General features: G+C 38.1%; 3 protein-coding genes across 5 annotated transcripts; 1 reads left to right on the top strand and 2 right to left on the bottom strand.

The window, feature by feature from the left end:
* Positions 1-7,641: 7,641 nt before the first annotated feature.
* On the top strand, positions 7,642-12,869 carry LOC136223330 (uncharacterized). The gene is made up of 10 exons (XM_066011261.1): positions 7,642-7,793; positions 7,908-7,958; positions 8,058-8,174; positions 8,669-9,076; positions 10,077-10,516; positions 10,595-10,694; positions 10,817-10,876; positions 10,969-11,052; positions 11,262-11,381; positions 12,455-12,869. The coding sequence occupies exons 1-10, from the start codon at positions 7,740-7,742 to the stop codon at positions 12,764-12,766; spliced, it is 1,746 nt and encodes a 581-aa protein (XP_065867333.1). The 5' UTR covers positions 7,642-7,739; the 3' UTR covers positions 12,767-12,869.
* A 6,114-nt stretch (positions 12,870-18,983) lies between these two features.
* LOC136223812 (PTI1-like tyrosine-protein kinase 1) lies at positions 18,984-20,980 on the bottom strand. Its single transcript, XM_066011984.1, has one exon. It carries the CDS (start codon positions 20,611-20,613, stop codon positions 19,210-19,212), a length of 1,404 nt encoding a protein of 467 aa, XP_065868056.1. The 5' UTR covers positions 20,614-20,980; the 3' UTR covers positions 18,984-19,209.
* Positions 20,981-28,835: 7,855 nt separating this feature from the next.
* On the bottom strand, positions 28,836-31,575 carry LOC136224335 (uncharacterized). Of its 3 annotated transcripts, none has more exons than XM_066012648.1 (4): positions 31,025-31,575; positions 30,500-30,559; positions 30,148-30,417; positions 28,836-29,038 (listed from the first exon to the last, which is right to left on the bottom strand). In XM_066012648.1, the coding sequence occupies exons 1-4, from the start codon at positions 31,514-31,516 to the stop codon at positions 29,024-29,026; spliced, it is 837 nt and encodes a 278-aa protein (XP_065868720.1). In that variant the 5' UTR covers positions 31,517-31,575; the 3' UTR covers positions 28,836-29,023. The 3 variants fall into 3 exon arrangements, with proteins under 3 accessions (XP_065868720.1, XP_065868721.1, XP_065868719.1); XM_066012649.1 differs by lacking the exon at positions 28,836-29,038 and adding an exon at positions 29,767-30,067; XM_066012647.1 differs by lacking the exon at positions 28,836-29,038 and having other exon boundaries at positions 29,767-30,417.
* Positions 31,576-64,807: the final 33,232 nt, after the last annotated feature.

The following is a 64,807-nucleotide window of genomic DNA, read 5'->3' as shown; positions in this document are numbered from 1 at the left end:
TTTTTTTTAGAACAAATTGATATGCAATTGGTGCAAAATAAAGAAAAAAAATGACTGTATGTTATAATAGTGTCTGAAATTGATCCAATTTATCAACGTTAGGGGTAAAATTGCATCATTTTAGACGTTAGGGGTAAAATTGCTCCTGACCCAAAACGTTAGGGGTATTTTTGCTTCTGGCTACAAACATTAGTCTAAAAAAATTTTACATAAAGTTTTGCCTCCCCCCCCCCTCAAATCCTGGATCCGCCACTGCATGCCGGGAGGAGGAATATATTAGACATATATACCATTTAGTCCCAACAGTTAGTTTCATATTTCTAGCCTAGAGTCTAGATTTAGTCATTCAGTTAGATACAAACTGTAACCTATATATATACTATCTTATACATCAATAACAATCATTGAACAATTCAAATTGTTACATGGTATCAGAGACCTAATCTAATTCTATTTTTTCTCTCTTCCCTCTCTTCCCCACACCCGTCGACCTTCTCCTTCCCCAAACCCTAATACCACCGCCGACCTCCCTTCCGCCATGACTAACACCTCGGCAACTCAAACACCAACACCAACACCGTCAACACGGCTAATTCCAACAATGAACCCACCAAAACCGACACACATACCCCTATCCATCCCTCCCTCACTGTATCCAATATCTCCACATTCATCAAATTTACCCTGGATGTTGAAAAAGGCCACTATCCGACCTGGGCCGCCTTGTTCAAACTCCATGCCAAAGCCTACCAAGTCCTCGACCACATAATTCCCTCACCTGAAAACGATTCGGCCACCTCTCTCCAAACCACAAACCCCGAATTATGGTCCCGTATTGATGCCGTGGTCCTCCAATGGATCTACAGCACCATCTCTCTTGATCTGCTTCACACAATTATCGTAGCTGATTCTTCCGCAGCAACAGCCTGGAGCCGTCTCCAAGATAACTTCTCTGACAACAAGCATTCCCGTGCCCTATTTCTTCAGCAAGAGTTCTCCAAAACCAAGCTCGATGATTTTACTGATATTTCATCCTACTGTCAACATCTGAAATCCCTGTCCGATCAACTATCTAGTGTCGACTGTCCTGTTACCAACGACCAGATGGTCCTTCAACTCATCTCTGGTCTTACTGATGCATATGACACTGTTGGCACTCAAATCCGCCATGGTGATCCTCTCCCACCTTTTAACAAAGCTAGGTAAATGTTGCTACTTGAAGAAACGGCACGATCCAGAAAGAACATCAGCCCGCATAGTCCTGTTGCCCTAACGGCATCCTCAGCCACCGATCCTCCATCTCACTATTCTCCCGCGCGTTCAGCGCACAACCGATCCGGAAGCAACAGCCGCGGCGGTCGATACGGCAGTCGCCCATATCGCGGCCGGGGAGGCCGTCACCACTACAGATCGGCGGGGCCGTCCCACTATCGCCCAACATCCCTCCCTCCGTGGGGTTACGCGCAGTCGTGGGGGCAGCCACAACAATGGGCCGCTCCACCGTGTCCATTTCCCATAAACTCGTGGCAGCCCCAGTACCCATCTGGCACCCCACAATCTCAACCGGGAATCCTCGGACCTCGACCCGAAAGCCCACAAGCTCACCTTAATATGGCACCATAGCCATATATGCACACTGATATCGCTGAAGCCATGCACACTATGACCATATCACCACCTTCTGATCAATGGCACATGGATACAGGAGCCACCTCTCACATGACAGCTCATCAAGGTACGCTCACTTCTTATTTTAATTCGAGCTTCAATGAAAATATTATTGTCGGTAATGGTCACTGTGTTCCTATTTGTGGATCTGGCTATGCTAGTTTGCCCTCTAAAAGTAAACCTTTACATCTAAATAATGTCTTGCATGCACCTAAACTTATCAAAAATCTTATTTCTGTCCGTCAGTTTACCAAAGATAACCAAGTCTCTGTCGAATTTGACCCTTTTGGTTTTTCTGTGAAGGATTTACAGACGGGTACACCTATCATGAGATGTAACAGTCCCGGGGAACTCTATCCAGTCATGTCTAGTCCATCCACACCACACTCGTCCCCATCCGTATTCACCGCACTGTCTTCTGATGTCTGGCACAACCGTTTAGGCCATCCCGGGCTTCCAATTATGAACGCCCTATTGAATAAGAATTTGATTTCATGTAATAGGAATAAAAGTACTTCTGTTTGCTCTTCTTGTGTAAATGGAAAACAGGTTAAATTACCGTTTCAGTCCTCACATAATTTTGCATGTATGCCCTTTGATCTAATTCACAGTGACATTTGGACATCTCCTGTTTTAAGCTCTAGTGGTCATCGTTACTATGTTCTGTTCCTTGATAATTTCACCAATTTTCTATGGACATTTCCATTAGCTAACAAATCTCAAGTCTATTATGTCTTTCTTCAATTTCGAACTTTCATTCGCACTCAATTTGAGCGTGACATCAAAGTTTTTCAATGTGATAATGGGGGCGAATTTAACAATAACTCCTTTCGCCAATTTTGTAATAATCATGGGATGCAATTTCGGTTCTCGTGTCCATACACATCACCTCAAAATGGGAAATCTGAACGCACAATAAGAACCATTAATAATGTTGTCCGGACTGTCATGAATCATGCTTCCGTTCCATTTCACTTTTGGCATCATGCACTAGAACTTGCTACCTACTTGCTTAACATCTATCCTCACAAAATTCTCGATTACCAATCTCCCACAAAAATACTTTACCAACGAGACCCAACTTACACTCATCTACGGGTTTTCGGATGCTTATGCTTTCCCTTAATCCCATCAACATCTCGTCACAAACTTGAAGCCCGCTCCTCACCATGTGTCTTTCTCGGGTATCCACCAAATCACAGAGGTTATAAATGCCTTGATCTGTCCAAACACAAAATTATAATATCCCGACATGTCATTTTTAACGAATCTGTGTATCCATTTGTGCCTACCCCTGTTCCTTTACCCTGGTCTGCGCCTTGCGCATCACACCCGTCTCGCCTGCCTCCATCCACCACATCGCAAACTTCAAACGAAACCGAACCCTCCCTTATTTCCCCTTCATTTTCCCCTGCGTCTCCCATCGTGTTATCCCGTGTTTCCCCTATCGCGTCGTCCCCCTCCCTGTCGCCTGCGTCGTCCTCCTCAACATCTCCTGCGTCTCCCGTCGAGTCTTCCCCAACGTCTTTTGTCCGCTCAGTCGAGTCTCCCAATTCCCGTGTCATGTCCTCATCGTCTTCCCCTGCCTCGTCTGTCCCTGCGTCATCTAGCGACTCCCCTTATAGTCCAGCACTCATATCACGCTCAAGTTCCCCTATTAGCACAAACTCGGCCACCAATTCTCCTAATTCACCATCCTTCTCTACTGATTCTGACCATACGCCCACCCCAATCGCACCCAATCCCCAACATAATCCCAACACTCATAATATGGTCACCCGAGCCCAACACGGCATTCACAAACCTCGTAGAATGCTTAACCTGTCTGTGTCTGCACCACCCACCATTTCCCCGATCCCCAAAACACCAATTCTAGCCCTCCGTGATCCAAATTGGGCACAGGCCATGACTGACGAATTTGAAGCTCTAATTGAAAATAAGACGTGGGTACTAGTACCCCGTCCTAAGTTTGCTAATGTTATTCGTAGTTGGTGGATTTTCAGGCACAAAACAAAATCGGACGGATCATTTGAGAGATACAAAGCAAGGTTGGTTGGAAATGGATCAGGCCAATTATCAGGTATTGATTGTGGTGAAACGTTCAGTCCTGTCGTCAAACCGGCGACTATCCGAGCCGTCCTCAGCATTGCACTATCCAGAAATTGGAACCTTCGCTAGTTGGATGTCAAAAATGCATTCTTACATGGGGACTTGAGTGAAACAGTTTACATGCACCAGCCATTGGGGTTCCGTGATCCTCAGTTTCCTGATCATGTCTGTCTGCTGCAAAAATCGTTGTATGGGCTGAAATAGGCACCTCGGGCCTGGTATCATCGGTTTGCTACGTTTGTAACCACAGTGGGCTTCACAAACAGTGTCTCAGATCATTCTCTGTTTATCTATCAGCACGGTTCCGACACCGCCTATCTACTGCTCTATATCGATGACATTGTTCTTGTCACATCCTCAGACCGGCTTCAGTCCTTCATCCTCTCCAAATTAAATTCGGAATTTGCAATGAAAGATTTGGGACCTCTACACTACTTCTTGGGAATATCAGTCACTCACTCACCGGGTTCCCTGTTTCTATCTCAGAAAAAATATGCAACAGAAATTCTCACTAAAGCAGGTTTGGCAAATTGCAACCCGACTTCCACGCCTGTCGACACAAAGCAAAAGCTTAGTATCTCCTCTGGCTCGCCTCATTCAAACCCCACGGAATACAGACAGTTAGCGGGTGCTCTACAGTATCTTACTCTCACTAGACCTGACATTTCATATGTTGTCCAACAGATCTGCTTGTTCATGCACGACCCCAAAACCTCACATATGGCAGCTCTCAAACGTATCCTTCGATACATACAAGGTACTCTTGATTTTGGTCTCACTCTACTTGCATCTTCCCCATGTCAATTGACCTCCTATACTGATGCGGACTGGGCCGGCTGTCCCGACACTCGGCGCTCAACATCCGGGTACTGCGTTTTTCTTAGGGACAACCTCATTTCTTGGTCAACAAAGCGACAGCCTACCCTATCCCGCTCAAGTGCAGAAGCTGGATATCGTGGAGTTGCCAACGTCGTCTCCGAAACTTGCTGGATTCGGAACCTCCTTCTTGAACTTGGCTGTCCAATTCAAAAATCTGCAATTGTATACTGTGACAACGTCAGCGCCATCTACCTCACAGGTAATCCCGTTCACCATCATCGCACGAAGCATGTCGAGATGGACATTCACTTTGTCCGGGAACGGGTTGCCAAAGGCCATATTCGTGTTCTCCACGTCCCCTTCAGGTACCAAATTGCAGACATCTTCACTAAGGGACTGCCTACACCTCTATTCGAAGATTTCCGCAATAGTCTCAATGTTCGACCACCGAACCCTTCGACTACGGGGTGTATTAAACATATATACCATTTAGTCCCTTATCTATTGTATAAAACAGTTAGTTCCATATTTCTAGCCTAGAGTCTAGATTTAGTCATTCAGTTAGATACAAACTGTAACCTATATATATACTATCTTATACATCAATAACAATCACTAAACAATTCAAATTGTTACAGAATACGTATAGGTTCGTGAAGGATGGGGTGAGGTACGTGCTTACAACTATGGTGGGAGAGCCCAAATCGAAGAAAAAAGCTACACTAATCGTTTGCCCTACTCATTAGGCATTCATCAATGAATGTAAGGAGAAACAAATGGTTTATATAGTATTGGTAAATGCAAGTGGGAAGCCGAAAGTAGAGGAAGATAGAGAGGTATCAGAAGAAGTGAGTCGTATGCTTGAGGAGTACAATTTGTTCCCGGAAGAGTTACGTTGTGTTCACCCATGTGGGAATGATAAAGTGGAGGAATTAGCTTGCAAGTTTTTGGATAAATGTGAGAAAAAGATTTCATATTAACTTTGCAGACTTTCAGATTTTGCGTTTTCGAACCCTATTTTGATCGAAAACAGGCCAACAATTGAAACTCACTGCTTCGTGACTTCCGTCTTTTCGGTCAAATTCCATCATATAAGGTCTCAAAAACACAAATTACTATATTTTGGGCCTTTCATGTAATTTTTTTAGGGTAAATTCCAAAAAAACCCCCTGTGGTTTGATGTTGTTCCAAATAAACCATTGTGGTTTGGTTTTACAAAAAAAAAGGACCGTGGTTTCGCCGTTACCCAAAAAACGGAAATTGACTTAACACCATTAAAAATGCTGACGTGGCAATGGGCAGAGTTGGAAATTCGATTTTTTTTTCTTTTTCTTTTTCTTTCCCCTCTCCCTTCTTCTTCCTTCTCTCCTCCTTCTTCCTTCTCTCTTCTTCTTCTTCTTCTTCTTGGACTCAGCTTCTAGATTCTTCCAGTTATTAGGCCGAAATTGCGTCTTGGGCTTTTAGTCAATTTCAAGACCTTTACTTAATTTCTTTTTTTTTTTAATTCATCAAACACACTTAACAAACAATTAGTCCAATTAAATCAACATTTAATTTCTATATTTAAACTAATTATGAAATATTAATTTTCTTATAATATTTTTGTCATAATCAAAATTCAGTGTGCATATTGTGTTTCAACAAATACCTCCCCTAATTTGAATATAGAAGATTATAAAGCCCTTGTTACGGTTACATCTCTTACTTAAAGGAATATGGGTAATGTGTGCTAAAAAAAGCTAAGTGTTTGGCAAAACAGTAATAAGGCTGAAAGCAGGAATTTGGTAGTTTGGTCTCCTTAGTGAGGAAGTAACCTCACACGGTGTGTGCATGGGCGTAGACAGGGGGGCCTGGGCCCCTCCGGCGGAACCACCTTGACCCCGAGTACTTTCGGCCACCCAGTCTCCCAAAAAAAAATAAATATCGGGATGTTGAATTAGCCCCCCCCCCCCCCCCAAGATGGCCCAATTTTTTTTTAATATTTTGGGCTTATTATGTACTCCCTAAATCCAAATTTTTTAATTTTTTTTTGGATCTGTTAGGCTTCTCTAAATCCAAATTTCTAATTTTTTTTCTCTCACCTGTTAGGCCTCCTTAAATCCAAATTATTAAATATTTTTTGGGCCTGGTAGGTCTTCTCAAATCCAATTTGTTTTTACATGTTAGGAATCTTAAACAAAATCTAGCTTAATTTTGAGAAATTGTACGTTAATACTTAAAAATTGGTTTTTGACTACTCAAATTATAACACGCATACAAAAAAAAGAGCAAGTTCAATTTAGCAAATTTTTTTTTCGAACGCACATGTAAAATCGGACCCCCCAATCGAGTAATCATGTATTCGCCACTGGGCGTGTGACATGTTTGACACGCTCTGTAGCTAATACCTCTGGCTGCTCCTTTGATCGTCGATAAGAGTCTTCAATGTCCCTTCTTAACAGGTCACACGACGTGTGAATTTCTTTGAAAATTCCAGAAGCTCAGCAACCCATCCACACGTCGTGTGGCTCCTTTGACACGTTGTGTGGATCCATCTTGCAACCTTCTTTACCCAGCATCCGACTCACACAACGTGTGACTGATGTTACATACCGTGTGAGTCACTCCTCCATCTTGGCTTGGGTTCTTCTTGATAGAGATGTCCGCATCAAAAATGCCGAAAACTCTATAGAAAACGTGAACAATGCTTTAATTTTTTATATCAAAAATAAAATATCAATTTAACACTCATAAATCACGATAAATACCCCTCGTAAATCTTGGATGGATCGGTCCGTGAAAGAGAGATGAAATTATTTGGATTGTTAACAATATAATTTGATGATAGAAGAAGAAATGAGAAAGTTGGTTGATATGCGAAACCTTGAAAATACTTGTTACAGAAGTGCAAGGTACGTAAGGCCATAAAACTAGTGTATCTTTTAATTAAGATGTTATGCAGTTAACATTAAAATTAACTCATAACCAACTTGGAAAGCTCCTTCTCGTCTCCTTTCAAACTCTATCTTCTTCATCAAATCATATTTCAACAACCTTTAGTTGCCATTCCCATATTTATTCCTTTACTCCTAAGCCACTTCCATCCTCTTATATCCTTCTTCTAATTCACTATTTTCTTCATGTTTCAATCTACATAATTTTCCATGGCTACTAAAATTACTGATTCATCCGCCAACTTTAATGTGCCATTGGATATTGTAAGTTCGGTCAATTTTGAAAAAAATAAAAATAAATTTGGTCCTTTAATTATTTTCTTTCTTTTTATTATAGTGTTCTATCAATTGTGATTTGAATTGATTGTAACCATACAGAGGAAAAAGAAGATATTGGGGCAGCAAAAGAGAGAGGAACTTGAAAGAGAGGTATTTATTTATTTATAGATTAATGTATTATTAATATAAGCAGGGATTAAATTGACAAAAATTATTAGTTACATTACGAAATTGATTTTTAATTTACAGGTTTCTGCGCTTCAGAAAATGTTGAAACAGGAAGAGAAAGTTCATGAAGTTCTGGATCTTTTGCAGAAGAAGAGGGATGGAAATGGTATATCCATCCCAAACTTTCTTCCTCCTAAGGTGCGAATTTGTTTTTATTTTTTAACCAACTATTCAAAATTAATATTTTAAATTTTTTTATGAATAATGGCCAACATTTGAAATAATTTTGAGTCCACAAGCCTAATTTATGACCTTAAAATTCTCTTAAACAAATTAAAAAAAATTATTTGTTAATTATTATATAAATTGAACAATGAAGACATGTATGAAATTCAATACAATTCGTAATTGCTTGCTACTGAAAAAAGAAAAAAAAAAAAAGACTTTTTTAGGCCTACGAAATAGTTACCAATAATTATTTTCTTAGCTTCTAAGCAAAGAACTACAATAAAAGGAACTGAATTAGATAGACATATGCAATCAAACTAATAATTTAATTAAATACAAATAATTAATATGTATTCATATATTTTTTTGGTAGAAATATGTATTCATATTTTAATTAGTGTTAATTAAGAGATTTATAAATATAAAAATCAATATTAATATTTAAAAAATATGTATATATACAGGCAAAGGAGGTGTTAGCGGAATTAGCGATGGTTGAAAGTGAGATAATTCGATTGGAAACGCAAATTAGTCAACTCCAACTGGGATTAAAGCGTGAACAACAAATGAATAAAGAAAAACAATCAAGAAATTGGAGACAAGAGAGTGAAATATGGAGTATGCCAAGTCCTTTAAACAAATTTCAAGTGCAGCAGGAGAGAACATCTTTTGAAACAAAGGCTTTGCATTTCATTAGTAAAGCTATTAAGGGTGATTATAATAATAATAATAATAGTGTTAATGACAAAAATGGAAGCTATCAAAAAGAGAATCAAATATTCAACAATGAGGAATCTAAAACATTTCCAAGAAAATCTGGATTCTTCAAGTCCCCTTCTCCTTTCCGAGACCCTAGACATCCTTCTCCTAAGGTATTTCTTTTTATTGCTTGAATTATATATGAATTGCTTGTTTGTAGGGCTAAAACCAATTTTGATATTAAAGTCATTCGGCAAGATCAATTTTATTTTTATTATATAAAAGGGTTAATTTTAAATAAATTCCCGGTGGTTTCACCTTTTTTTTTATAGATAATGTGTGGTTTTTTTTGTTACAAAACCATGTAATTTGTAAAATTTTCATTTTTTGTTGACTTTGCTGAATTTGGTTGATAACGACTTCAAAATTTAAAATTTTAAGAATTAAATGATATTTTAAGCAACTTTGATTCTTCATCTTTTTAGATACGTTTAGAGAGGAAAAACTCCAAAAATTATGATTTTGAAAATTTAAAAATATGGTTCCATGTTAAATAAGATACTAAACAATTTTAATTTTTGAAAATTTTCATTTTGAGGTCATTATTGGACAAATTTGGCAAAATTAATAAAAAATGAAAATTTTACAAACCACAGAGTTTATGTTTGTAACAAAAAAAAAAAACCACAGGTATCGATCTGCATAAACATGAAAACCAAAGGAAATTTATTTGAAATTAACCCTATATAAAATGCCCATGAAAATTTATTAGTAACTACCGAAATATTTTGATTCGTTTGTAATTTTCGTTGATATTCACTTGGAAAATGATAAGAACGAGTTATAATTTGACAAAATGCATTTTGAAGTTTTTGACCATTTTGATTTTGGATGCAATGAGTTTATAATCTTTTATTTCAAGACTTAAATTCTTGATTTTTTTTTATATTGAATATTTATTCACCAAATTAGTTAGTTGTGAAATTTTATGTTTTTCTATAAACATACAACATACGTAAAAATTGCTTTCGAACTGTAATAATTATTCCGAACCAAGATGAAATCAATAATGCTATGTAATTAGATTTTATGTTGAACCCTAATTTGTGTGATCATCTGATATCACCAAGAGTAAAATATCAATAGCGAAATAATTTTTGAATCTTTATATAGATGAGAGAGCGAAATAATGTGGACATTCCGGGGGATAATCCATTACCGAAATCACTATCGAATGCAATAATAACAGAAGAGAGCAATATCCAACAATTGCAACCCAACAAACTATCAGAAAATATAATGAAGTGTTTGAACTTCATTTACATAAGACTCCTAAGAACATCAAGAGCTATGGAACTAGAGAAGTCTGGCCCAATTTCCAGGTCATTACAAGCTTCTTTAACAAGAAGTTATTACAGGAGTGATACAATAACCTCAAATACCACATTACAAAAGGAATCAAGACAACAAGATCCATATGGAATATTCTACTTGGAAGAATCTATTCCAAGAGATATTGGTCCTTACAAAAACTTGGTCATTTTCACATCAACATCTTTGGATCCTAAATGTATCTCAACTTCTAGTTCTATTCCTTTACTAAGAAGGTTAAGGTACGTATTTGGAAACATTTATGTTGTTATAATATAAAGTTTGTAGGAGAATATTAATTAATTAAATATAAAGTGCAGGGTTCTAATGAAGAATTTGGAGACAGTGGAGTTGAGATCCTTGAGTTATCAACAGAAACTAGCCTTCTGGATCAACATGTACAATGCTTGTATCATGCATGTATATATATTAATTACATCAATTTTTCTTTTACTTAGTTTTTCTATCATTGACTTTGATGTGCTTATAATTCCATTTATCTGAGTGGAGTAAATTTTCTCATCTATCTATACATATTGCAGGGATTTATCCAATATGGAGTACCTTCTTCTCCAGAAAAATTGTTCACATTAATCAACAAGGTGAACAATTTTATTTAATTTTATTGTTATAAAAAATTTAAAAATTGATAACTAGCTTCTTAATTTAATTGAATTGTACTAAATGAATTCAGGCAACCCTTAACATTGGTGGAAACATGATTAATGCCGAGGCAATAGAGCAGTATATTTTAAGGAAGTCACCATCTTCTACCAAGGTACTATATGTATACAGTGACGGAGCCAGGAATTTAAATTTGGGGGGCTAATTTTTAGTCGTGGATTAAAAGTAAATTTTTAAAGTCCAGCCTGTCAGCCTCCCCCCTCCCGATCCCTGGACTGGCTCCACCCCTGTTATGTATACAACAAATTAGGTATTTTTCCAAAAATTAAAAGTCTAATGTATATATTATGATTCGTTTTGAAGGTTCATCAAAATGCAGAAAAAGAAGAGAAAGAGTCGATAGTTCGTAAGCTTTATGGACTTGAAACAATGGATCCTAATGTCACATTTGCTCTTTGTTGTGGAACACGTTCTTCTCCAGCTGTAAGTTCCACAATCAAACCTTTATATATGCAACTATAATAAATTAAAATGCCTACTTAAAAGTTGTTTATGTATTTAAGTAATGACAATGATGAGAATAGGAGTTGTGATTTGCTGTTGGTTGGGCCACAAAAATAATAAAGAAAAACTGAGGAATCAAAGCAAGAATTGTCCAATATATAATTATAAAGTTTCTTTTTTTTTTTAGGTTTATCCAGATTACATTTTTGGTCAACTAATTTCTTCCTATAGTCTCTTAGACTAAATGAGTTTCAGATAATGACACTCCACAATTAATGAATTTCAAGTTTTCAACCCATTGTGACATGAGTCTGTCCACATTTCAAGATCAAAAAGACATTCATTCATACTTATAAATGTAATATATATAGTCAACTGTTAGGTTTGGGAGCTAATTTTACATGCTATCGCAACCTAATTTTCTGAAAATATAGGGGTAGAAACCACCCCTGTTAGAAGTGGTTTCGACAGCCAAGGGGCTGGGGTCTCGAGAGTTCCTCATATCTCCCCTCATATGAGTATGTCCTACCTAAATCAAAATTATGTCGTTTTTACATTCAATATGGAAAAATGGGAGGGGGAGAGCGGCCAGATATATCTTTCTTCATTTGATTGAAGCACAAATAGCACCCCCAACTCATGAATTCCAGAGCTAAGCTAGAGCGAAATCATCTCTCTCGAGATAGTTCTAATGCCAGATCCAAAATTCACTAACAAACGATCCTTGGGCTGCTTTCTGAAAATTTATGAGTGATCAATTATTATATTTGGGGGCTTAATTAAGAATAGAAAAATAAAAATTGCCTATAGAATTTTCATAGAGTTTTTCGAGGACCTGTGGGTACTTAAACCCTTGTCTCTCCCCATATCGATGCTTCATGGGTTTCGTCGGTCGAGGGGGCCATGACACCTCATTGCCCCCTCTAGATGATGATAATAAAAAATATCTTTCCATATCATCTATCAACTTATTAAGTTTTTGGGTCAAATAATTTACTTGATAAGTACCAATTAAACAATAATATTAATGAATTTGTAAAAATAAAATGCAGGTGAAAATATATACAGGTGAGGGTGTTGCAGGAGAACTGGAGAAATCAAAGCTAGAATACTTGCAAGCTTCAATAATAGTGACCAGCACAAAAAGAATAGCATTTCCAGAGCTTGTGCTAAGGAATATGCATGATTTTGCTTTGGACACAAACTCATTAGTTGAATGGGTTTGTCATCAATTACCCACTTCTGGTTCTTTGAGGAAATCTATTGTGGATTGCTTCAGAACCCATAATAGTGGCAAGATTACCACCATCTCTGTTGAGAACATACCTTATGACTTTGAGTTTCAATACCTTTTGGCTATCTAATTTTCTTTTATTTTATTCCTTATTTCCCATTTCTACAAGCTACCATTTTTCATTGTGAATTTGTATGTAAATCAAAACATAATAATATGAGTTCATATGGAAATGCTTTTATTAAGACAAATTTTGCATATATTTTATTGATAAAGAAGGATATATACAAAAGCAACGTGGGCATTCTGCTCCTCCAATTGACATTGCAGGAAGTTCTCCAATTCACGAAGGGCCACAAGCTCATTTTCCTTTTTCTTCAACTCCTCCCGAAGAGCGGATATTTCCAAGCAGCTCCAGTAGCGCCCGTCCTTAATTCCACCAACTCCTTCTCCTCTTGCCTGTACATTGCATAGGCTTGGCTATAGTCAACCAAACCCTGCAAACACATACACAACTTCCATTAATGCAATTAAAAAACACTTAACAGAATTATCAAAGGCATCACACAACACTTACCACCCCATGAGCCGTAGTAGCCTCGTTTAAATAACTTCCAACCGATAAACTCTAATGTCTGATCTTCTCTCTTGGTACATCCGCCAATTTAGATAGTTCGGGGATAAGAAGGGAGTTAAAAAAAATTCCTCCGCCCCAATCTTCCCCATGAATTGCAGGAACAAACGCACATTGCTGTCGTAAAAGCTTTATTTTCGAAAGTTAATCTAGCGGAAGAACCCACGGCTGCCACATTGCTCTCACCTTCAATTTCCCTAGCTCTGTCCATCCGCAACCACTTCACACAACCACGCTGCACTTCTTCCTCCTCAATTTGCCATCGGAGCACATTGTTCTGACTACCTTTGTCCTCACTCTCCAAAAATTCAACAACTAGCGCGGTCAGCGGACGATGACTAAGAACCTTGGTTACGATGCGTTTTGTACGATCAACTTTTGTTGTTGAACCTACCGATGCCTTTTCCTCGTCCCTAAGCTTAAATTCCAGCTCAGTAGCATTTGGCATACTTATAATCCGAATCCCATCAGGAATCCTCTCGTCAATATCAAGCTTGGTGGCCACATTTAACACCCTGTCGATGCTTTGAGCCACTTGATTGGCATAATCTAAAGTGTCTAAGGACGGCAGAAAACTACACAGCCTGGTAAGCCACGCCCGGTGAAAGAAACTTTGTACCAAACTCTAGATCATCAAAGTCCATGTTGACATGCTCACTCAATAGCGCTGCACATATAAAAGTGGGCATCAGTACAAAGATCAAATACATATCCGAATAGGAAAAACATGAACTCTCGAACAAACAAGTCACAACTATCAGGACTCATCATGCACAACCACTTCAACAGTTACAGACTCAAGCTTTGCCATATCGCTAGGCATCAATTGGTGCGAACCCATCCAACTAGTTAGTGTGTTCCGCGACCACCTAGTTAAGTGTGCTAGACGCCACTGATTCCAAATATGCCACATGGACACAATGAAGTGCTTGATCAAACTTTTTATATCCTACTTCGGTTCAAAGGGCAAACACTTCAAGTAGGCAACCAACTTATCTCTTCTCCCTCCAGGTCCCTTTCCATCAGCCACCTTGCAGAGTCCATCGGCTCTGCATTCCAGTTCACTCGAAATGGAAACATCCGATCTTTCAGCGACACCTTTAAAAAGTGATGTCTTCACTCCGTAAGCTTGGTAGATAGTCTGTCGATCGTGTTAAACTTTCCATGCGAAAATCTCATATGTTGCAACCTCGACCCCTTCATTGGCTTAAAGAACTTCCAAAACACAAGCCTCAGTAAAATCCCACCATCATCTGCCACCCATTAAGTTGTATCTGCCCCAGGCACAAGTCAAATTCCCGCATAACCTCCATAAAAAGGGAGCATATGCAACCATATCACAGCCTCTAAATGTTCCTCATAAATGATCATCTGATGAGGTGTCATGGGATCATTCACCCTCACTTCCTCTTTTATGGCAGTCAACTCGTATGGCTCCCCAAGCTAATATGACATCAATAGTCCCTCAAATCTTTCTGCATGATAATCGAATACACCTCCTCCAATCGCATGCTCTCCGACACCTTTGACCTAGTAGCTAGATCAAAGCAAGCCTCATTTGACCCTACCTTAGCACCTTGCATCCACACCTTCTTTCTCATCCTCCCGTACAAACTCCCAAACATCTGACCATCACTCACCAAATAGGCGGGCACTTTCACCACTACCTCGAGTGTGCCTGGGCTCACGCCACCTACTGGCCTAGCAATAGAAGGAGGCAGCCTCACAACCGAAGGAGCTCGCACTCGACTTTTCTAAACAACAGTTGTACCCTCCCTGATAAAACTGCTTCTAGGAGCCTTTCACTTCCTCTGATATACTCGACCAGAGTCGACTAACGTAAAATCCCAAGGCAAAACCAGTCAGCTTTAGCATAGGTCCCCGACTAGACTCAATAGTCATATCAAATAAAGTAGGCACTCAACCCTCCCACGCAACTACTACAGACTCTAAAATTTGAAAAAACACCAAAAAAATTCCAAGAAGATTAGACTAACCTCTTCACTAGCAAGCAAGCCCAACTGAATGTCTCGAGCAACATCTCTCTACTATATAGTGCCTCAAAACGAACTAGTGGACTCACTCGTAACCCTTAGACGATAATGCAAGTACCTCAGAACCATAGAAAATCAGGAATGGTTCTTTACAAAGGAGGAGCGTGAGAAGTCTTTTTGTAACAAGAAAAACTCTCAGAAGTTTAAAACAAGATCCTTTTATAATAGAAAGCTAACCCATGAGAAGTCAAACCCTCTCTCCTAAGAATGAAATCGACATTTGGCAAACAGAGCAGTTATTTACATCACACCTCAATTAATGCATGTCAGAAACATCATTACGACCCCTTAAAAAACTCTTTGAATACCAGATAGGTGTCCTCCACCTACATCAAGTAAACCTTTGCCTCGTTCCATGAAATACTCTGACCTCGTTCCAACGAACGAACCATTGATCAAACATTTGCCTCGTTTTGCGAATGATCCCCAAGGTCTGTTATAACCTTTTTCCACGAACAACCCATCAAGCAAAATTTTGCCTCGTTCTATGAAATGCTCTTACCTTATTCCAACGAGCGACCCATCGAGAAAACCTTCACCTCATTTCATGAACGATCCACAAAGTCTATTATCACCTCATTCCATGAACAACCCATCAAGCAAGCCTTCACCTCATTTTGAGAATGATCCTCAAGGTCTATTATCACCTCGTTCCGTGAACGATCCATCTACCAAATCTTTGACTCATTCCTTAAACAATCTTTGAGATATACTGTCACCTTGTTCTGCGAACTTCATATAATGCAAACTTCCATATCGTACCACGAACAATATTCTAGCTTATGCTCTCACCTCACTTTGCGAAACAACTAATCGAACATATCTCAGTAAGCAACTGTTTGAAAAATCACTAACACTCCGTTCGATGAACAACGCTCAGATATATTTTGATGTCATCCCTTGATCTAACTCCGTAGCACACACCTTCAAATTCCATTCCACGAATGGCATATGCAGTAAATTTACAACTTCACTCCCCACAGGGATTTTCGAAAGACAACTCACATCCAATGGTTCTTCCAAGGCTCCGCTACAAAAGGGGGAAGGACTATATTGTAATGAATGTGGGCCAAACCCATTAAACCTAGCTCAAACACCCCCAAGTAACAGGCATGTCAGTATAACCCAAGTCTATACCCATAGAACAGACCCAACCCAATCAGACACCTCTATCTAAAGACCCCTAATCCCCAACAGGAAGGCTTATTTACTTTCTCGCTTCTTATATATCTCTCTCTACTTAAGACTCTCTCTTTCTAGAATCAATACTAACTTGGGCGTCAGAGTATTCCTAGGGACCGTCCCCGCACAGGTGACGTTTGATCTCCGAAGGTCAACATAGGTTATCACATCTCCATTACTTGGTATGGAAATCAGAAAAGAGAGACCCAAATGAAAATTATTCTTGAGTCAGAAAGGCTACATTGAGCGGGTTATTGAAAGATTTGGGATGAAAAATGCTAAGTCAGTGGTGACTCCATTGGCTCCACATTTTAGGCTCTCTAGTAAACAGTCTCCCACTAAAGTATAAGAGAAGACATCCATGGAACGTGTACCTTACACTAGTGCAGTTGGCAGTTTGATGTACGCTATAATGCGTACACGTCCAGATATTTCACAAGTTGTCAGTGTTGTTAGTAGATTCATGGTGAATTTAGGAAAGGCACATTTGGAAGCGGTAAAGTGGATTCTAAGGTAATTGAAAGGTACCATTAACACAGGTTTGTATTTTGATGGAGATACATGTCAAATAAATGGTTTTGTTGATTCAGATTATGCTGGCGGTCTAGATATGCGACGATTTACTACTGGTTATGTGTTTAAAGTACATGGTGCTCCAATTAGTTGGCGATCGATGTTAAAGTCTACAGTGGCACTATCTACCACAGAGTCTGGGTATAGGGATGTAGCAAAAGGAGTGAAGGAAGCATTGTGTCTGAGATGTCTTTTAGATGATGTAGGTCTAAAGCAAGATTGTGTAAATCTGAGATGTGATAGTCAAAGTTTGATTCACTTAGTTAAGAATTATGTTCATCGTGCTCGTACGAAGCATAGCGATGTAAGGTATCATTTTGTACGTGAGGTTGTCGAGGAAGGTCATACTTCTCCTACGAAGGTACACATTGATAAGAAGCCATATGACATGTTAACCAAGATTGTGACAGGTGGTAAATTCCAACATTGTTTGGACTTGTTTAATGTTCAAACATGTTGAGTCATGTGGAGGAATAACATAACTACGCTTAATCTCGGTTATATGATATGTAGGCAATCATAGTCATTATGGTGCATTGTTCGTCCAAAATTTGAATTCTTTCAAATTATGAACGATGTGGAGAATTGCGAGAATTGTTAACATTTTCTATTTGTATGGATAGTTAAAATAGGAAATAATAATAATAATAATAATAATAATAATAATAATAATAATAAAGAGAGAAAAATGAGTGAAAGAAAATAGAAACCAGAGGTAATAAGAATTATCCATATTTAATAAGTCTTTATTTAGCTTTTATGTAGAATGTTTTCTGCTTTTTGTTCAAGCCAAATACTTAGATAATATCATATTTACTTATTTTTCTATATTAGAAGATAAATTTTCGTTGCAAGCTCGAACACTATGGCTGCATCTTTGCGATGCAACAATTCAATTCATTAAGCATAGTAAACCCGTAAGTGAGAAATAACTAAAGAAGAGGATGAAGATGAAGATTAAAGATGTGTTGAGGACACTTGTATGTATAATGTGGATTTTGGCGACATAGTGATGTATAGAACATTCATCTTTTGCTCAACGTTTAATCAACAACCATGCAAGATGTTTGATTTTTCTTTATTGATTATAGGGTTTCAATATTTTTTAGGGTTGAATGTATTTAGAAAGAGGATATATTTCAACTAGGAGAATGGGTTTAGAGATGTATTCCATTTTGATTTTGATTGAGGATAAAGGAGAAAATAAATAGGATAAGATTGTCATTTTAAGTCGACATGGAGGAATTGAAAAAAAATGATAAAGAAAAGATAGGTGTACTAATAGCTTTTGCCTACCAAAAAAAGTTAAGGTAAATTATTAAAAAAAAAAAACCTTATTCAACGTACATTTTTGGATAGCATAGGTGTACTTTATCAATATTTTTTTTTTTTCACAAAACATGAAATCAGATCCAACCATATTACTCCCAAATTTTTTTTGTTCTATAATATATGACATTTTGTTTCAATATATGTACATTAATTTATTTTTACCAAATATATCTTTATTTAAATTCACTTTTATTTAATTAATATAAAGATAACGAAGTTTTTTATTTAAAATTAATTATATTTTTAATTAGTATACATTAATCCTAAAAAAACATATATTGCTATATCAGAGTTTAGTTTAAAAGTTTAACTGAAGGGACAAGTTTAACTTAAAGGAACCAATTGTCCCGTATGACTATGAAAGGCAGGTTTCGACTAAGCAAGCAATATTAAACTCCTCTGTAGCTTTTTCGATGAAAGAATGGAATAAACTTTCATTTTTTTTAATAGATTAGGTTTACAGAAGAAGAGAGATAAGAAAAAATTAGGATAAAAAATACAATTCTAACCGTGTTACAGTTATAAAGAATTGACTGTTTCAATTATGTCTGCTCGTGCCTTTGAATTGGATATTTTCTTTTTTTTTTTTTTTTTTTTTGATAGAATTTTCATTTTCTTTTAAATTAATGAACATAACAGATTGGACTGGAATTGTTAAACTTTAAAACCACCTCCCATAATTAATAAAATATGCAGATTCCACCCACCTCTCCACTTGTGTCACCATCAAAATGCCCTAAATAAAATTTAATCATTAATAACTAAAATAGAGCCGCCGAATTTACTTTTTCCAACTCATCATCTCGGTGCTAAGGAGACTGAAATCTGGTCAGAGATCCTACACTTTTCCGACCATGCTTTTGAAGCCAAATACAACTTTGAAATCTTCCCTGCCACGCGGCTCATATCTGGCCGTTTATCTTCTTCCACGTGTACGCACTCTAATGCTAGACGTACTAGCTTCTCCGCCACCTCCACCGGAAACGAGTCTTTCATCCTCCTATCTATCCACCTCCTCAGCCTTCCCTCTCGTCCTTCTCTTCCTTCCCCATCCTCAACAACGCCACCGTCTATCACCGCTCTTGCTGTCTCTATTAATGAAGTTCGTGTGAAATCTCCTCTGCTTTTACTGTATTTGTATTTGAATGGCTCCTCACCGGACAATAATTCTAATATAACCACACCGAAAGCATACACGTCTGATTTCTGCGTAGGGATTCCACTGGCTTGAAATTCCGGCGACATATAGCCTCTCACGCCTTCGAATTGCATAATTCCGCTATTAGATCTCTTCAATTCTTTCGATCTATCTTCTTTACCTTGTAATTCGTCTTCGTCTTCCTCGCTTATTTCTCTGATTTCATTCAACACGCTCTTCTTCTTCTTCTTCTCTCCGACCTCATTCTCAGGAGCTTCCCCACACAATTGTGCTGTGCCAAAATGACATAATTTGGCGCTGAGATCTGGCTCCGTAATGATAATACTACCGCTCTTGATATGGTTGTGAACTAGAGTTAAATACAAACCTGTTTTGTTGTGAACATAATCAAGTCCGTCAGCTAGATCGGCGGCAACTTGCATTCGCGAGTCCCACAAGGATAGAACCGTGAAATTCGGATTCCTCTTGTTCCTTAAACAATCGGCAAGATTTCCACCGGTGATAAATTCGTAAACGAGATAGATATGATCACCTGAAATCGATACTCCTAATAATCTGATTACGCTCGTGTGGTTACTCCGGCAGATAACCGCCAGACGTTCTTTAAGTTGCGACATTTCCATTTTCCGGCGGAACTTGCGCTGGAATACGATTGTCTCAATGTTCCGTAAAGTGCAGCGCCAACAAGCGGTGGAGGAGGAAGAGGAGTAGCGTTTGGCAAGGAAGTTATTAGTGGCGGCGCGAATCTCGGAAATATCATAGATGTTAGGGTTTTGAGAGATGGATTGTCTGAGACTAGTGAGAGAGGTGCGGCTGGAAGTGGAGGAAGAAGCAGTTGTATAATATCCACTGGAAGTATTAGAAGTTGAGGGAGCAAAAGCGGCGGAGGAAGAAGAGGAGGAAGCGGTGGCGGTGGCGGTGGCGGTGGCGGTGAAATTGGGTGGCGTTTGGGGGAGACGGCGGCGTGAGTCAGAATGACGAGTTGGAGCATGGCGAGGTGAGCTGGGGTTGGACACGTCTAGTGCCATTTTGGTTTTGCACATGTGCGACTTGGAAAAAATTAGGAAGGAAGGGGATAAGTGTTTAAGATGAGAGAGAGAACAATGAAATGAAACGAAATGAAGGGGCGTTGAAGTGCGCACTCGTGAATATGATTGGTGGTTATGGGTTAAAGTGCGCACGTGGGGTCGGTGCAAGATAGCATGGTTTCAACTTGATGACAAGAGCTATGACATCACCGCAAAATGAGATGATGAAGTGGCATTTGGATTTTATCGGCAAAAGGAGTTATGCCTTTTGGTTGCTTGAGATGTGTGTGGTCGGTGAGGAAATTTGTGTTCTGAATTTAATTCTCTCAAACATCAATTGATTAATACCGAATTATTTGGTTTTTTTAATTTCTAGATTAACATTGTTGAAATAATATTGTGTTAAATAGTTTGAATGAATTATGATGGAGATAGGAGTAATACTATATAATAAAACAAATTTAATCATTTTGGAAAATTTCAATAAGATGAGAGAGTTTACAGGTCAGCTAATTGGTAAATTAGAATGATATTCCTAAACTCTTCATCTTCAAGGAATATAATAATGTTGTGCCTAATCCAACAAATTATTTGGACAAATCTCTCATTGCACAGCTAATTTGACATTTCTGGATTTTATTGTTGTTAACCTCAAGTATGGCCCACTGTCATATCTTGTTATATATACATCCAGATTTTGATTTAGCTTACTGTTTGCTGATTTTGTTTGTTATTACTGTTGCTATTTATTATTTAATTTTTAATGTTTAATAAAATTATAATTAATTAACTGTTAATAATATAAAACCAATATAGAAATATTTTAAATCAATAAATAAAATATAAATGTAATTCTAAAATTAATAATCTTTTAACATCATTATTAAAGTCTCTGAGTAATAATTTAGAATTAGGGTATGGTTCGCTTTTTCATTTTACAATGAAAAATATCAAATCATCCTAATCATTCCAAACCATATAAATAATGCAATTCAGTGACAATACTGTATAAGAAGTATTTAATGGTGAAAACATACAAAGTAAGGTTTACTTTATCAGAAACAAAGTAAGCAAAGCCTTTGACAAGAAGTATATAGCAGCGACACAAATTTACAACGGAATTAACAGTAATTTATATACACATATGCCACAAATCTGCAAATGGATTTTACAGAGATGGCCCATAAGGGCCCATAACCGGCCCTATTCCATTATGTGTGTCTAAAAGTAGTCAAGCCCAAGAATCTTTTTATCCTTTCGCCAAAGCCCAACAATACCATTGCTTGACATCTATATAAAGTGTTCAGATTTTTTCTCTTGTAGTGTATATATGGGACCATTCCTAGGACATGGAGGACTCATCTGGAAGGGTTCCACTAGATATTACTATTCATCAACAAATTTTCTTAAATTTTTAATAGTTCCGTTCAAGTTTCTGTTAGGTACGTTAAGGTTATAATAGAATTGTTAACTTACCATTTACATTAGTTAAAATTTCATCAATTTTTATAGGTCAAAGGAAAATATTACCAAATAATAATTCATAGGATAATACTAATATTTTGAATAGGTCATACGGCTAATAGTGGTTAAATCTCTAATTTTTGTTATAATTAGATTTTTTAAGTATAAAAATCCATATAATTTATGAATAATTTCGAGAATTCAAATATAGTCGAGATTGAAACTCTACAGGACGATACGATAATTTTAGAGATTAAAATAATAAGTCATTCTTGTCCCATAGAGAACTTTTTCGAGGATTCTCCATCCTATTGGGACAGATCCTCTACAGGGACGTGAAGTTACTGTCTCGTTTTTTTCTTATATAAATGAGGATCAATATTAGTTCCCAATTAATGTTTGTGTTTCGAACCCACATCTCATTGGTAATTCTAATTATATTATAGTTGTGAGCAATATATAAAATATGATTAAATGAAGAAAACTTGTGCTAAGAAAAAAAAATTAAAGAATAATAATACAAAAAGAAATTTCATTAAAAGAAAAAGAAATACAGTTTTAACCATTATTAATCAATGCAGTTTTATCAGATGGATGTTAATGACCATGTAGAATTTGGTTATTCACTGTTAGATCTAGGCTATTAGAATTCCAGGATAGAGATTCAAAGCTTTCTAAGGTTTAGATTTAATAAAGCTAGATCCAACGGTGAATGACCAAATTCACATGGTCATTAAGGTCCATGTGAACATTACTGTCAATCAATGTGGCAATAAAAAAGAAGCTCACGTTTCAGTCGTACTTAGCAGATATGCGTCCCACCGTTTCAGCCGTTGTAACTCCAATGTGTCGTCCGCCAGATCTCCCTGATTGGATCGACGCATGTGGTGGGTTGGCCCGACGCTTATATCGTGGCACTGCTGTTGTTGATCGCCCTCTGTTAGATGAAATGCGTATTCCTCAGGATTTGGCAACTTTTGGTCTTATGAAGGTAAATTTCATTGATGGTAATAGATCGCAACCTCATTTTTCTTTCGCATCAAAACTTATTGAGCAACTACAGAAACCTTGGAAAGACAGCTTAATTGTGAAATTGCTTAGACAAAATGTGTGTTACATTACTTTGAGCACGATAGCTTTGGATCTTTGGAAGCTTACAAGAAAATGGGAAATAAGAGGCCTTGGACATAGGTTTCACCTTGTTCAATTTGATAACTCGGGGGATGTGGAAAGAGTTATAAGGAATGGTTCGTGGATGATTCAGGGGCAATATCTAATAGTCAAAACTTGGTCGCTAGAGTTATCGCCTCAGATGCTGCTGTGAATTCTACGTTTGTTTGGGTCTGTTTTCCTTTTCTTCCTATGTATTACAATAATGAGAATATCCTTTTAAATATTAGGGATTATGTTGGAAAAGCTATGTGGGTGGATTAAAAAGTCTTACAACAATTAGAGTCAAATTTGCACGAGTTTGTGTTAAAGTCGACCTTACTCCACCTTTAGTGGCTCACTTTTGGATTGATGATGAAATGTTTAAAGTCGAATATGAGGGCCTTCATGCCACCTACACTTGATGCAGATACTATGGGCATGCCAAAGATGATTGTCTCAGCCTAATGATGGTTGTTCCTATCGCCCCCCTTATTATTCCTAATGAGTGTAACATGGCTGAAGGTAATGACGGAAATCCCCCTATTATTACTAAACAGGATCATCGTACTAAGAATGGGGAGGAACACGCCTCTAATTATGGCTCATGGATGATGGCGCCCCGCTGCAAATACAACCCGATGAGAAAAAAATTTCAAACTTCAGAACCACACCATGATGCTGAGAACCTTCCAACAAGGAGCATGACAACCTTGATGCTAATAGACCGAATGTTTTTTCAGGGGCTGAGACTTGGGCGATACATAATCGAGGCAAGGAAAATATAAATAGTGATTTTCATTTTACATCCCTGCGTAGACAGGGTGGGAGAGAGTCATGGGTGTGGATGTCGTGGTGATATCCCTTTTAAGCCGTTTTTGGATATTACCAACCATAATATTTTCTCAGAATTAAACATGGATAGCGAGGATTCAAATATGGAAAAAATGACACCGAATAATTTGAAAGGTAAGTCACCTGACATTGGTGATGGGGGATCGCGGGGCAAGCGATCCCATACTGATATTGCTTCTAATAAAGCTCATACGGAAAGTAATTCTCCGAGCTTGGCTACTGTTAATAAGACCTGACCATGGGCCCGGGTACCTGCCCAGGCCCATGTCCATTGGGATGGGTTTGGACAATGAAAATTGATTTTAGGTCCGACCCGGTCCAATTCCGCTAAAGCCCATCTATATTTTGGGCGGGCTTGAGATTGATAAAAATAACACAAGACGACCTAGTACAGCCTGCATATTAATATTAATCAATAAATTAATAAATTTGGGTTAGGTTATGCTTACTTTGTTTTTGACAAAGTAAAATTTATATATGAAATATTTACTTTTAGGTATAAATTTTATTTTATTTAATTGTATATATTTTTAGGTGGGTTTATATGGATTGAGCTGGGGATTTGATGTTTAAGCCCGAGCCCAGCCCGGTCTGAACCCGTCTAAATTAATAATGGGCTGGGATGGGCTTGGACTGGGTGTTTTTACCTAAAAGCCCATTAGACCCGGCCCATGGACATGTCTACTGTTAATACTTATATGTGTTCGGATAATGTTATGATTGTTGACATAGAGAGTAATAGGAGTGAGCGGGTTTCCGCTCATGTTGATTGATCGTGTGTCTTCTTGGTCTTTCTCTCTTCTATCCCTTATGATGAAGCTTATCACGTGGAATGTTTTTGAGGTCGGTGGTCGTGCCTATTTTAGATCCCTGAATCATCTTGTTAGCTCATTTGACCCATCTATTCTTGTTTTGTTGGAGCCTTGCCTCCCTGGTACTCGTGCCATGGATTTGTACAGAAAATTAAAGTTCTCTAATTTTGATTGTATTGAAGCAGAAGGCTTTAGCGGTTGTATTTGGATGTTTTAGCATCATTAGAGGATTAATATCAATGTCCTAATTCGCAACCGTCGGTTTCTCTCCACGGTCGGGCTTGTGTGTAGGAAGGTCCCTATCATATGTTGTTTTTTAAGATTTCGTTTGTGCATGTGTGGCCCCAGAGTACTTTTAAGGAACAAATTTTTGAAGATATGTCTAATCTGCAGCCCTCTATCATTGACCCATGGCTGATCTTTTGACCTTAATTGCATTTCTTCTATTAGTGAGAAGATGGGAAGGGTTCCAAGAACCTTTAATACACGCCCTGCTTTTAATACCCAAATCAATGATTTGGATCTCGTTGATATGGGTTTCATCGGTCCTACGTGTACGTGGTATCGTGGTAGAACCCCAAGAACTTGGGTCTTTTGTTGTCTTAACAGGGCCCTTTGTATTAGTTTACACGCTCTATTCCCTAAGGTGTATGTTTGTCACCTTCCTTGGAATGGATCGGATCATATCCCTCTGCTTGTGGACCTATATAAAATATGTTGCTGCCCTCCAAATAAGTCTTTTTGCTTCCAAGCGGCTTGGTTTACTCACTCGGATTTCTTTTACTTTTTTTTATCAGAATTGGGATAGAATGAGCCTTTTTTCTGATGCTTTCCAATGTTTTACCCCCCCCCCCCCCCCCCCCCCCCTATTGCGCATTGGAATGAACACATCTTTGGCAACTTGTTTTACAAGAAGTGTCTTACCTAGAAGCTTAATGGGGTCCAATGACGTTTGGGTCTGCATGTTTCTAGGGAGCTTCTTATCTTAGGCACATTTACTGAGTGAGCTTCAATGAACCGCTTCATCAAGAGGAGATTTATTGGTATCAGAAGTCGAGGATTAAATGGATTTGTTACAGTGATCGAAATACAAAAAAAAAAAAAAAATCACAGTACAACCATTGTTCATCGGTGGATGAATAAGGTGGATGGTCTCAAATGGTGCTTGGATTTGAGATCAAACTGGTCTTGAGTCCATGGTTTTTTTTATTTCTTTCGAATTCTCTATATGGATAAAGTTGTTCTCCATCCTATGCTTGTTTCTCAACATGTTTTCCCCGCTCTCTCCCAATCTGATCTAGCTGTGATTCATTGTCCCTTTGTGCTCAATGATGTCCGTATGGCCCTTTTTGACATGTCGCTGTTTAAGGCCCCTAGGCCTGATGGCTTTCACATGACCTTTTATTAGAAGATTTGGCCTAGAATTGGGGCTCAAGTTAGTGACCTGGTTTTGGCTGCTCTCAACAACCGTGTCCTTAACCATTCAACTAACAAAACCTTAATTACAGTCAACCTCAAAATCTCCACTCTTAAGACTATTTCCCAATTTAGGCCTATAGGTCTTGTAATATCAAATACAAGATGATCACCAAATGCATTGTCAATCGCTTGAAACCTTTCCTCTAGAAAGTTGATGGGCCTATGCAAAGCAACTTTATCTCGGATAGATAGATTTCTGACAACATTATTCTCCTTTAGGAAGTGGTGCAAGTGATGCATCGAAAAACATGTAGTAAGGGTTTAATGGCTCTTAAATTAGATTTGGAGAAAGCACATGACCAGATCAGTTAGGAGTTTCTAAGGGATACTCTTAAGTTACTATCCTCAGTTGGTTTAGTTAATCCTGAAGTGTGTTTCAGCCTCCACTATGGGTATTTTGTGGAATAGGGAATGCTTGCCTAAATTTACCCCCATGAGAGGCCTCACACAATATGATCATGTATCACCCTATCTTTTTGTTCTTTGTGTAGAGCAGTTAAATCATTTTATCTTTGATGTTGTAAATGATGGGCGTTGGAAGCCTATCCATCTATCTTGGAACGGGCTCTCTCTTTCTCATATATTTTGTGGATGATATCATTTTGTTTGGGAGGCGACTCATCAGCAAGTTATTGCTATAGGGGAAGTCCTTAATTATTTTTGCTCTTATTCTGGCCAAAAATCAATGTTGCTAAGTTCAAGATTTTTTTTCTCTCCTAATGTGCACTCTTATGTGATTTCAAATGTTTGCAGCGACATGGATTTCTCAGACACGCATGACATTGTTATATGCTTAGGGATGCCTGTAATTCATAAATGGGTTTTCAGGTCCACTTATGACTTCATTTTGGATAAAGTTAACAATAGGTTATCGGGTTAGAAAGCGAAGAAGCTTTATCTTACGAGTATGAGTACTCTTGTCAAATGTGTCATATCTGCTATTTCATCTATGCTATGCAAACAACTCTTCTTCCTAATTCTCTTTGTGACAAATTAGATGCTTGTAACTGTTGCTTCCTTTAGGGCTCAACTGAGGCTAGTAAGAAGATGCACCTTGTGAGGTGGGAAAATGTTTGTAAACCGAAGATGGAAGGCGGGTTGGGCATCAGGGAGACTCGGCCTTTTAATCTCTCGATGTAAGCTAAGGTGGGTTGGAGGCTGATTACAAGGAGCGCATGTCCCTAGATATCGGTGATTAATGCGAAATATCATTTGAAAAATGTGTCTGCTGTTACTTTCACCTGCAAAGCTATTGGATTTTTTTGGAAGAGTGTGGTCAAGTCTTCTTGTGTTCTCAATAAAGGCGTTGGTCGGGTTTTACATAATGATACTATTTTTTTTGTTAGATAAATGGTGTGGGGACATCCCCCTTATTTGCTTTGCCACTGGTGCTATCTATATTGAGGACCTTCACAGGTCAGTCTCTTTGTATTGTTTAGATACAAGTGGTTGACGTTGGGATGAGCGCTCGGACAAGCTCCCTCAAGATTGGATTCTGAGAATAGTCGCGTATATGGTGTTCCTGGACGACTTTGAAAGGGATTCCTTCTTCTGGATGGGGTCAAGGACTTGCTCCTACACCATCGCATCGGGTTATTTATTACAGCGTCCCCCTCCACAACATGATGAGACTGCGTTTTGGCAGTGCATTTGGAGCCTTAATGTTCCGGAACGGATTCAAGTTTTTTTTTTTTTTGGTGTTGGGTAACAATGGGTAACATTAATAGAAAAAGACGATACATTGCTCTTTCGCACGCTTGTGGTACCTACGGCGAGGCCGAAAATGAGATTCTCATTCTTCGTGATTGTATTTCTACTCGAAATGTCTAGAGCGTCCTTGTCTCTGCTGCGTACCAAGCTCGGTTTTTCTCTCTTGAGCTCTCTGATTGGATTGCACAAAACGTCTCTTTCTCTGCTTGTGTTCATGAGGTTCCTTGGCAAATTGTTTTTACTGCCAGTACTTGGAACCTATGGAAGAGAAGAAATCTTTTAATTTTTGAAGGGGTTGATGCAGTCTATGTTGACAAAATTGGAGTCCTTGCCCAAGCAAAAGACTTTCTCCTTGCTTTCAAAATCGCAGGCAATAGGTCGACGTGTTAAACTTCTCTGGTTTGGATTTCTTGGTACCCCCCTTACCCGGGTTGGGTTAAACTTAATACAGATGGATCCTGTAAAATGGCGAATGGGTTTACTTCAGTTAGGGGTCTCTTGACAGATAATGGTGGCGCTTCGAAGGGTGGTTTTCGTGTCAATCTCGGTATTTGCTCCGCTTTTCATGCGGAAATTCCAGGGTTATATTATGGTTTGACGCTCGCTTGGCAGAATGGTTATCGGAAGGTTATTGTAGAGCTTGGCTCAAAGGTTGTGGTGGGGTTTATGAAGGCTAATGTCGCTCCTACTCACTCTTTTGCATGGTTGATTAACAAATGTTGAGCGTTGAGAGGTAATGATTAGAGAATCTATTGCATTCGCTCTTACAAAGAAGGCAACATAACAACAGTCTGGTTAACAAATTATGCATGGTCACTTCTCTTGGGTCATCATGAGTTTGATGAGCCTCCTGCAGGCATCCAGGATATTCTAAGACTTGGTAGTAGTTTTAGTAGAACTGTCCCTACTTAGTGTCGTTTTTCCTTTTTTTGTTGTTGTTGTTGTTGTTCTAGGGCTCAGCCTCCCGTAATCTACCAAAAAAATATAACGATAAAAAAAAGTAATTAATATATACCATTGGTAGACATCAAACACTAGTTTCTAAATTAGAATTTCAAATATCAAGTAACACGGACTATAAACAAAAAGATTAATATATATATATATATGGAGGATATTTCACTAATAACAAATAAAAGATTTTCATTGTATGCGGATAGTTTTTTCGTTAAATCAATGCGAATTCAAAATCAAACATCATATTCATTGTTGTAGCAATAATTGTGCTAACAATAATCTCGGCATAAAGTACAATTGCCTTAACCTTTGTTGTGCTAATTGCGTTTTTCAAAGTAGGTTGTTTAGTTTAGCATTAACTTGGAAACTATGTAGGTAGCTGATTTTCCTACGTATCAGATTAGTTGTACAATTTTGAATCTAAAACTAATTCAACTAATCTTTGTTGAGTATTCATGTATTTGATTAGTTTTTCATGAATCTGTTTCATGATTGGGTTGGGTAGTTTCAGAGATTAATATAAGATATATGATTAACCTTTAACTATCAGATTGAGCTGTTGGTTAAAACAATTCCAAATACTACTAGCCCAACCATGACCAACTCCTTTACTGAAAATCAGCCTTTGGTGTCGCCTAGACTTTAATCAGGGTAAAAGATGCACAATGAATAGGCAAAAGATAAAAACAGAGAGCTCTTATTTAATTGCCAAAAAAACTTGTACATGATGGCTCTTTTCAGATACCAGCAAGTTGATCCTAACTCTGTATATTGTTTGTCAGTACAATTAACCAAGTTTATGGTACAATTGCCTGTAGTATCACTAAATTTTACCTATACTTTGAACTGAGTTCATACTGAACCTAATGTCAATCAATCATGCACATATGAACCGATAGAGTAGAAAGAAGAAAAAAGATTAGAGCTATACCAACGTCTATGAGCAAGAATAAGAAACTTGGGTTATCCCTTGGAAGACACTATTCCAAGCAAAGTATTACTGAGGACAAAATTCATCGAATGCAGGCAACCTTCTCCTATTACTTGGACCATAAAGAACACTATGAATATAGGAATCAACATCTTCATTGGAAGACGGATTGGTTTGTCGTGGTAAACGAACCTCAATGCCATCATCTGAAGGCTGCCAGTCTTCAGATATAATGTTGGTGGTGGGGCTTTTCTTGGACGTTTCGCCAGCGTTCTTGTCGGAGTTGATGGCAGGGCTCGGTTTCTCGTTCTGGCTTGGGCTCTCGTTCTGGTTCTGGCTGGGGCTCGGGCTCTGAGGCCTGGAAGAAACAGCGCTGGGGCTTGCTGCCGTTGCTGATGGAAGGAAACGGGACTTCGGGAGATTGGAGGATAATGCATTGGCATATGATTTGCGAGAAGGAGCCTACAAACACCAAACAGATAAGCATAACTTCCACTTTCGTTTCTAATTTCTGCCAATTTCAAAATCAAGATAAAGCATTTACTTCAGATTTGTTCTTTATGGGAGAATAAGACGGACGAAGCTCTTCTTTTCCGTGTGCAAACTGCAAAATACGGCACCAAATCCATCATTCTCCATCAAGAAAGTAAGGTCAAGAATCATTGATTCTTGAATTATATTCCAGCAATACACAAATAATCAATCGTGAGAAAAGTAATACACAACGAAAGCAACGAGCCTTCACCTGTTTCTCCATGAAATTAAGCGCAGAGACTAAAGAATTTATGTCATCTTTCTTCTCCACTGCCTAAGAAATAATTCTTAAAGCGAAGATTATAATATAATTCCTAATTCAATTTCATAAGAAAAAAATTGCATTAGGGCTTTTATAGGGCCATTGGCCATGCTTTATCTCAAAATTGAAATTAATTAATTGCCAAACAGACATTAATTTCTCCTTCCATACAGTTGAATGTCTGTGCAAATAATAGACCACAAGATTAACATGCTTCATCACTCAATAAACAAATCTAACGGTCTTAAATCGATCAGAAAAAGAGAGAGAGACCTGGCATTTGTATCCAGAGCGGCATTGTCCAATTTCCTCCCAAGACCGACAAAGCTCAATCTTATACCCGCGAATTCCAAGAGAAGAAGCAGAATTGAAGGATGAACCACTAGAATCCCACGATAATGACTTGGAAACCCTACCTCCTGATGAAGACTCGACAATAATCTCATCCATAACCAGCACATCTTCATCTACTAGCTTTACAGGCGTTCCGTAGACCGGCGGTGAAATCAGATTTTCGATAGCTGATAGCGGCGACAAGGATCTTCCAAAGGTGCTGCTACCTCCTCTAGAAGAATTGGATTTGATTGACGGAGAAGAGAATGCATCGCTGCAGGTGCGGTAGCCACCGGATAATGTGATCGGAGATCCGCCGCGAAGGTATCTGATGAGTGTGGAATCGGCGTTGAGGCGTGTATCGATCGGAGAAATGCTTCCGTTTATGGATTTGATTTTGGGGATTTTTCTGGAGCCATCAAAGGCATCCATCTGCCTTTGTAACTTTGCGACTATTATTACATCGTCAAACTTATATATAAAAACGAAGAAAGAAGAGACTGAGCTCTGCGTCTGGGTCTGGGATTTTATTTATTTAATTATTTTTTAAATTTCCCGCTTATGTTTCTGCTTCTTTCCTACTTCGTGGGCTACTTACGTCATACAACAAAGAGCCCATTACGGAACTTACAAAAGCCCATTAATATCTTTTTACGCTTTTTACAAAAATTATGATATTAATATAAAAAGCCCAAAAAAACTATATTTAGGTACAAAATCATAACTGATAGAAATTAATTTTCAACGTCATTATTTTCTATATCATAAATAAAATATAATTTTATATTATAATTTAAGAATTTTAAATTTTAAGCTCCAATTCATAAATCTTAAATATTAAAAAATATATTTCAGACCATTAATTTATAAACCCTAATTCTTAAAATATATTAAAAATAATATTTTTTTTGATTTTATATATTTAAGTTATTACTTGAGGGTTTGACTATGCTTACTTTATTTTTGATAAAGTAAGTCTTATTTTATTTTTTCCATCATTGGATGATGATGACCTTTGACAAAGTAAGCTCATCCAATGGTAGAAAAAACAAAATAAAACTTACTTTGTAAAAAACAAAGTAAGCATAGAAGATATCATTGTCTAAATAGTTATACATAATTTTTAAAAACTATATTTCCATATAAATTATTATTTTTAATTATAATTTCCAAAGCATCGATTTTTATGCAATGGGAAAATATATGATAGAAGTGTGAATTTGTTCATAAAAAAAGGGCCTAATGCTTTCCCAGCCCCCTTAACTTGTCCAAATTAGTCATTTTACCCCATCAACTCATCGAATGTCCTATTTACCCCCCTTAACTCCATAAAAATGGTATTTCTCACCCTTTCAACTTGTCCATTTATCCCCCCAACTTATAAAATGTTTTATTTACCCTCTTAACTCCATAAAAGTGGTATTTTTCACCCCTTACAATCCGTTATCGAAGCCTAAATTAATAACTTTTTTTAAACGTTAAACCTCTATTTTGTAAGTGGAACCTAAATTGATACTTTCCTAAAATCATAGGCCTATTTTGGTACATTATCCCTACATATAATGTATTTAACTTGTTTATATTAATGTTCTTGTTATTTGTATTTTTTATTCGTTCTTTCTCTTTTCAATTTTTTTGACTACTATAAAGGATAAGAAATACCATTTTTATGGAGTTAAGAGGGTAAATAAGATCATAAGTGGTGAGAAATACCATTTTTATGGAGTTAAGAGGGTAAATAGGATATTCGATGAGTTGAGAATGGGTAAAATGACAAATTTGGACAAGTTGATGGGGTGAGAAATACCATTTTTATGGAGTTAAGGGGGGTAAATAGGACATTCGATGAGTTGGAGGGGTAAAATGACCAATTTAGACAAATTAAGGGGGTTGGAGAAGCATTAAGCCTAAAAAAAGTGATTAATTTTTACAAATATAAATTTAAAATCATTTATGTAAATAAAATCTATATTTTATCATTAAATAATCTAACCTAATTGACAAAATTTTAATATTTTACTTCTAAAAACTAAGAATATTTTGAGTTAATATGTGATAATAGATAAATATACGAAACTAAACACGTGGTTTCAATAAAGACTATGAGGATGTATGTCATAATGAGATTTGATGGATCAAGCTGAATGATGGCATATAACTGCTAAACTATGTGAACAATAGCAAATGACTTATAAATTACACTAACATCATACCTGGAATCGTGGGACGACAGTTTCGCCAATGCAAACTGTTACAAGCTGTCAACAAACATTTTAAATTCAGAAGCTGACACATATCGCCAAGCTCAATTAAGGCATATAATCGGTCAAGCTACCCGATCAACCTCTAGCGCCTATAAATAAAACATATTGATATGAAGCAAGAAGTACACGTTTCCTTTACAGTAAAACGTTAATTCCATATTTCTTAGTATTTGTTTTTCGCAACTTCAAAACTTTAGCATCAAAGTGGGTGTTGGTCCCCTGTGAGGTTAGATTAGTTCCAAAGGAGGGGTAAATAGAACTATTGGTTAATTTTTCCCTTTTATAAAATTCCTCATTTGGCGTTTAAATGACTTAACACAGAGGCAAGTTTAGTTTACTGAGTTAGTCAGTCTACTAAGCTTGTTTCCACTTCTAATGAATGCACTCAGAGGATAGCTTGCTTAGTGGAGCTTCTGACTTCTTAAGGTTAGAATTTTTAATAAGCGTTTATTAGTGAGAGCTTAAGTGTGAGATAACAATGTTAGAGCAAGCAGTGTAATTACAGGAGATAAAGGCAGAGTTAAGAAATACTTTACTCAGTCGATTTATACCGGTTCGGCCCCATTGACTTCACTAAGAGCCACCTACACAACATATTCTCCCATTGTCTTCTCTAATGTTGCCTTGGCATCACTAGGCTCCCTTGGGACTCATTCTCTTGTCTGTTTTGACAAAGAAAGCATAATTAGATCCTCACCAACCGCACTAGACGACCTTCTCAACCTCTTGGTGGATCTCTCGTTCGACCTTTTCTCATGTCTCTTCTTATTCTTTTGCTTCTTCTTTCGCTCATATTCGCTATAGGGAGGGATGCATGGTCATCCTCAATAGAGTTTGTTGACCCACCGGAGATGATCGACTCGTCTCCCTCCCCTTAGCTCTTAAAACAACCACACATTCACCCTCTCCCATAACCTCTTCACTGACCTCTATGCCAGCATATAGAATGTGCACATCTCCTTTGTTATCATCACCATCCACCACTACTCTCTTTCTCACTTTAGCCATCATAGAGGTCCATACGGTTAGAAAGAAAAAACTTACAAATGACTCAAAATGATAAGTATGAAAGTTGAAATGAGGAAGGATACATACCTTCTCCAGCATCATCATCATCACTCTCCTCTAGGCCCTTACTTAGGAATTCCAGCATCTCCCTAGCTAAATCCCCCAAGTTGGGTTTCTAGATAGGAGGCAGCGACCCTTCAGATAGATTTTCCATTTTGGCCAAATTACTCAACGTAAAGGCCTATATCTAGGTATACACATCGTCTTCCCTACCGAGCAAAGTAAGGTCGTTTCAGTCAAATTAAGGTTAGGACACCAAACAGCCTCGGTCTCCTCATAAATGGTACTTGTGAGCAACCAAAGAAGAAAGCGAGTTAAGCCTAAGTAAGCACAAGTCAACGGGAACTTCAAAAAGAAGATTTTTTGGGGGGGAAATATCAAGCCAAGTAGAAAAAAAACTCCCATACTCCATATTTTTGGGGTATATCTCTTGATATCTACCCTAAGCAGCTAGAACAACCTTACACTCTCAAGGGGGAAATTTGTCTCCTCAAGCAAATCATTCGCCAAGCTTTTATTCAAATTCCTAACATAAGGGAACTTCCACCCCTCCAAATCAGGTTGCACTCATCCAAAAACTCTGCAACCAGTTTGGTTACTGGCTCGCTCAGAGGAGGGGGCACCCTGTCAAAGCCCTATAAAAAGTCGCGTAACTCATGCTCAATTTCCAGGCTCACCCGCCTGTCATACGGTTCATTACACTTTTAGTAGTGGGGTTCTAATTGGTCAAAAATGGGAAGGTCGTCTTCTTCCTAACTATAAAGAACATAGTTGTCCACTCTTAGAGCTTGTTGATGCTATTCTAGAGAAATTTTGACCTATGCGCCTTGATGCGTGCCGTCTAGTGTAGTGTTTTCTACGACAAAATGTATATTATGATAAGTGTGTTACGACTATGGATGTGATCTTTCTAAGTGCTCTATCTTTACTAGACGTCACTACTTAGGGGCAAGTGTACCCCGTCGTATCAAATAATAATCCGGTTAAGACCGGGTATCAAATCCACGGGATTTATAACTGCAAGTATTAAACGACTCGGTTTTATACGTTATTTAAGTGGTGAATACATTGAGGTTGATATGGGGACCAACTACAAACTACTCCTAACTACGGGTGAGGCGAATTTATATAACAAAACTCTATGAAGTGATGTGGATGCGATAAGTTATAACTATGACAAATAACGACTTCTAATGTTTATATGGTTGATGGTTTGCACTTGCAAAGACGACTACGTGTAGTGTAATCGACCCGTGAAGTACTTAGACTACGTGGTTCCTAGTCAAGGCGTGTCTAATGCTTGGGACTAGAAATTAGGGCCCGTAAGTTCCGTGGCTTGTCAATTCCTACGGTTTCCGGTTTGTCACTTCCGGTAAGGCAACACCTATATGAATCCCTAAAGATAGCCCGAATGGCGTCGGAAATCGCGTTCTCCTACACAATAATCAATTATGAATATCAAAACAAGTAACAAACATCAACACATATATAGAAAAGAAGATTATGAATCATACATTATAAATATGGAGAATGTAAATATGAATTACAACCAAGCCTAGTACATAGGATGAGTTCAAGCTAATTAGCAAGTGTAAAGGGAAGAATCCACCCTCAGAACTAGCTAACCGGACTCAAAGCCGTTTCTTAGGACTTGGATGGTGGAGCTTTCGAGCTTGGTGCACGGAGATGGAGCGGAACTTTGATGGAATGCCGGGATCAATGAACAAGCTCTCAAGATGGAAGAGTTTGGCTATACAAAGCCTAAAAACCAAATCTAAAACAAGAATTTAAGAGAGTATATTACAAGGTATCTAAGGGTGTCTATCTATATGGTGTCTCAAATGAGTGCTAGTCACTCTTATTTATACATCAAGCTGGGGGTAACATTGTAATTCCACAAGGTGCAAGCATGGAGGAACATAATTTTGTGCAGAAATCCCATAATACGCCCCGCGTATGGTGGTATACGCCCAGCGTGTGTGCCCATTCCGTTAGAAATCTTCTGAATGTGGACCAATTCCAGATCTTGTTATCTCAAACACGCACCGCGTAGAATGGCATGCGCCTCGCGTGTTTGAGACTCTGATTTTTTATTGCTTGATTTGGTCCTTTTACGCCGTGCGTAGCTTGAGGCACGCCCCGTGTATGGATAGTTGACTCAGGGAGACCGCGCAGTCTGACTTTCAGGACTAGGCTAATCATTTCTGACATGTGTCATATGCCTCGCGTAGGTTGGCATACGCCTCGCGTATGCTGACTAGATCCCACGTGGTGCTTGTGGATAGGGCAATTATTTCTGACTTCATGTTTCACGCCTCGCGTAAGGAATGAGGAGCCTCGCGTATTGAGTGGATTTTCACTCCTTGCTCGTACCTGAAATACAAATCTCGAGGGTCGAGTTAGCTTGACGTTTTTTATTTCCTAAATTAATCAAAAACAAGGAAAATTAACTGAAAGCACGGAATTTATTTTTATTTCGTTATTTTATTAAAACACTCTATTTTTGTAATTAAACTTATTTATTTCTTCTAAAATTAACTCATAAATCACGCTAAAAGATAGGGTAAAATACCCCTATCAAACCTCCCCGGACTTTAAAGTTTTACTTGTCCTCAAGTAAAAGAAATCGAAAGACAATGGATTGAGATTATTAAGAAACAAACCGTCGGTCGGTTTTACCAAGTGCGTGATTTCAAAGTTACAGTTTTATGCAAAGTTTTCGGTGAATACCCACGCAAACAATCAAGTGACCAAAACTTATTTGAAACCTCCATGATCAAAATTAATAGGCAATATTAACGGGGGTTGATTATCTTTTGAGAACCCGATAGTACCTCACCAAGGGATTTCACTCTTACGCTCAAACTTTGGTGGGTCGGTGTTTTAGCACTCTTCTTTGCACTTACCCGACATCACTTTGAGTTTGCATTTTCATCCGAGTTTTTCCTCCTATGTTATGGTTTAGACAATATTAAAAATGAACCCAGAGGGGGGTTGTAGTGTGGGTGGCTTTTTAGTGGTTAATTTTTGAAAACTCGAGTTCAAATACCATTTTGATGATTGCACCGTATTTTATTTTGGCCTTGGTAAGTTTGTAAAATAAAACTCGAAATTGCTCGGGTGGAGCTTGAGAATGCCTTTTTGCTCTTTATTATGTTCTTTTTTTTCTTTTTTTTTGAGAGCGGCACAAAAACGATCTCGAGAACTTATGGTGCTCACTTATTAAGGCCTTGACTTATTTCGGGTGCGAATTGATTTTGTTGGTATTTAAACAAGAGGAAAAAGAGGGTTAATTGTTAAAAGGGTATTGGCAAGAAAAGTCGGTTAGTAGGCTCAAGGGGGTTTCCTAGAGGTTGATAAAAAGGAGAAAAATAAATTAAGAAAAGAATTGGACTAAGTGGGCTCGTTTTATCATCTATTGCCATTTTAACCAAAATAGGTGTACTTAACCCGGTATTAGGTGCAAACTCTATGAGTCGAGTGAAGTCAAAGCTCTCGAAAAATTGTGAAAGAAATAGAGTTCTCGTACGAACTCCTTTAGGCTCAAAATTACCTCACAAAATTTCGGGTTTAAATTGTGTACTATCGAGTCTTCGCTAAACTTTCAAACATCCCATTTTTATTGCCTTTTTAAATTTCATTATGGAGATGACATGTGGGTTAGGACTCGATGCTTTTGTTTAGTATAAACCTAGGCTTTGCATAAATTCTAGAACTTCAAAATTAAGACTAAAATTTCTCACTAAAACCGATCCTTTGTGTTCCGTCTTTTTATTTTAAGGACTCATAACGGAACTTTTATTTTATTTCCGAGGGAGGTAGTGTGTCGGAAAAATTTAAAGAATCAATAAATTAGTTCAATTATTTTGTTGTTTATTTGATTTTTTATTTATTTTTGTTTTTGTTAGTGCAAAACAAACTGAAAGTGCGGGGTTGCACGGCCCTCCGCGTTATTAAAATGACGTCTATTCCAAGGACGCCGCAAAAGAAGAGAAAAACAAAAACAAAAATAGACATGGAATTAAAAATTAGGCCCTTCAAAGGTTTGGTCCTACGCGAGGCGTGCCCTATGGGGCGCCTCGCGTAGGAGGTGCGTTTTGAGCTCTTATTGGGCAGAGACTCAAATACGCGGGGCGCAGAAAGAGGGGCACCCCGCGTGTTTGAGTTTCTGAGCATTTTATACATGAAAACGGGGATCACGCGGGGCGTAAAAGGGAGTACGCCCTACGTGAAAGGTGCACTTTAGGTCGATTTTGGCCAGAGGCTCAGATGCGCGGGGCGTGACGGTGTGTACGCCCCGCGTGAGATATTTGGATCTGCATGGGATTTGTTTTTCGTTGATAAGAATAGTGCCGAAAAATAACAAACGGATTTGAAACATATATACAAAGGGTTTGAGGAACGCAAACCGAGGCTACGTTTAGAGTCGGAGTAGCTCGACTTTCTCTTGATGTGTGCATGCTCCCAGTATTTTGAGGAATGTGGTTTCTCCGTGTTGTGGAAGAGTGACCCCGCATTAGATTTTCAGGTGGTGGCCATTCACCCGGTGGGTTTCATTGTCGGAACCTTGGATGTCGACCGCTCCGGATGAGTGAGCACTAACAACGGTATACAGGCCCGACCACCGACTCTTTAATTTTCCTGGGAATAGGCGGAGGCGAGAATTATATAGGAGGACCTGGTCCCCTTTGTTGAATTCCCTGATTTGCACGTGCTTGTCGTGCCATTTCTTCGTTCGTTCTTTGTAAAGCTTGGCATTTTCGTACGAACCGAGACGAAGTTCATCAAGGGTATTGAGTTGGAGGAGACGTTGGTCCCCTGCGGCCTGCATATCAAAATTTAAAATTTTTAGGGCCCAATAGGCCTTATGTTCCAATTCCACAGGAAAATGACACGATTTCCCGAAAACTAAACGATAGGGAGACATCCTGATAGGCGTTTTAAACACCGTGCGGTAAGCCCAAAGAGTGTCATCGAGCTTTAGGCTCCAATCTTTCCTAGAGGAACTAACCGTTTTTTCCAAGATACGTTTGAGTTCGCGGTTAGAAACCTCGACTTGCCCGCTAGTTTGCGGATGGTAGGGTGTTGAGACTCGGTGTGCAACCCCATATTTTTGTAGGAGTTGGTCGAATTGGCGATTGCAAAAGTGGGAACCCCCGTCACTAATGATAGCTCGAGGGGTGCCAAACTGAGTAAAGATGTTTTTCTTTATAAATTTCCCTACTACCTTAGAGTCGTTTGAGGGTAAGGCAACGGCCTCCACCCATTTGGAGACATAATCAACCGCCACAAGAATGTAGGCGTTGTTATGCGACTTAGGGAAAGGTCTCATAAAGTCTATCCCCCAAACATCAAAAAGTTCACAAACGAGGATCCCTTGTTGGAGCATTTCATGTTTACGGGAGATGTTCCCGCTCCATTGACAAGCGTCACATGATTTGACGAAGTCTTGGAAATCCTTGGACAAGGTAGGCCAATAAAAGCCACATTGTAGAACCTTTGCCATAGTCCGACTAGGGCCGAAGTGGCCCCCCGGCTCTTGGGTGTGACACATATGCAACACATGATTTACCTCATCTTCCGGTATGCACCTACGAATGACATTATCAGCACAAGATTTAAACAAGTAGGGCTCTTCCCAAAAATAGTTCTTAGCGTCATGAAAGAACTTCCTACGTTGCTCGTAAGTAAGGTGCGGGGGAAGAATATTACCGGCTTTGTAGTTTGCCATATCGGCATACCAAGGTAAAGGTGTTACCGCATAGAGAGTTTCGTCGGGAAAGGTCTCCTTGATCTCCACAACTGCCGAAGAAGTGGCTGACTCGCTTTGTAATCGGGAAAGATGGTCGGTTACGACATTCTCCACTCCTTTCTTATCCCTAATTTCGATGTCAAATTCTTGTAGGAGTAGAATCCACCGTATCAATCGTGGTTTGGCATCCTGTTTAGTCATTAAGTACTTGAGAGCTGCGTGGTCAGTGTATACGATAATTTTGGATAACACGAGGTATGATCTAAATTTATCAAAAGCAAAAACTACAGCAAGCATCTCTTTTTCCGTAATGGAATAGTTTTGTTGGGCTTCGTTGAGCGTTTTGCTCGCATAAAAAATGGGGCAGAAAATTTTATCCACCCGTTGACCCAAACAAACACCTACAGCCAAATCACTTGCATCACACATAAGTTCAAAAGGAAGACTCCAATCGGGTTTCACCATGATGGGTGCATTGACTAGTTTTTCCTTTAGCGTGTTAAATGCAAGCAAACATTCGGAGGAAAAACTAAATTTCGCATCCTTTGCAAGGAGCTGGGTCAAAGGGGTCGCTATTTTAGAGAAATCTTTAATAAATCTCCTATAGAACCCCGCGTGGCCTAAGAAACTCCAAAAAGAAGATTTTTTGGGGGGGAAATATCAAGCCATGTAGAAAAAAAACTCCCATACTCCATCTTTTTGGGGTATATCTCTTGATATCTACCCTAAGCAGCTAGAACAACCTTACACTCTCAAGGGGGAAATTTGTCTCCTCAAGCAAATCATTCGCCAAGCTTTTATTCAAATTCCTAACATAAGGGAACTTCCACCCCTCCAAATCAGGTTGCACTCATCCAAAAACTCTGCAACCAGTTTGGTTACTGGCTCGCTCAGAGGAGGGGGCACCCTGTCAAAGCCCTATAAAAAGTCGCGTAACTCATGCTCAATTTCCAGGCTCACCCGCCTGTCATACGGTTCATTACACTTTTAGTAGTGGGGTTCTAATTGGTCAAAAATGGGAAGGTCGTCTTCTTCCTAACTATAAAGAACATAGTTGTCCACTCTTAGAGCTTGTTGATGCTATTCTAGAGAAATTTTGACCTATGCGCCTTGATGCGTGCCGTCTAGTGTAGTGTTTTCTACGACAAAATGTATATTATGATAAGTGCGTTACGACTATGGATGTGATCTTTCTAAGTGCTCTATCTTTACTAGACGTCACTACTTAGGGGCAAGTGTACCCCGTCGTATCAAATAATAATCCGGTTAAGATCGGGTATCGAATCCACGGGATTTATAACTGCAAGTATTAAACGACTCGGTTTTATACGTTATTTAAGCGGTGAATACATTGAGGTTGATATGGGGACCAACTACAAACTACTCCTAACTACGGGTGAGGCGAATTTATATAACAAAACTCTATGAAGTGATGTGGATGCGATAAGTTATAACTATGACAAATAACGACTTCTAATGTTTATATGGTTGATGGTTTGCACTTGCAAAGACGACTACGTGTAGTGTAATCGACCCGTGAAGTACTTAGACTACGTGGTTCCTAGTCAAGGCGTGTCTAATGCTTGGGACTAGAAATTAGGGCCCGTAAGTTCCGTGGCTTGTCAATTCCTACGGTTTCCGGTTTGTCACTTCCGGTAAGGCAACACCTATATGAATCCCTAAAGATAGCCCGAATGGCATCGGAAATCGCGTTCTCCTACATAATAATCAATTATGAATATCAAAACAAGTAACAAACATCAACACATATATAGAAAAGAAGATTATGAATCATACATTATAAATATGGAGAATGTAAATATGAATTACAACCAAGCCTAGTACATAGGATGAGTTCAAGCTAATTAAGTCGTCGTTGCGGCTGCACGGAGGGTTTGACTTTATCCTCCATAAAGATGCGGTGTGTGCAAATGGTGGGGCTGATCCCTTTAATGTCGTGAATGGTCCATCCAAATGCGCCCTTGTGTTTTTGTAACACCGCAATTAATGCTTCCTCCATTTCTGCTGTCAAAAGCGAAGATATAACAACCGGTAAGAAATTAGGAGGTTGTAAAAATACATATTTTAAATTAGGAGGCAAGGGTTTAAGTTCCAAAGTCGGAGGCTCCTCGAGAGAGGACTTCGGCTTTGCTTTGCTGTCCCGGTCCAAACCCTCGAACCGGATCCTTGCCAACAAACATTGTTCTATTTCGGAGGAGTATTCAAATGGCTTGTTTAATGGCTCCTCATCCAAATGTTCATTACCATCTATTTCCGAAGAGGTTCCCGCAGAAGTCCTATCACAAAAATCCTCAACAAAAAGATCAATAGAGTCTACGGAATTTAAAAAGTTACAATCCTCTATGGTATTAGACGGGAATTTCATGGAGTTGTATACGTTAAACTCTACCTCTTCGTCTTGCAACCGTAGGATAAGCTTACCTTCGTGGACGTCAATGAGAGTCCTACCGGTTGCAAGAAATGGTCGTCCTAGGAGGATCGATACCGACTCGTCTTCCGCCATATCGAGTACTACAAAATCGGCGGGGAAAATGAACTTGTCCACTTTCACTAAGACATCCTCCACAACCCCTTTTGGCCGGGCAATGGATCTGTCGGCCAACTGGAGCGTCATATTGGTAGGCTTTGGCTCTCCCAAGCCGAGCTTCCTAAACACAGATAAAGGCATTAGATTGATACTAGCACCCAAATCGCATAAAGATCTCCTAAACTCAACATTACCAATTGTGCAAGGGATAGAAAAGCTTCCTAAATCCTTGAGTTTAGGTGGGAGTTTGTTTGTTATGATCGCGGAGCATTCCTCCGTGAGCGCTACCGTTTCATTATGATCTAACTTCCTCTTTTTGGTGAGGATTTCCTTAAGAAACTTTGCATATGTAGGCATTTGTTCCAATGCCTCCGCAAGCGGGATATTAATGTGAAGTTTCTTAAAAATCTCCAAAAATTTGCCATATTGGTGATCCAATTTTTCCTTTTTAAGTCGTTGCGGAAAAGGGAGCTTCGGTACGTAAGCTCCAATTGGATCACATACATTTTTATTTTTATCCGAGGAAGTCGTGGGTTTCGGATCCGAACCGGGGTTGCTTACCACTTCCGGCTCGTCACTTACCTTTGGAGCGGTTGGAGTCGCCTTTGGAATCGGTGGTTCCAAACCCTTACCACTACGGAGAGTTATGGCTTGTGCGGTTTCTCGGTTTTTTGGTCTCGGGTTTTGTTCGGTGTTAATCGGGAGAAACTCATGTTGTCTCTCTTGTCGTTGGCGACTCAATTGGGCCACTTGACGTCCCAAATCCCTGCAAAATGCTTCATTGTTAGCAAGACGGGAAGATATTTCTTTGAGAAGATCAATTACCATAGGGTCTTGCGCATTGCTAAGAGGTTGAAAATTTTATCCTCCTTGGGCACAAGGGGATTGGCCCGAACCTTGCTCCACGAACTCATTATGGAGTTCGGATGGGGGCTTCAACACCTTTTGTTTGTTATCATTAGATAAGTTCGGGTGTTGGTGTTAAGGCCTCCATCTGTTGTTATTATTGTTACGGTGGTGATAAGCATTCGAGTTAGGATAGGAGTTATGAAGAGAATTATACCTTTGTTGCCCCCTACATAACTTACGCTTTTGGTGTCGCCGGTAAAAAGGCTTCCGGCTTGACAATCCTTACCGTGGTGGTCACCACCGCAATGTGAGCACACTAGGACTTGTGTTATAGTCTTGAGGCTCATTTGTGCCATTAAAGCGTCCAACTTTTTATTCATTTCGACCATGAAGATTATGGGAGCCTCGTCTTCCACGGCGAAAGTTTGGTGTTGGGAGGGTCTGGCAAGCCGATCTTCTTGCCATTGGACACTTTTCCTAGCTAATTCGTGGATGAGCTCATAAGCCTCGCTTGCCGATTTCCGAAACAAATCCCCACCTGCAGCAGAGTCAACAGTTGCACGATTAACGGGTGTTAGTCCATGGTAGAAAGTACTTACCAAATCGTGCTTGGAAAAATCATGGTGGGGACAGCTTCGGAGCAACTTTCGCGATGCGGAGCAAGAATCTCCAACATCGAGCGTATGTCATTGCTTCCACCATTGCGGTTGTTATTCACGGGCTGCTCCGATGGCCTTTGGTTGCCCTGGGGCTGGTTAGCTTCATTGTTGAGGGTTGCCATTTTCTCTCTCCGAATCCTACAAAGAGTACGTTCAATTTCAAAATCAATAGGAACGAGAGGGCAACTTCGAGATCGGGTATGCATAAAAAGAATGAAATAAAACACAATATCAACAAGAAAGAATGATGTTAGTAAAAGTATATATAAACAATTTATACAAAAAGAATGCTTAAACTAACAATAAAACGTTTTTGTCTAATATCGCAAGATGTTATAAATCCCCGGCAACGGCGCCAAAAACTTGATGTGTGCCGTCTAGTGTAGTGTTTTCTACGACAAAATGTATATTATGATAAGTGCGTTACGACTATGGATGTGATCTTTCTAAGTGCTCTATCTTTACTAGACGTCACTACTTAGGGGCAAGTGTACCCCGTCGTATCAAGTAATAATCCGGTTAAGACCGGGTATCGAATCCACGGGATTTACAACTGCAAGTATTAAACGACTCGGTTTTATATGTTGATAACATTGTGATATTATCCCAAGGATCAAAAGAGATATTCGCCGAAGAACACCACGTGTTGATCAACTAATACGGGAATACCGCGGCGTATTGAAATAAAGAGATCCGACGGGCGGATCACTAAGGTCTCACCAAAAGAGACCCACGAGCGAACCTGTGAGGCGAATCTCCATAAACACTCAATCCGCCATTAGAACGGCTAGGCCGATCCGGCTATAAAGACCATTTATGAGCTACCAATTAGCTAACAGCCAACTTAAAGGAAACCAGTAACCGCCATTAATGGAACATTAATGGAGACTTTCTAGTTACTGAAAGTTACGGCTTCATGACTATATATAGCCTATGTCTCAGGCTATCAAGGTACACGTTCACTTACTCTTTGTCAATTCAGTTTGCTCTCTTATTCTTCCATACTGACTTTGACATCGGAGCTTCCCCCCGTCGAACCCAACGACGCCCCCACAGAGACGGAAGTTCCTCGGAAATTCTCTACGAGTCATCATACGTTATTTAAGCGGTGAATACTTTGAGGTTGATATGGGGACCAACTACAAACTACTCCTAACTACGGGTGAGGCGAATTTATATAACAAAACTCTATGAAGTGATGTGGATGCGATAAGTTATAACTATGACAAATAACGACTTCTAATGTTTATATGGTTGATGGTTTGCTCTTGCAAAGACGACTACGTGTAGTGTAACCGACCCGTGAAGTACTTAGACTACGTGGTTCCTAGTCAAGGCATGTCTAATGCTTAGGACCAGAAATTAGAGCCCGTAAGTTCCGTGGCTTGTCAAATCCTACGGTTTCCGGTTTGTCACTTTCGGTAAGGCAACACCTATATGAATCCCTAAAGATAGCCCGAATGGCGTCGGAAATCGCGTTCTCCTACACAATAATCAATTATGAATATCAAAACAAGTAACAAACATCAACACATATATAGAAAAGAAGATTATGAATCATAGATTATAAATATGGAGAATGTAAATATGAATTACAACCAAGCCAAGTACATAGGATGAGTTCAAGCTAATTAGCAAGTGTAAAGGGAAGAATCCACCCTCGGAACTAACTAACCAGACTCAAAGCTGTCTCTTAGGACTTGGATGGTGGAGCTTTCGAGCTTGGTGCACGGAGATGGAGCGGAACTTTGATGGAATGCCGGGATCAACGAACAAGCTCTCAAGATGGAAGAGTTTGTCTATACAAAGCCTAAAAACCAAATCTAAAACAAGAATTTAAGAGAGTATATTACAAGGTGTCTAAGGGCGTCTATCTATATGGTGTCTCAAATGAGTTCTAGTCACTCTTATTTATACATCAAGATGGGGTAAGATTGTAATTCCACAAGGTGCAAGCATGGAGGAACATAATTTTGTGCAGAAATCCCATAATACGTCCCGCGTATGGTGGTATACGCCCTGCATGTGTGCCCATTCCGTCAGAAATCTCCTGCATGTGGACCAATTCCAGATCTTGTTGTCTCAAACACGCCCCGCGTAGAATGGCATGTGCCTCGCGTGTTTGAGACTCTGATTTTTTATTGCTTGATTTGGTCCTTTTACGTCGTGCGTAGCTTGAGGCACGCCCCGCGTATGGATAATTGACTCAAGGAGACCGCGCAGTCTGACTTTTAGGATTAGGCTAATCATTTCTGACATGTGTCATACGCCTCGCGTAGATTGGCATACGCCTCGCGTAGGCTGACTAGATCCCACGTGATGCTTGTGGATAGGGCAATTATTTCTGACTTCATGTTTCACGCCTCGCGTAAAGAATGAGGAGCCTCGCGTATTGAGTGGATTTTCACTCATTGCTCGTACCTGAAATACAAATCTCGAGGGCCGAGTTAGCTTGACGTTTTTTATTTCCTAAATTAATCAAAAATAAGGAAAATTAACTGAAAGCACGGAATTTATTTTTATTTCGTTATTTTATTAAAACACTCTATTTTGTAATTAAACTTATTTATTTCTTCTAAAATTAACCCGTAAATCACGCTAAAAGATAGGGGTAAAATACCCCTATCACGCCTTCCAACTTGCATGGCTAGATCTTGGATCTTGGCTAGGCTGGAAGAACTTTGTAAAGACAGAGATAATGATCATGTAACCCTTATTACGACCGTACTGGTAAAATACCACCATCTATGCAATGACTACTAGTGTAATCTGGCCAGGAGAAAGCCTCAAGTCTTGTGAGACCTCCCAAAATAAGGGAGACATGGAACTTGAAAACCCTGAATAATGTGTTCCTCATACAAGATAAAAGCATTGGAGGAATGGAGTTATTGGCCCGCACATTTCGCAAGGGGATTCCAATTCGTAAGCACCATCAACCCTATGTACAATAGCGATCCTTGCGACATCCTCAAGAGTCAGCAATGTAGGAAATTAAGGCTAAGGTATAGCAGCGGAAATATAAAAATTTTAGCCTATTTCCTTTTAACCATAGGATCCGTTAATCGTTATTTCATATAAAGAGGGATAAGAAGGAATACCTTTCGATGAACAATCTACCGTTGTTAAAGAAGCGCCCACAATTCTTCTCCGAGATTCCAACCACAAAGTATAACACGGTGAGGTTAAGATGGAATCAACCCTTATGAGATGCAACCAAATTAGATTGCCTCTAATTAACCAACACAAGATCAAAGAGAAAAGGAGATGAATGAGATTAATCAATTGACGGAAGCCGTATGAATTCTTGTCCACGAACTAGGGGATGCGAATTCACTTTTTCTCTCTTAATGTAGGTTTCGAAAATCACAATAAGGGGAGGGGATAGGCTTAGTCGAAATTCACACATTAGGGGGGTATATATAATAACTTGTATCTAAACCCTAGTTAGATAGGAATAGGTTACTTAATAGGAATTCAATTCGGAATAGGATTCCTAATTATTATCTTATAATATATCTAATATATTTAGGATAATAATAAATAACCTAATTGGATAATAATAGGAGTATATTAATCTAATTAAAACTCCTAATTTAATTATCTCTCTTAATTAATTTAATTCACAAACCTAATCAAATTAGGATTAAGGGAATTAAAATAATTCCTTACTTACTATATACAAATTTCGGCCACCCCTAATTAAATGGGCCTTACTGGGCTCATTTGGGCTTCCATCTATTAATGACATCCATCTCTCTTTTGGTTCCAAGTCTTATGTGTGATCCATTAGGTTCTTACTACTTCTGGCCGTATGCAACTATTAAATTAATTTCTTCAAGAATTATATTTAATCCTTGCATAACGGAATGATGTACTGAGTATGTTATTGGCAAGTCTGTAATCATTCCCCCAGAGTCCGTTAAGAAGACAGGTTGATTCTGTCGTTAACCCTTCCGTATTAGTTACAGTACAATTCGATCCTTTATCAACTACATCCTTGAACTGAATCTTATGACTATGGGTGATGTCAAGTCACATATAGCGAGACGTTCATTTTACTTGTACAGGCCGAGTCAACTCAAATAGATATGTTAAGTGAAATCTGTATTTCTACTCTTAAGCTATCACCTTGCAAGGATTTAGAGTCGAGTCTTCCACAAGCGATCCTTGGATGTATCTCCCATTAATCGGGAGTGATAAATGCTCAATCCAATGTATAACTACCCTGACATTACCTCCTGTGACACCCAACCTTTGCAGTTCACACCCCAGAGTCATCTCTGTTAAGGATCGTGGGACCACAGGATCAAAGTCTCACATTCAGTAATTCAGGCTGACCAATTAACATTCCTTTGAGTCTGAGGATTAGTTATACCTATTAATACCAATGAGATGAACATGTGACAAGGAAGAATCTACCCATCCTGTTATCTCAAATCGGATCCCCAATCCTAATGAACGACGTTTCATCGGATCTATGTAACTGTCCAGATATCTATATATATGAAGCTTGTGAGATCAGCTTTCTGTCGGACAGAAGACATTGTTACATACAAGTCTCAACAGTAATATATCAATCCTAAACATATCACTTGACTTGGGGTGGTTTTAAGTTTATTAGTTTATTATAAAGTTTTGTCTCACTTCATGCTTGTATGAACACTTTATAATCACTTTAAACAAACTTACGGATTTCCTTTTATTAGACTTTATTTAGTGCTTAAAATGGATTGCCTTTATATAGTTATAAAACATATATCTCATTAAAACAAATGATATAAAGAACAATTCGTTTACATTAAGTTTGTATCCTGCAACAATTGACTATAGGACACTAAACCCCAACAGCAAGCTCGCCACATTACTCACAAATTTGGATTGCACATAGTACTCAAAATGGCTCCCTCTTTTGGTCCAACTATACACGTCCATCGACCATAGCTGGTTTCTAGCCTCCTTATACAACTCGTCAAGGGTGGGATTAGCCTTAACAAAATCAGAATGGCCGAGCAACTCCCTTGTGTAGTAGTCCATAGTAGGACAGAAGGTGATTTATAACTAACCATTACCTCGAGAGTGACCCTCGATGCATTCACTAGAATCACTAGTCCATGAAATATTTAAATCTGATAAGAGTTTGAGCATCTCCGGCTAAAGAAACTATGCATATCGCTTTGCACTTAACAAATAAATAACAAAAATCAAAGAAACGAAATGCAGAAAAGGGACGCAAATGAGAAATTGGCATATTTTATAGTCTCGTCGTGGTCAGCTAATAAAATTTTCTGCGTTTCGAATTATCTGAGTCAATTTCGAATGGAAAAGGTTCCTCCTTACTCAGTTTAGTGCTATATATATTTTCATAGATAGGTTATAGTAGTTGTCTATCACTCAAAAAATGTTAGTTATCCATTGGGAAACGCACATCAACGGGCAATAATTTTTTACCTCAAATGTAATGATTTGAAATACATCACCACTAAAAGGGGACATCTATTATGGATCCTATAAACTAAAGCCAAATGACCCGCATACTCTTTAAGAGGCCAAATCCTCGACAAGTTTAGAGCTTCTACACTGACTCATCACCACCGCCTCACTCCTTGGTATTAAAGTAATACCACATTTTGGGAGCCTCTATAAAAAATATATTTCCCTCCCATTTTAGGATAAATTCTAGATTCTTTTACAATATTCTCTTGACACTCATACTGACTTTGGTATCAGAGTGTATACAGATAGATCACCCTAGCGTAGGTTAATCTCTAAAGACCAGATCAGCAGTCGAACTCTTGGACTGTACCGAACACGGTGTATTTTAACATGTATATAGTTAAATAAGATAGGTAAGGGAGTATTGTGAAATTTACGATCCCGTAGATTAATGCATGAAACAAATAAAGTGCCTTCTTTATTTGTTTATTTTACTATATTTTGAAAGAAAAAAAATTATAGTATTCCCTTAGTGTCCTTAGGTGCCATTTGATAAAACTGAAAATTAAATACTGAAAAAATAAGTACTGAATTTTAAGTGTTAAATATTATAAGTGCTGAAATTATTAAATAATATAAGTGTTTGATACATATTAAAAATAAGTGTTGAATATTAAGATATTAGTTCATAATGTTTAACTTAAATATTTTGACTTAACAATAAGTTATATATGTAGCTTAATTCAATAATTTAAGTGGTTAATAAAAAACCATTATCAAACACACTTAAACTAAATAAGTGCTTAATCTATTAATTTAAGTGATTTTTTTTTTTTGACAACCAAAGAAGCATATATTAAGAATCAAGAAGAAGCATATTACAAATAAAATCAGGGGTACAGAAAACCGCTCACCCCGATATAAAGGTAAAATACTACTTCTAGCTAACAAATGAGCAACAGAGTTTGTAGAACGACAGACAAATCGAATAGAGCAATTAAAAAGCTCGTTCAATGAAAAATGACAATCATTGGCTAAGACATTAAAAGGAGATGAAACCTCTAACGGGCGGGCCATAGACTGTACCACGATAAAAGAATCTGATTCAATGATTACATCCTTCCATCCGCGTTCTTTGATCCAACTGAGAGCTTCACGGACCGATAGCGCTTCAATGAACGATGCATCATGGTAATTCTGCAAGATACCATTTTTAGCCGCAACAAATCGGCCCAACTCATCCCGAACGATACACCCAAACCCAGCCACATTCTCGTTTGCAAATGACGCACCATCCACATTTAGTTTTAGAAAGCCTGTTAGAGGACGCTGCCACACCGTCGGACTTGGCACAGCCGGACAGCCTGAAGGAGAAACTGATGCTTGCGCTTTCTTCCATGCCTGTAAAAAGGAACCGGTCGAAAGGTACATGACCGAGGCATGTGAATCATTCCGATTCCACACAATGTCGTTTCTATAACACCAAATAATCCACCATAAAACCGCTACAAGCTCAACAAGCTCCACCGGTTTAGAAAAGATCCAGCCCCAATAATAAAAAATGTTATGAAATTGGGTTCCCACATCCCCAATAGGCGAGAGAGTCCAAATAGCTCGAGCCATAGTACATTTGAGAAAAATATGATAAGAATCTTCCACCGCCCCATGACAGAGCTCACATAAATCTGAGATAGGAACCCTCCGGGCTTTCAGCGCGACTTTAGAAGGGAAACAGCTAGCAATAACCCGCCAAAGAAGGTTCTTAACTTTAGGGGGCACTTTAAGATTCCAAACTTTATTCCAAACTGGAGAATTACTGAACCAATTTGTTCCAAATCCAGCCATAAGTTTTCGGTACCCACTTTTAACTGTATAGTTGCCCCGTCGGTCGTCCTTCCAGTACCACCCATTGTTATCAAACATAGTCTTACTTTAATATTTGGAAAAAATACAAAAATAATGTATGTGGGTTGCCCAATTTGCAAAGAGGAGCATGTGGTTAAATTTTTTGAAAATAGATGTATGTGGTATGGTTTAATTTACAAAACAATGTAGTTCAAATTCCACTGTTAAGTTCTTATTACAACCGATGACATTTTTATCTTAAAAAAACTTATTCTTACATGTTGACAAAACACGGTCCCTCCCTGAAAACGTAGCTTCCTAAATTGAAACCATAAATCATATGGTGAAAATTTTACGTTTTTACTAATTTCACAGTTTAGAAACTAAATTTATATTTAAGTTCATTTTATAGGATGCACTTTAATTTTTGGGAAAAGTACAAAAATAAACCTTGTGGTTACACCCATTTTCAAACAACACCCATGTGGTTTAAAAGTTTGCAAAGTGGTATCATGTACTTCATTCCGTTAGCAAACACATACCAAATTGACTAACGGTGTTAAAAGTCAAAGAGAAAAGAGTTAATTTGGTCCTTATATTTATTTATTTTTATAAATTGACCTCATTATTATCTAATTATCACAAAAAACCCCAAAATAAAAAATAAAAAACAAATATACCATCTTTTCCATCTCTCTTTAAATCAATTGAATTTCCATGTTTTTAATTTAATTTTAATGACATTTATACTCTCTCTTCTTCTCTTTCTAGCCTAACCATTTTGAAGATGGAAAAGACTGAGGATTCATTTGTACCACCATTTTAGAACACCTTTTACCTCTAAAATTGGTGGAATAGATCATATCAACAAGAGGTAATTGCAGTCACACAAACATGAGCTTGCAGGATCTTCTATCCATTTCTCGCCTTCTTTGAAGAACCCGAATAGGCTTTGCAGGAGTTTTTCCATCGGAGTTTTTGCTCTTTGCAGCTCAGCTGAACTGCCTTCTCCACTTCCTACATAAATAGCCATTACACACCATTTTGTAAGAAGCTGAATATTTTACTAAGTAGAGGTAGAAGCGGAAGTTAACTCGTATTGCATTTGAAGACCTGCACCAGAAATATAAAATGTTGTTGCCAAAAATATCTTTCGAGACTAAGACTAGATGCTTATAGTAGTTCATTTGATACGAGAGATTGAAAATGTTTTCCACCAAATTTGGAATATGTTGTGATTCTAATAATCTGAAAACCAGATAGCATGAGGAAAATTTTCCATGATTTCTTCAAATTCATAAATACCCAATTCCTGGTAAAAAAAAGGGGGTTTTTAAGCATTCTGGAAGCTTTTTCATAATCGTGGCCTATTATTTCAGTGCAGAGGTATTTGACAACTGACAAGTTCAAGTGTTTGATGATGCATCAATTTTTGTTTTGTATTTCCTTCAGCGGAACTGCATTCAAATCAAGTAATCAATCTCCTTATTTATCAATTTTAGAACACCTTTTACCTGTGGTACAAATGAATCCAGGTCTTGTTGAGTATAAGTGTCATTAAATTAAAAACATAGAAATTCAATTGATTTTAGAGAGCAAATTAACAAATAGGAGAGAGAAATAAGAAAAAAAAAGAAATTAAAGAGAGATGGAGAATGGTATATTTGTTTTTTATTTTTTATTTTGGGTTTTTTTTTGTGATAATTAGATAATAATGGGATCAATTTATAAAAATAAATAAATATAAGGACCAAATTGACTCTTTTTCCTTTGACTTTTAACACCGTTAGTCAATTTGGTATGTGTTTGCTAACGGAATGAAGTACATGGTACCACTTTGCAAACTTTTAAACCACATGAGTGTTGTTCGAAAATGGGTGTAACCACAAGGTTTATTTTTGTACTTTTCCCTTAATTTTTTTTTTGGTATATGTGTTGTCAATTAGTAAATTGTAATTTGAAAAATAAAATAAAAATATAATTGGTTGTAATCTGAAGTTAAAATACATTGTTTTATAAATTAAATCATATTACAAACTCTATTTATAAACTTTTAAACCATAGGCTTGTGTTTGCAAATTAGACAAACTACATGTATTATTTTTGTTACCCTTAATCTTTGTAAAAAAATTGTTCCTTATTTTTCAATTTGGTTTAACCTTTTTCATGTTTGGTCTTTTTGCAAAATTTTAGTATTTTAGGCACGTTTGGATAAGGCCCAGATGATTTTTTTTGTAATAAGATAGATAATGACTTTTTTTTTAATGTTTATGGACTTGCTTGGCCCATGGGTTATTAACTCCAAATAAAAGAGGAGGAAATTACATCAAACATCATGTTTGATATTTATTTTACAATTAAGAATGTGATTTTTTTTTATTATATCATTAAACACTTTTATGTTAATTATTTTATCATAAAACCCAAAATTTATTTCAATTTTGTCAAATGCAACAGTTATTCCTCATTTCCTCTTTACAGTTTTTGTTTTTCCCATTATCTTATCCGTTTTTTTGTTTATGAATTAGGTGATGAGTTTTATACAATTAATGATTAGTTAAATTATAATAATAATAATATTAGCAAACTAAACATAACTATAAAAAGGCTGTTTTGTATATTAATATAAAGGGTTAAGGTGTAAAAATACCCATAATATTTAGGCCAGGAGCAATTTTACTTCTAACGTTTAAAATGGTGCAATTTTACCCCTAACGTTGGTAGTCAAGAGCAATTTCACCCCTAACGTTGATAATTTGGGTTAATTTCAGACTATATTATCAAACACAAATATTTTTGTTCCTTATTCTACACCAATTGCATATCAATTTGTTCTAAAAAAAGAATTTAATGTTTTTTATAATTTAATAATAGAATTTGAGATTAATATTTATAAATTCGATGAATTTTTTGAATTTTTTTATCCAATTCATACAAAAGACAGTATATATATTTTTATTTTTTTCACATCCCAACATATGTTTGTGATTTGTTACTGATAAAATGACGTATATGTGAAGTGTAGATGACAAGATTACTGACCGAGAAGACAGTTTGATGAATTATTTCTCAAATTGACTCAATTTATCAATGTTAGGGATAAAATTGCACCATTTTAGATGTTAGGGATAAAATTGCTCATGACCTAAAACGTTAGGGGTATTTTTCACCTTAACCGTAATATAAATATACAAATCTAAATATGTGAAAACTGTTGGATTAATATTTAATATGATTATCCAGATTAAAAAAATATGATTATTCAAATTCAAATTATATTATTTCATTTTCCACCTGTGATAGGTGAATTTGCTCATTTGAATATTTTTTTTATCTAAAATTATTTGTAGATAAAACCAACTTTTCTCAAAAAAAAAAAAAAAAAATACAAAAATCAAGGGTTGTGTCGTTAATGACATATTGAGCATAGGATTGGGAGTGTTTGACATATAAGGAATAAATATCACCACTTTGAGACATTTGTATTTTTTCTCAATAAACATGAGTTTTATGTAACTAACCCATAAAAGAGATGCATTCCCACAACATCAATTTCACCCTTAACATAAACTTGAGAAATTATTTAAAATAGAAATATTTATTTGATGCGATTGTTTGTAATTTATGTATTACTAGTATCGTGCCCACGCGTAGGTGGTACCCCACTAGCAGTCCCTCACGCTGAACTTTGAAGCACGAAAAATACTCATATATCCATATCTGAAGCAGAGTCAGAAATTCAGTCATCTGCATACATTCTCCTCTAGTAGCAATACCTAGCTGACCTAGCTGACGGTACATGTATGCTAATGCAGCTGAGCCCCATGAGTATCCAGGCATGCAGTCTAACCCCCTCCTTCATCTCCAGCAAGCATGAGGGCGCGGATACGGTCGCCACTCTTAGCTATAAACAAGGTGGAACCTAACATCAATCACATCCACCTGATCACTTCAATCTCAGCAATCTGGTACATGGAACACATCTCTATGACGGAAGTGGCAAATACTTCGCCACCTTTATAGTGACTGCTCAATAGCCCCTCTCTAGTGACACCAAACAGCTCCATACATGATGTCTAAAGCTCATACTACCCCTCATCAGCAGTAACCATCCACCCCTCTACTAGAATGTGAAGAATCAGCCATACGTCATGCAGCATAATGGTCATCTTACCGAAGGGCATGTGAAATGATGATGTGTCTAGATGCCAATGGTCCATAAAAGCAGATGTGAGGGGTATATCAATGTGGGAGTACATCATAGTTGAGAGGTTTGCTAAGTGAGATGCGTCTATAAGATGTTGGACATCTAGGCTAGAGTGACTATACTAGTTGACCAGTTTTTTTACAACTGGTCGCTCTAATATGGCATTTGAGGATGCCCCTCATCCACCCTCTCCAAATGCCAGCAGTAACGTGTCCATTGAAGTTGGGAATCATGGTACCATCGGTCGAACCGCCGGGCACTTGCTCCGTCATGAGCCAACATCGTCAGCAGCATCCCTAGAGCGTTTGCTGCTCCTTGAAATTGTATTACACATATAAACGATTACTATGTTATAATAATAACTAAAGTAAACTAATAATAAAATAAAACAAGAATGTAAATTATTTACCCGAAGATGACTCACCAACAACAAAACGGTCGCCTTTCCCCTTCGTCACCTCATAAAGTGGGATCCTATCAGCTGCCTGATGATCTGAGTCACGCATGTCAATCTCATCCACGTCCATACCGACATCATCATGCCTCTCTACCTCATGCACCCTCTGTGCCTCCGCCATCGGCCTCTGCAACTCTCGGTTCCTCTGAATAGAGGCATTAGCAACACCTTTAGTACTCTCCCGCTATCCGGAACTTATATCAAACCTCTCAAAAATGACAAACCAATCGGAACACGTCAGTTGTTATTTACTCTAATTCAAATTTGTTCCTAAACCCTAAGCATTTTCGTTATTATTTACTCTAAGCAATTTTGTCTAATTGAGCTACGTTCTTATTTACTATCAAATTTACAACTTACGTCAAAAACTTTACACTTAATATTCTATTTGTACACACAAATTTACGTTAATTAATGAAAAATAAATATAAATTTAACGTAAAAACAACAATTGGACGCTTCGGTAACTCGGTATAGGCGTTTTTTCAATTTTAGGTCCTTGAGGGCGGCCAAAATATTTAAAAAAAATCAATTTCCGCCCCCCCGTGAGGAGGGCGGTCAGAAAAAGCACATGCCCTTTAGGCAGACGTTTTTTTTTTGCCCGCCAGCCAGCCGCCTACCCTTTGGGCAGGCGGAAACTTCGCCTGCCTAGTGGACAGAACTCGTGTTTTTGAATCATTTTTAAAAAAAAAAACCTACCTTATCATGAATTGGTCATTTTGCTTTGCTGTGATTTCCTGACATGATTCTCGTTCCGAAATCTGATTTTGGGAGAGATTAGAGAGTTGAGAGTTTGAGAGAACTAGAGGATGAAAAGTTTTGGTAAAAATAAATGAGAAGGATAAAATGGTCTTTCAGGGTGTGGTGATAAGTAATATGGAGGCGGTGAATAGCAATCTACTTAATTTAATTGTTCTAGAAATACTCCTTAACCCGCAATTAATCGAATTTTATGTGTTGATCACTTATATGCCAAAATATACCCATTGGAATTTAAATTTACCGAAAATAGAAACTACAGACTAAAACCTAGAATACAACAGATTAAAGGTAGAATTCCGGAATCCCATAATTGCTGGAACTGTAGTCGATAGGGGTGTGCATCGGTTCAGTTTAAACCGTATACCGAACGCAATTGATTGAATTCGGTTTTTCGGTTCTGTTTTTTTGACACTTCGGTTTGGCGTCAGTTTTATTTTTTAGTGCATTTCGATATTCGGTTCGGTTTCAAAAAAATGTAAAAAAACGAACCGCATCGAATTACTCATATTCTATATTACTTTATATATATACACACATATATTTGAATTTACAAGTTTAATTTTTTTTTTTATTGTTATTGAGATAACAAGTTAATATGAATATATTTTGAAAGTATTTCTAATTTTTTTTATTATTGAGGTAAATTTAACGATGAAATATAGTGATTTTTATTTTTTATTTTTATACTTTAATGACATTCGGTTTGTTCGGTTTAAAACCGAACCGCGCCGAATATTTCGGTTCAGTTATATTTCGTTTTTATATGTTATTCGGTTCGGTATCAGTGTGAATTATTTTAGTACTTTTGGTATTTGTTTTTTTGGTTCAGTTCGGTTCGGTTTTGAACCGATGCACACCCCTAGTAGTTGATTGATTGTATTAGGTGGCTTCCGGCGTAATCAAAAGTTTAGGTAATAGTAGGTCTACCACTCCCAAGGCCAGAGCAAACCACTGACCTTGAACCTGACAAGCAGAGATTCAACTCCTTATCACTCGGACCAACCCTCATTCATTAGTTTTGTGGAAATTGAGACCATAATTTCTTACATCAAAATATAAACCTTAAACCAAGTCAATTACATTACAATTTTATAATAATGTTAAAATTGCAACAAAACAAGCTAAATAAAATAAGAGTGGGAGTGAGGGAGTAGCATGAAACTAAACTAAATTAAAGCAAGTAAATTGACGCGGAGGGTAATTTGGTAAAAGAAAGGAAAGGGACGCCCTAAAAAGAAGGGGTAGTGGTAGACATGTAATAAAATGGAAGAGAAAAGACGTCTATCAAAATACTGTGAGAAAAACAGTAGAAAGCAGATGAAATTATACAAGGCAATGACATCACTTTACTAATGCTCACGTCACCCTGCAATTGTTCCTTTTGCAGTTCTTACTACTATTAATATTAAATTAATTCTATTATTATTATTATTATTTTTAGCCATTCCCCATCACAAGTACCATACATATTCCCTTCTTAATCTTATGCTGCACATTTTTACACTATGCTAATTATATTTTAAGATGGGTATTGCTATTTACCGTTCCCAAATTACTTATTACCGTCTATTTGGATAATTTTATTCTTTTTACAAAAAAAAAATTGAAAACTAAAAATTTGGATTTTTGAGAGAATCGGCCAAATTTTGGCTTTTAGGTGGATGCAGCATCCGCCTAGGCATAATTTTACCCATTTAAAACTGTCAAAATTTTTATGACAAAAAATGATAAATTGTTCAATTTTTTGTGACGAAAAATTTAAAATCATCCATTTTTTGGACGAAAAATGTAAAATCGTAAAAAAAAAAACATTATTTTCATGATTTTTTTGATAAAAAAACATAAACTTTAATGTTTCCGACTCGTAATCATCCATTTCCGAGGTTCTCGGATTGTCACATATCAATTATTTTCATAATTTCAATTATTGTTGTTCGGATTTGTGATTTTGGAGAGAGAATTTTCAGTTTTTTATTAAAATTATGAAAAGGGCAAAAAAGTCCAAATGAGGACGATAACTAGTAAAGGGGGCGGTATTTAGTTATTAGCTTTAAAATTTAACATAAAAATCACTAACGCCGTGAATTTTGTCATCTACACTTCACATGTGCCTCATATTATCAGTAACAAATCATAAACATGTGTTGGGATATGAAAAAAAAAAATCAAACTCCGAAAGCTTCTAAGTGACTACTCAAATCACTAAGCATCTTCACATCCTATTTATTATTAAGAAGCGTCTAGTGTATATTTATTTCATTTTTTTATTAATAATTTATTATTGGGTTGTCTCTCTTCTTTCATTATTGTTAGAGATGATATATCTTAGTCAGTGTCCGTTTGTTTCTATTTTTCGGAACTGTTTTTTTCCTTACACGTTTAAACAAGAGACAAAAAAAATAGTAAAAATTCGAAACAGTTGATTTTTAGACAAAAATCAACTAATATATATTGCCTATCCGTAACAGCAAATAGCAAACAGGAGTAGTTGAGACAGACGGGCTCTCGCTCTTCAAATCACTAAGAGTCAATTGATTGTATTATTTTTAGAAATGGAACTAAAAGTCTCTTAGATATGCTTTAAAAGTTTAAGCCGATAATTGAAATGTAAAAATAACTTATTTCTATTATTATTTTAAATATATAATAAAATTATATGTAATTTGAAAACACAACCACCTATAACCTTATGAAATTGACACAATTATGACATAGAATTATTTAATTTGAATTAGGACTGCAAATAATTTTGCAAATGAAGAGGCTAGATGGGGCGAGCTTTGCAAAAATCAGAAGCTGTGGATTGGGAGCGGTTGTAAGGGATGAGACGAGCCATTTTTTGGTTGGGAGCAGTTGCTTAATTAAAGCTGTAAAGGAACCAAAGATCATCGAAGCACTTGCGGTCCGTACGAGCCAACATTTCATAAATGTTGTCTTTGAATCGGACGCCAAATTAGTTGTGGATGCGGTTAATTCTGACAAACAAGATAATTCGGAGTTCGGTTTGATTGTTCAAGATTGCAGGGATATCATCAACTCGCATTCTGGTTTTAATTTGTGTTTTATTCATCGTTCAGCGAATAAGGCCGCTCATGTTATGGCTAGGCGGGCTTATTCCAATGCTAACAATAGTCTTTTCAGTGTTTTGCCTATATGGCTAGCAGATGTTATTCGTGAGGACGCTAGTCCTACTATCTAATAAAGTTGCAATTCTATTCAAAATCAAAAAAAAAAGGCTAGAAAATTATTTCCAACTAAATTACAAGAACTAACAAAGGGACCTGTTCCAGCTAGCTGGTGCCTGTTTTTATTTCTTTTATTCGGGTATTGGACATAAAAATCAGTAGATTTTATTTTTTTTGATAGAGAAAATCATTAGATTTTGATATGACGGGTCACTTATAGGGTATTGCTAAATACCGTCCTTAATTTCTGTTTCACCGCACTGTTTTGACCATTTTACCCTTGCTATTTTTTTCCCTCCTAAAACCTTAAAAACTCTCTCTAGTTTTCTCTCCCGAGCACAAATCCCGGATTTGAAAAAAATGGATCAAAACATTCCCGAAGACAATGAGTTCGAACACGAGGTAATATTACGAGAATTAAAAACGTTATTAATCATTTTTTTATTTTTTTTTATTCGAATTTTGCCTGGACGGGTGGCGATTACCACCCGTTCCTTAGGCCGATCGGATGAACTACCCGATCGGCCTAAGGAACGGGTGGTAATCGCCACCCGTTCCACCTTTGGAACGGGCAGTACGCGCTGCCCGTTTCCACCTATGGTGGAACGGGTAGCCTGCCCGTTCAGGCAAAAGTGGACAGAAATTGCCCCGAACTAATTTCGAATGGGAGAAATAGGCCCGAAGTATTTTTTTTTTGTAATTTTAATGTAAATTTTTCGTAAGGTACCGATAGAAGATTGGAACCCCGATAACATTGATTATAGTTCGCGTTTTATAACGGATACCGTTTTCCCCTCCAGTCAGGATGCTATTGATTGGGCAAAAAAGATAGCTATTCAGAATGGGTTTGAGCTTGTAATATCTTCGCACAAAAATGGGGGTAAACAGAAGTTGTTGCGCTGTTCACGGGGTGAACGATATAGAGGTGTTGTGAAAAATGATGAAGATCCTGCAATTAGGAAAAGTAAAACTAAAGCGTGCCGATGTAAATTTCAGATTAAAGCCTATCAACATGCAGACCTTTCGGGATGGGGGATAAAGGCTAAGGCTGGGTTAACTGGAATGCATAACCATACAATGCGTATGTATCCAGAGGGAAGTCGGTAAATGAGCGGACTCAGTATCGCATCTAAACAAATTGTGCGTGATCGTCCGGGAAGAACCACTGTACCATAATCTCAGCTTCGTGCAATACCCTGATCTGGTATGACACCTAAGGACGCCCCTGTCCTGACCGGCCCATATAGCACATGCAATATGTCCCAAAAATCTCGGGATCACAGCACCATCAAATGGACCCCCGGGGACGGGGTCCTTCACAACCCAGTCATCCTCTACACTCCTCGATCGCTTGCTGCTACCTGAAATTACAGCAAACGGTAGACATTAATTTTTTAGTATATTTTTCAATAATCACGATTAACACAAATACAAATAAACACATTTTTTAATTTCTCTTACCAGAAGAAGATGCTGCGGTAGAAGAAAATCGTCCGTCTCGACCCCTCGTCACAACGCCACGATCTATGGGGATAGTATCAGCACTAGGACGATGCATAGAAGCATCCCCGTCCATGTCTATACCAGCCGCCTCATCCCGTCCCTCAGCACGCTCCGCCTGTGCAGCATGTGCCCTCCGGGCGTCCGCCATAAACCGCTGCTGCTCCTCCCGGTCCCGCCGAGCAGATGCAGTAACAGGACGTGAAGACGTGCGTCTAGGGTCAGCTCCCTCCTTATCCTGTAATATTATTTATTTATAAGGTATATTCAATTTAACATAAATTTTTTTTTCTATACGTTCGGGTTTGCCTACGCCCGGTCCGTGCAATTTTTTTTTAAAAAAATTCAAAATTTGCCCCTTTTTGGCCTGGGCGGGTGGTTTACACCACCTGCCCTAAGGGCCAAACGGGTGCGGCGCACCAGTCGGCCTTAGGGCCGACCAGTGCGCCGAAAATGTTTGGCCCTTAGGCCAAACGGGTGGCGCATGCGCCCCACCATAAGGTGGAGCGCATGCGTTGTACGCGTTCCACCTTAAGTGGAACGTGTACGTCGAGCGATCCACCCTAAGGTGGATCGCATGCGCCGCGCGCTCCGCCTTACGGTGGAGCGCGTGCGCCGTGCGATCAACCCTAAGGTGGATCGCTCGGCACTATGCATCTCCACCTACGGTGGAACGCATAGTTCATGCGTTCCACCGTAGGCGGAGATGGATTCCGGCACCCGCCTAGGCGAAATTCTGGGATTTTAATCCCGAATTTCGGCCCGATTACTCACGATTTTGATAATTTTTTTTATGGAAATACTTACCGTAATACCCATGTATCCTTTGCCGATGCCTCCTCTTCGTGCCATCTCGTTTTTGGTCGGTTTTTTTTAGAATGGAAAAGATGTTGAGAGGATTTGGAATTTCAAAACTTATGTTTGAAATAATGAGAAGGGCAAAAAGGTCAATACATGGCGGTGAACCGGAATTTTAGTGCGGTATATAGTGGCCCACTTATATAAATAGACATTGCATTTGTAGGAGACATCATTAGCTTTGAGGGATGTGTAAATTTAGAATTTATGTACTAAAATTGTGTACTAATATTTTATAAATTTAGACTCTATTAACGAGAAAAGATATAACAGAATTGAATTTTCCAGAGTTGTAGTCAGTTTCTGATAATTAATTTTTTTAAAATAAGGAATACTTTCTAAAAAAACATACGTACGTTTCACAATTTATGGATTTGTGGTGAAGGACGAATAGCAATACAATACTTCCATTTAAAAGAAAAGGTTAAAGACGTATAAGGACATTTTTTCAAAGTTGTTATGACATTTATAAATATAAATATTAATTCAATGTATAAAATAATAGAAAAACACAAACTTGGAAAATATAGAACCTCAAGTATGTTATTCCTTTTCTTATTTTGGGTATTATCATTCAATGGATCACAAAAGTAGGAGTGAAATCGACCAAAAAAATGTTTTCTTTTTCCTCCATAAACACTTATCATATAATAAGGTAAATATTTTAAAAGTTGAAGTCTATTGAATTAATTAAGTTAAATCATCATTTAGAAGTTGTCTGATCAATATAAGAACATGAAATCAATTAATAAGCAGCTCAATTTGTAATTAATCCACAGAAATTCATATAACAGTGTTTCAATTAATAAGATTTCTAGTTTGATGTAGTACTATTGATGTAGCGCGGAATCCACTGAGAGTTTTAAACCGTAAACTCACAAAGGCTAACAACTTATATAGCTAAACTAGAAGGAGTGGATCCTAATTCATGGACTAAATCCATAGGAATAGTGAAATCCCCATTGTTGAAGGTGAAAACCTTAACAAACTTCACAAGGAAGAAGATATATATTTGATTTCATAAAAGTTGACCAATACAAAGAGAAAGAGATGAATTTATATCATCTCAAAAACCTAAATGTTAAATTACATAAAAGGGTAAAGAGTTTAGCTAATTAAACATAAAGATAAAAGGGTAGATGTGGTAAAGGTGAGTGGAGGGGTGCCTTTTGGAAGTGGGGAAAGAGCTGAGGGACCAAATGTGTAAATAATAAGGGAGCCGAAGTAATGAGCAAGTTTGCTGAAAAGTGGAACTACGCCCTGCGTGTCCACAGTACGCCCTGCGTGTCCAACAGTACGCCCTGCGTGTCTTGGCTGATGAGCTCTTCTCAGGATCAGACACTCAAATACGCAGGACGTGCCCAACAGTACGCCCTGCGTGTTTTGGCTGCTGACTCTTCTCCGGATCATTCCTTTTTACACGCGGGGTTTTCTTCCTTTCTCTTGCTCCGGATTCACGCTCCGCGTGTCCTCTCTCACGCCCCGCGTCCAGAGACAAGATGTCCTCGTCATTCTCCTCTTCTTCAAAAGAGTTGGCCCCCAACTCAACTATAGAATAAGACTTGTGCTCGGTAGGGGTTAGCCACTCCATATATTGTCGGCTTCTTCCTCTCGTTATGCACTCTTCCCACACCTCAACTCGTGGCTTGCCCTCGGTGCTCATCCCCCATAAGGCTCGCCTCACTATCCGACCGACATCGAACGGAATATCTCGACGAAGTTGATCAAACCAATCCGTCCCAATGTCTTGGAAGCTCTTCCTCACTTCCATGACATGCCTAACCGACCAACCTCGGACCTCCTTGATCGCCACTTCACGAACATGGATATCGGTCACAACGTCATTCCGCTCATAGCCGACATCCCCACCATCATCGATCTCCTCATTTTGGCTCCACCCATCATCCTCTAACTCATCATCACAATAGAACCTTTCCTCCTCATCTCCATAAGGGGCTTCATGTTGATCCGATTCAACGCATCGAAGCTCACTCTCACCGTAGCAAACTCTACCTTCATCCTCTTCATAAGCGACCCCATACCGGTCCCATTCAACGTTTCGACGCTCATCCTCCTCAATTCCCTTCTCTATCTCATCTTCTTCATGATCATAGGCGATTTCATTTCCCTCTTCGTTCCCAATCCGCCTCTTCCCACGACCTATCGTTCCCACGTGCTTCTCTATATGGCTCAAGCCGACTATCCCACGTGCTAAGCCGCTTGACTCAAAAGACATACTACCACCCAACATGGTAGAACCACCAACGTCTCTCCCATCTCCATAGCCATCCACCTTCACACATAGTGTGATTTTCTCACTCCCACCAAGCATATCA

This window comes from Euphorbia lathyris, chromosome 3, assembly GCF_963576675.1.
Source record: "Euphorbia lathyris chromosome 3, ddEupLath1.1, whole genome shotgun sequence".
NCBI classification, from domain to species: domain Eukaryota; kingdom Viridiplantae; phylum Streptophyta; class Magnoliopsida; order Malpighiales; family Euphorbiaceae; genus Euphorbia; species Euphorbia lathyris.
Note: the sequence above shows the minus strand (reverse complement) of the source record. Positions and strands in the feature narration are given on the sequence as shown.

Coding starts and splice junctions, on each gene's coding strand:
- LOC136223330 (XM_066011261.1), top strand. CDS start 7,740: ATGGCTACTAAAATTACTGATTCATCCGCCAACTTTAATGTGCCATTG. Junction 8,175..8,668: donor CAAACTTTCTTCCTCCTAAG/GTGCGAATTTGT, acceptor GTATATATACAG/GCAAAGGAGGTGTTAGCGGA. Junction 10,695..10,816: donor ACAATGCTTGTATCATGCAT/GTATATATATTA, acceptor TACATATTGCAG/GGATTTATCCAATATGGAGT.
- LOC136223812 (XM_066011984.1), bottom strand. CDS start 20,613: ATGTGCAAAACCAAAATGGCACTAGACGTGTCCAACCCCAGCTCACCT.
- LOC136224335 (XM_066012647.1), bottom strand. CDS start 31,516: ATGGATGCCTTTGATGGCTCCAGAAAAATCCCCAAAATCAAATCCATA. Junction 30,560..31,024: donor GCTCTGGATACAAATGCCAG/GTCTCTCTCTCT, acceptor CGTATTTTGCAG/TTTGCACACGGAAAAGAAGA. Junction 30,418..30,499: donor CCATAAAGAACAAATCTGAA/GTAAATGCTTTA, acceptor TGGTGTTTGTAG/GCTCCTTCTCGCAAATCATA.